The sequence below is a fragment of the Azolla caroliniana genome, unplaced genomic scaffold (assembly GCF_043228905.1).
Source record: "Azolla caroliniana isolate FFs.n. ecotype wild unplaced genomic scaffold, voAzoCaro1.0.p SCAF_22, whole genome shotgun sequence".
NCBI classification, from domain to species: Eukaryota; Viridiplantae; Streptophyta; class Polypodiopsida; order Salviniales; family Salviniaceae; genus Azolla; species Azolla caroliniana.
In genome coordinates this window covers 3,419,392-3,491,480 of record NW_028230457.1, presented here as the reverse complement: position 1 = coordinate 3,491,480, position 72,089 = coordinate 3,419,392, and the positions used below count along the sequence as shown (strand labels likewise).

The window sequence follows — 72,089 nt, the reverse complement described above, 5'->3', positions numbered from 1 at the left end:
GACATAAAGACGGCATTCCTACACGGAGATCTAGAAGAAGATATGTACATGTCTCAACCGGTTGCCTTCACGACGACGAGGGAGGAAATTCACCTCGTATGTCAACTGAAGAAAAGCCTCTATGGCTTGAAACAAGTGCCGAGGATGTGGTACTAGAAGTTCGACTCCTACATCATGCAACTTGGATATTCGGCCGATCCGAGTCCGACCCATGCATGTATATTGGGCAACTGGTTGACGAGTCTAGGATTTATCTGATCCTATATGTCGATGACATGTTGATTGCAGGAAGCAACCAAGCAGAGATCGGAAAGCTTAAGCGGAGCCTTCACGACAAGTTCGCGATGAAGGAACTCGGACAAGCCCGTCACATACTGGGCATGAGGATTGAGCGAAATTGGATGACTAAGACTCTCTGACTCTCCCAGTCTAACTATATCCGGAAGGTCCTAAGATGCTTCAACATGCAGAATGCAAAGCCATCACCAACACCGCTTCCAATATTGATCCGACTATCGGACAGAGACTCTCCTTCAATGGACAAGGAGAGAGAGCTTAATGGAAATATGCCCTTGCATCGGCCGTAGGAAGTATCATGTACGTAATGGTGGTGGTCAATCGGTACATGTCAAATCCAGGACGGAAGCATTGGGAGGTTGTCAAGCACATCTTCAGGTACCTGAGAGGGATCGAAGATACACAGCTAACTTTCGGTTTTACAACCTTTGCTGAAGTCGAAGGCTACACTGACTCCGACTATGCTGGAAATATGGACAATCGGAAGTCAACATCAGGCTATATTTTCACCTATGGTGTCAGTGCGATATCATGGAGCTCGAAGCTTCAAGAGTGCATGGCCCTATCGACCACAAAGGCCGACTACATAGTAGCATCGGAGGCAGCGAAAGAAGCGATCTCGCTGCACTGACTATCTATCAACTTCTCATCTACAAGTTGAATCGACTTATCAGCGTCGACCATCTATTGCGACTCACATAGCGCAATTCACCTCATTAACAATCCCGTCTATCACGCAAAGACGAAGCACATTGAGGTATAGTATCATTTATCATTACATCCGGGAGCGCATAACTGAGAAGAAGCTCGAAGTCTGGAAGATCGACACCGAGGTGAACATCGTTGATTGCATGACGAAGCCACTCCCAGATCAACGCTTCAGAGCACTAAAGAGAAAGATGGAACTATGACAAGTGACCCAGCAGAAGAAAGCCGAACGAGGAGCAGAAGGTAACAGTCGACCGAATCAATCATGATAATGAGCCATTCTAGGCTCACCACAGACCTCACCTTTGCCAACTCAACTATATGCCGACCGACTTGTAACATAAATTTAGACTAGTGTTGTAATCTAGGTTTACGGGGGAGACAACCCCAAACACATGTACATGTAGGACGGAGTAGTCCTCTTACGGGGGAGTTTGTTGGCATAAAAGGCCGACTCTGTCCATATAGTGTGAACTCATCCATATAGTTATGGCTTAGTATATAAGTGATATAGTTATGACTTTGTATCCTAGTGTGAACTCGTCCATATAGTTATGGCTTAGTATATAAGCGATAACCTAACGTTGGTAGAACTCTATCTGCCTTCCAGCTCGTCCAGATCTCTTGGTTGTCGAGATAAGTGGCTCGGATTCTTCAATCGTCTCTGTTGGTCGATCGGTATTTGTTGAACCATTTGTGTCAAGAGACTTGTTAGATGACACGCCCCCAAGTCGGGATTTCAGTGGTGTCACGTTGTCGTCCCCTATGAACTTTGTCAACTCGGTTTTGTTTCCTACTCACATCTTGTTGACTTTGGCTTCTTCAACTCTTGTCAAATCGCCTTTGTCTTCGAGATCGACTAGTGGACCTCCTACTGTTTCAGACTCGATAGGTATGTTGTCGGCTTGGTCGAGTTCAAGTGTTTGTTGAATCTCTAATTCTTCTTGGTGGGATGGTCCTTCTATGACATCTCTGTTCTTTTCGAATGATACCTTTTTACCAACTATTTTCTGTTAGTTCCACTGAGACAAGGTCTTCATTGAAAACTACATCACTGCTCCATATTAGTTTCCGGTTCTCAGGGTCCCATAGCCGGTAGCCAAAATCACCATCGGTTCCATAACCGAGGAATATGCATTTCTTCGCATGGGGTACCAACTTGGTCCTTTTCTCCATGGGGATGAATGTGTAGGCTTCACATCCGAATACGCAAAGCCTATCGTAGGTCAGTTGTTTGCCTTACCATATTGCCTGTGGTACTTCGAACCTGATTGCTTTCGACGGTGATAGATTTACCAAGTATACTGCCGTCTACAATGCCTCAGCCCAGAACTCCTGGTTTAGTCTGGCTTGTTGGAGCATTGCCATCACCATCTCCTGGATCTCTCGGTTGATCCGTTTTGCCACTCCGTTTCTGCCATGCTGGAGCCATCTTGGTACCGGAGTCTTACTAGCTTCCGGAATACCGACACTTGATTAACAGCATTTTTGTTCTGAAACATTATACCGATCTTCTCCCAGAGCTCATGAGCCTTGCTCTCTTCATTGAAGTTGTTGTATAGGCTCATGTCGATGAAGCACCGTATGTACGTTGTTGTCTTCATGTGCATCACCTCCCATATTGTGGCGTCGATCTTGTCCGGTCTCTTGTCCCCGAACTGAACCGGTAGCCAAAGATCTTTAACCACGAGCATGTCCCTCATCTTCGACTTCCACACTGAATAGTTGGAGCCGGTGAGCTTGAACATGCCGCCAAACGATTCGTCCATTTTATGTGTCGATTTTGCTCTGATACCACTTGACGGGAACTCAACGCTCCTAATGCACAACGCTCGGCCACAACCGAGCTTAGAATGATACACAGAAAAACGGGAAATAAAAACACGATAAGAAGAAGAAGAGAATACACAGGAGGTTTACGTGGAAAACCCCAAACTAGGGGAAAAACCACGGCAGCCCACAGGCTGCAAACTGTCACTATGTAGGAATATACAACAGTGAGTTCACTGAGGCACCGACCTCGTGCTCACAAATCTTCGCCACAGGCGGCGGTTACAACAGAGGCAACGACCTCTTTCTCTCTCTCTCTCTCTCTCTCTCTCTCTCTCTCTCTCTCTCTGTACAGTTACGCACACTAATCTCGTGCAAAACAGAAAATGACAACAACTAAAGGTTTGCCCTAAGTCATATTTATACTAATATGACTTTTCGGCTATTTACAAATATAGCCTTGATGGGCTCTCAGAAACATATTTACGAATATGTCTCTTCCTCCGGTTCTCACCGGGTCTGCGTCATCCGGCTCTCTGTAGCCGGGTGCTCCTCATCCGGTTCTCACCGGGCCTGCACCATCCGGCTCTCCGTAGCCGGGTACTCCTCATCCGGTTCACACCGGGTCTGCACCATCCGGCTCTCCGTAGCCGGGTACTCCTCATCCGGTCTTCACCGGGTCTGCGTCATCCGGCTCTCCGTAGCCGGGTGCTCCTCATCCGGTTCTCACCGGGCCTGCACCATCTGGCTCTCCGTAGCCGGGCGCTCCTCATCCGGTTCTCACCGGGCCTGCACCATCCGGTTCACACCGGGTCTGCACCATCCGGCTCTCCGTAGCCGGGTACTCCTCATCCGGTCTTCACCGGGTCTGTATCATCCGGCTCTCCATAGCCGGGTACTCCTCATCCGGTTTCGGCCGAGGCCTGTCGGCCTCGGCCGAGTTTGTTCATCGGCACTGTTCTTCTCCCTTCCCATCCGGAGGGACCTGTCTCCCAACAAAAACTTGTTCAGCTTCTCTTCTCTCTCTCTCTCTCTCTCTCTCTCTCTCTCTCTCTCTCTCTCTCTCTCTTTGTACAACAATGATACAACTAACAACAACATTACGAAGTGATTGCCCTAAGTCATATTTATACTTATTGACTTTAAGAGAAATTACAAATATAACCTTTACAAGCACACCAGAAACATATTTGCAAATATGTCCCTAGATCCGGTTCACACCGGATCCATCTGGATACCTTCCAGTCTGGTCTGGTTGCTACATCCGACCCGCTTCCTTCCTTTGGCTCGTCCGATCCAGCTCCTCCGGATCCCATTTGGAGGGACCGAATTTCCAAGATGAAGACCTCGAGAGCTTCGGCTTTGGCCCTGATTGAGTAGGCCCAGACCTTCCGTGTACAATCATCTACAAAGGTGATGAAGTATCGGGAGCCTCCTAGTGATCGCTTTGGCATGGGCCCACATATATCTGTGTGCACGAGCTGTAGGGGTTATCGTACCGTCTTGTAGTGGAGAGAGTGGGGACTTCGAGTATGTTTCCCATATCGACAATGCTCGCAGAAGTCTGTCTTTGCTTGGAGTTTAGGGATGTGGCCGACCGCCATCAGCCGATCAAGTCTGGTTGAGACATATGTCCTAGTCGACCATGCCATAAGTTTGGGTCGGTCTTTTCGGCTACATTCACAACCCTTTCTAGATTGATCGCCATCAATGGGAACAAGATATTGTACTTGTGTCCACTCCCAATTCTGAGATTTCCCCGGCTGATCATCCATATCGACTCACTTAGAGTCGTTTGGTACCCGTCTTCTGCCAACATGCTGATGGAGACCAAACTCCTTTTCAGGTCGGGTACGTGCCTGACTTGGTGCAGCGTGATCATGTTGTCATTGGGCAATCAGGTGGGAGCCTCTCCGGTCCCTACGATTCTGCACTCATGCCCATTGCCTAGTCGGACTGTGCCATTGTCGTTGGTTGAATAGTTCGAAAACCATTCAATGTTTGGGGTCACATGGAATGTGGCACCGGAATCCAGTAACCATGTGTGTGCATCTTGTGCATAGTACAAGACTTCTCCGATCATTGAATCCTCTAAAGAGAGAATTTCTCCTAATTGGGAGTTGGCAACATTGATTTGGTTGCCGATTGGAGAGCGGTCCGAGTCGGGTCATCCTCGATTTCGCTCGAATTGCCGACCACTCTCTTTCCTCTTGATCGACTAGCAGTCAGAAACATTGTGGCCAACTTTTCTGCAGTGTATGCAGAATTCACCTGATCGGCCCGTTCTTGACTTCGACCGCTGACGGTCTCCCCTCGTTTTTTATCAGTTGGTGTTCCGATTGTTTTTGTCAGCTTGTTCTCTTGTTCGACTTTGTCGGTCGAACGACTCGGTCGATTGATGGGCTTCTGCCGATTCATCAATGGTAAGTCCCATTGATTTTCTCCAAATGTCCTCAGTGAGGACTTGACTGATCATCTCATCCAGATTTAGGATCAATCGGCTATTGGCATATGTCATGCAGAATACCTCCCAGGTCGCCGGCAGGCTCGATAGGAGGGCAAGGACTTTCACTTCTTCTTCGAAGTTGATCCCTTGTGAGGAGAGTTCTGACAACACCCGGCTAAAGGTGTTGATGTGAGAGGTAGCCGGATCGGTTTCTCTCATGTTCATGTTGAACAGTTGTTTGATCAAAATTAGTTTTGAAGATGAGGACTTTTTTCTGTACATGGCTTGTAGATTCTCCCATAATGAGAACATTTTCGAACTTGGTGTCGGACACAAAATGGCCAGCCATTAGGCAAAGATGGGCTTCATTAGTTTACCTCCCCGTATCCGCTTCAGCTGCTCCCGGAGTACCTCGGATGTTAAGATGCCCCAATCAAAAATTTCCCCTTCATAAGTTGTTGTAATAAATCATGCTCGTTTTTTCGGCATACAATAAAACCTAGGACTGACAAAAGCAACTTCCAACAGAAATTTGGCGACTTCATGAGTATTCTCTGAAATATGATCGCAACATGTCGTTATCCATTTTCTTGACTGCATCAAAACCTTCTCTTTTTAAGTTTAACACACAATGTACCTGTTTGTTAGTTAATTTGGTGATGTCGATGCTCTGAATCACTTCTGTGGTGTGTGGGTGAGGTTCGGAATCCGCCATTCTTAGGTAAGCCTGAAGTCCTTTGTTGTTGAGTCATTGTCGAAGATGATCAGATACATGGATCGGCATGTTGTCGTCTTTGTGAAATATATGTGATATTTGTAGAGACAGCGATGAAGGTTGTTGTTTATGAGGAAACACAGAAGAAAATTTCTATGCTCGAAAAAACTTCTGTTTTTGTGGCGACAGAGAACATGAAGTATTAGGTTTTAGGGAAATTAAGTGTTTCATGATGTCTAGGGAAAAGGAATATACTATTAATGATAGTACTAGTCCCCAAATAGCAATAATAGCTCCACCACTCATAATAGTTGCATGATTTGTGACTGCTTACTTATAGTCTTAAAAACACATGTCAAGAAGTGTCTATCATGACAGTTAGTTCTGTTATCTTTTTGCCAAGATTATTATTATTATTTTGTATATTTACATGTGTAACATATGCCACGTCACGTTGCGTCGGTTTCTTTTACAACCTTAAAGGGATTTTCCGGCATCGAACCCTGATAGGGTTTGAGTCAAAAACCATTTACCCATTTTGGTAAAATTTCTCCTGACAGCGTGCCTACTTGATACGTACCATTTTTGCTATCGACAATCCAGAATGGCCCCGTCCACCGAAATCGAAGTTTGTCGGGCATAGACCCCATTTTAGTCTGGAAAACTAAAACTAATTTTCCGATTGCGAATTGGTTTTCTTTTTGCCATCTATGTCGGTCTACGAATGCCTTTGTTTGACGTTGTTTTTGCTCCAGTGCCGACATTGCTTGAATTCAACTCTCCTCTAACAACAGTAATTGTTGTTTCTAAACTTGTTCCGATTTTACTTCTTCTAATCTTTCGGTAACTTGTACCTGAAGTGTTGGAACTTGAAATTCTATCGGCATTACTGCTTCTAACCCAAATTCCATCCTAAATGGAGTGGATTTAATAGCCGTTTTATACGATGTATGATAGGCCCATAGAGCACTATTTAGCTTCTGATCCCAATCTATTCTATCTCATTTACTATTTTCTTGCGAATAATTTGCAGTGTTTTATTTGTAGATTCTGCTAGTCCATTAGCTTGTGGTAGTAAGGAGTACTTTTCTTATGTACTAGGGCATAATATGTTGATAATTAATGTATAATTTTATTAATGAAATGAGTACATTGATCACTTACTAATTCGATAGGACAACCGAATCGACACCAGATATTTTCATATAAGAATTTAGTTGTTGATGTTGTCGTGTTATCTCTCAAAGGTTTAGCCTCCACCCATTTTGTGCAGTAGTCCATAGCGACTATGATGTAACATTCCCCGTTCATACAGCTGCTGGTTTAAATGGACCGACAAAATCCAGTCCCCATTTCTGAAATGGTTCTAAGGGTAATACTGGTTGAAAAGGCATTCTATCCTTTTCTGTTGGTTGTCCAATTCTTTGACATAAATCACATTGTTAGTAGTATTCGACTGCATCATTCGTTGTTGTCGGCCACCATAACCCACTATTCCAAATTTTCTTGGTTGTTGCTTCTCCTGCATAATGTCCACCAGTGACACCACAGTGAGTTTCCTGCAGAATTGCTTCCTTCTCAAACTGTCGAACCGTACACCGCCAAATACCGTCAGCCCCTTTGTGATATAAACTGTCATTTAAGAGACAAAAATTTCGACTCTGAACAGCAAGTCGTTTCCTTTAATCAATTGACATATGTTCGGGTGGTAATCCCGTTGTGAGAAAAAATGCCATCTCTGTAATCCATGCATCAGCCAGTTCTTCATTCATCTAATGGGCAGAAACTATGTCAACTCTAAAGAGGTGGTCGTCCGGAAAATCATCTTTTACACCCATTCCTTCTTCTCCTGATTCCAACCGGCTAAGGTAATCTGCAACGGCATGTTGTACTCCTGGTCGATGGAGAATGTCAAATTTGAACTCTTGGAGCAATAACGTCCATCTTGCTAATTTGCCTGTAAGTTCTTGTTTAGACACTAAATAGAATAAAGCGGAATGGTCGACATGAAAGGTGAATTTCCTCCCTAAAAGGTAATGTCGGATTTTATTAATATTGTACACCATTCCTAAAGCTTCTCTTTCAGTTGTCGAATAATTCCTTTCCGCTGTGGAAAGTTTTCGACTTGCGTAATATACTAGTCGATACCAATTTGGTTCAGACAATTGCATTAGTGAGCTCCCAATTGCTACGTCTGATGCATCGATGAACACATGAAAAGGCTTGTTCCAATTAGGAGGTTGCACTATTGGAACTTTAGAAAGCATTTTCTTCAGACAATCATATGCATCTTGTTCGACAGACGTCCATTGAAAAGGTGTTTTATGTACCATTGTATGCAATGGTATTGCGACATTAGCAAGGTATTTCATCATCCGGTTGTGCCATCTTATATGTCCTAAAAATCGACTAAGGCTTTTTGCATTGGTTGGTGCCGGTGCATCCATTATTGCTCGGACTTTATCCGAGTCGACTGCAATTCCTTCCTAACTGACGATGTGCCCTAATAATGTTCCACTTGTGGCTCCAAACGCACATTTAGCCGGATTTAAGCTAAGCCTACCTTTCCGACAGTGTTCCAAACATCATCGTAAATGTTCGAAGTGCTCCGACTTCCGACTATAGACGGAAAAATCATCTAAGAAAACTTGCATGAACGCAGGAATGTAATCACCAAAAATTTCTTGTATTACTCTTTGAAATGTGGTTGGGGCCGTTTTTAAACCAAACATCATTACGACAACCACAAATACTCCCCATTCAGTGACAAAGGCAGTTTTTTCTTGATCATCCGGGTGCATTCTTACTTGATTATATCCACTAAAGCCGTGTAGGAAACTGTACATTTCGTGACCGGCGACTGTATCTAATACACCGTCAATGAACGATAGTGGAAACGCATCTGTCACCATCGCTACATTAAGTTTCTGATAGTCAACACAAACCCGAAGCTTGCCGTTTTTCTTTGGTACGACCATGATCGAACTTAACCATGTAGCCTTTTTTACTAGCCGAATAAACCCGAATTTTATTCTTTCCTTTCCGGAATGTTAATAAATTCTTATTCCAATTCTACTTAATATTTGCAGTCTTTAACCATGGTCAGCCTAATAACAAGGGATATGCTCCAGGAGCCTCCAAATGAAGCACTACTGGTGATATTTGAAAAGTATGTCCCCCTAAAATGACATCTAGTTGTCTGATTACGCCGAGTTGTCGTACCGTACGGGTATCAGCCATTCGTAACCATAATGGACATGCCTCCCATTTAGTGATACCAAGCTTATCATAGGTAGTTTTATTGATTACATTTACTCCTGATCCGCCATCTACAATAGTCCCATCTATTTCTTGTCCATGAATCATTATTTTTATTGATGGATTTTGCTTATCCATAATTATCGGACTATTGTTCGGTTGATTATAATTAACCAATACTTGTTCTACCCCTTTCTGTGCAATCAAAGTGGTCACTTTCTCTGTGAACCGTGGAACTAATTTCAATAAGCTGGTTAAGGGTAATGAAACTTGACAATCTGCCAAGATTTTCCAAGCTTCTTCCTGTTCTTGTATTGGTACTGATCCGGGTAGCTCGTTTACTTGGTTTATCTCATTATCCTGTAGCATTCTGGACGCATTATTTTTATTCGCTTCTTCAACCCATTCTTTGGCTACTTTTCTAACAGCTTCCTAGATTTCCCATTCTGATTGCTTACCTTTACTTCTGGTATTTACCTGCTGAATTTCTGGAACCATCATATTAACAGCAGGTGCTTTTCCCTTGTCTTTAGTCGGACATTTATTTGCATAATGCCCATCTTTCCTGCAAATATAGCAATTTGGGATTGATGAACCACTCGTTTCCCCCTATTCAATTTGTGGACATCGAACATCGTTGAAATCAAGGTTTTCTCTCTGAGAATCATGCTGAAATTGCATAAATGCTTTTGGCTTATGAAATTTTTTGTTGGATGGTCGATTTTGTTTATTCTGATAACGACCCCCTTTATATTGTTGACGACCATTATCCCGAGGGGGTGAGAAATCCTGATCTCGATTATTGCGATCATCGCTTCGATAATCATGTTTTCGAGCTTCACCACGAGTCGAATCATAACTATCGTTCCGCCAATAATCATTCCAATCATTATTCAGTCACCTATCCGAAGAATTTTGATTATCATACCGATCATCCTCCTGATACCTATTGTTGAAACCTGTTATGGTTGTCTTGGTAACCATTCTCCGGATGAATTTGTCATACACACGTTGTTGCTTTATTAAGCAAATTATATTCACATTGCTCTACGGAGTGAGCTTTGGAGTGACAGATTGTGCAATGAGTGCACAGACTGCATTCTATTGTTGAATGCCTAGTGTTGAGACAAGTGGTACATTGCACTTCTTGTTGAAACTATAACTCCTCTAAAGCCAGCAGATTATGGTGTAACACCGACATGTCCATACTTTTTTTATTTTTGTGATTCCGATCCATAGCAATTGCCTTATCAATCGCTTGATCAATTGACTGATGCTGGAAATCGAATATTGTTAATGTTGTTCGTAGTGGTTCACAGATTGCCTCCAAAAAGATATCCTTTAATTCTTGATCTGGAATTCACCTGGAAATTTGGAGTTGTAGATTCTGAAATCGAATGACGAACTGTGACACCGTTTCATGCGGTTCTTGATACGATGCATAAAATTGGGCTATCAGATCTTTCTGAGGAATTTGTCGATGAAATAATTGAATAAATTTGTTGGTTAATTGTTCGAATGTTTCGAACCCTCAGAAACCATTCTGAGCAAACCAATTTGTCAACTGGCCATCTAATGACAAAACAAACTTGGCAACTTTAGACTTATCCTCGGCTGCTGCCGATAGTCTCTGAGCTCCATGGTTTATTTCCCATGTTGTCAAAAAAGTCCCTAATATGCGCATCTGCATCAGTGCCATCTCGATATTTCGAGTAAGGGTAAGGCATATTGTCTTCACTCTAGATATCGTAAACTAATACCTCTTCAGACTTATTTCCTTCCGACTGTCTATCGGTTAAGTGGGGATCTGAAGACCACCTCTAACTTGTTTGTTGTTGGTCAACTGCAGCAGAATCCTCTTCAACACACTTCTTAACTGATCGTGTACGAGGACGTTTACGATCGACTGGTATATCCGGACCAAACGACATCCATTCGACTATTCTCTGGTAAATGCAAATGTAACCGAGCATGCCAAAATTACTGTGTTGTTCGGTCGACAACCTACTCTGTCACCGACAATCAGTAAAATGGAACGTTCTGTTCCAAACGTTGTCGTGAAGATCCGTCACTACGCGCGGATCATGAGGCAGAACCGCCGGGGTTCTAGACCGGAAGGACTCGAAGTTGGCACTAGCTTTAGCAAGAAAGGCTTTAAGATAGATTAAAAGAGAGAGAGAGAGAGATTTTAACGCTCGACTTTGGGCCGAGAGAGATTGATATGGCCTGAGAGAGATAGAGAGAGATTAAGTTTGGACCCTTGACTTTAGATTTAGGAAACAAGATAAACCATCAATTGGAGAACGAGGTTTTCTTCTTCTTAAATTCTTGAATAATACACAACACCTTTGATCCTTTTCATCCATCCTTTTATAGATGCACCCATGCATATGATGCATGTGAGGGTACAAGTCATGCATACAATGCATGGAATGCATGTGATGCATGTTTTCCATTTGGCGCTAATGCATCACATCTCACTCAATTAAGCTCTAATATGAGAACTTACATGTAAAACTATAATGATAGGGAAAACATTTCTAAAGAAATGACATAGCTTAGTGGTAAGTCTATAGACTCTCAATGTGGAGGTGCAAGGATCAAGTCTTCACTTGCACTCCTTTTGAATATATACACACACACACATATATATATATGTTTTTATTATTAATGTATTTTTACACGACATTTCTCCGTCCGGTCTTCGTGTCATCGGCTCCGTCGGTCGCCGGGTGATGTCGGATGCCGAATCCCGTCGGTCGCCGTCGTCGGATTCATCCAAAACACATAGTTATATGCATTTGGCTACATCCATTCGTTAAGTCATACAACTTAACCTTTCTATGCTCCACACATAGACACAAAGGTAATAGCTTTTGCCCTGCCTTATATATGGTGGGTTCCTTCTTTGTCCTGTCTATGTGGCATATCACATATTTTTCCTCTTCTTCTTTGCAAATTTCATACCCACATAACTTGACACTTAGATGTTTGTTTCCTACGTAGTAAAGTACATTCAGAAGCTCTTCAAGACCTCCATCTTTTTGTACCAGGATATTAAACTTATTTAAAATAGTATCTTTACTATTATTGTTTTATATTTCGTGAGAAGAACCACGTTCGATTTCGTATGTTTCTTACAAGTTTCACGACATCCACCCCCACCAAACCGCATGTCCTCCGGTACGTGCTAAGAAGAGAGAGTGCAAGATTTCGGCGACGGTGATTAATCAGATTCTTCCACATCTTCATTCACATCCGCCCTATTACCTTCATCGTCGAGGTGATCGAGGTCAGGATCCTCGTCTTGTCTTTTCTTGAAAATCTTTACTCTTTTCCCCGCAATGGGTATGGCCATCCTTGATCCATCTAGCTCTACAAGGTGGTATGTTGCATTATCGTTGGCACTTATTACTATATACGGTCTGAACCATCTTCTTGCGAACTTCCTTCTTGTACTGTGTTGATTGTCAAGGCTGTTGTCGTAGACCAATACCCAATCTCCTTCTTCGATCTTCTTGGGATGTAGTCGATGTGTCTTGTCGAACCGAATTTTGTTCTTCACTCGGGCTGCCTCCATCATCTTTCGCGCTTTTTCTAGATCTTCAGGTCTCCTTTCAAGTTTCCTTATCCGTGCCACTAATAACTCTTGTCGGCTCATCTCGTTCTCCCATGGTATCGCTACCCATGAGGCGATCGTCCTTTCGATGGGCATTACCGGCTTTTGTCCATACATAAGCTCCGTTGGCATATACCCTGTCCCCGAGCTGTGTGTCGTTCTGTCAGCCCACAAGGCATAGGGCAATAGTCGTGGCCAATTCCCTACTCGATCGTTGCATGCCCGTACGATGGCTTTAACGATAGGTCCATGCCCTCGCTTGATCTTCCCATTCGCTTCTAGATTGTAGGCAGTCGTGAGGGAGAGCTTCACGCCTAGTCGTTCGAAGAGCTCCGTTGCTTCGTGTCCATCCAACTCCCCTCGGTCAGCAACTATCTTTCCCACACATCTGTATCGACAGACAACCTCTTCAAGTAGAAATTTGCAAACAGCTGATGCCGTTTTATTTGTCAAGGCCCATCCTTCCACTTGATTTGTCAAGTCTTCTCTTGCCAGAGCTAAGTACTTCACTTGTCCCACTCCCATTGGCATTGAGACCAGATCCACCATCCATTTGAAGTGTATGGTGAGTGGGTATGTCGGTCGTAGCTCATCACAATGACGGATATTCGAATGTACTTGGCATGTTTCGCATGTGGACACGAATGGAGTACATCTTTGTACATGCTTGGCCACCATTACTTCTCCTTCAACTTCTCGAACGTCGCCCATGTTCCTCTATGACCTACCCAGGCACTCTTGTGGAATTCGTTCATTAGTGTCACTTGCTCTTCTTTCTTCACCACCACTCGACATGGTATCCCTGTCCTTCTTTTTGGTTGTCGCCAAAGGAATCCTCCCTTCAAGAAGTATTGGTAAGCTTTCTTCCGGATTAGTAGGGCCTCCTCCTTCGTCAACGAAGCATCCGTCGTCATCGTTCTTAGGAATCTGCCGATTAGTAACCACTCCCCTTCGTACTCGTCCTCGTTGAATGCGTGGAGGGTTAGCGTGCCCTTGTCTTCCGCCGATAGTGGAGCCATCTTGAAGAAGTCGAGGGTGACGTCTTCATCTTCCGAAACCATATCACCTTCATTCTCAAAACTTGCCCTCGATAGCATGTCAACCATGGCGTTCTTCTTCCCTGCAATATGGCGGATCTCTGGGTTTAAAGACTTGATATAGGCGATCCACCTTAGCATAGCTAGATTTGGTGTTGCACAACCTGAGATCATTCCGAGGATTGGGAGACAATCTGTCTCAATTATTACTTCCGATCCGATCAGGTAGTCTTTGTCCATCTTCACTGCCAACACAATACCCCAAAGTTCTCGCTTGACTTGGGCGTATCTTTGTTGTTGTTTGCTGAGAACCTTTGCTCCGAACCGGATGGCATACCGCGCATTATCTTCTCCTTCTTGGTTGATGACCCACCCGATTCTGGTTGGGCTTGTATCGACAGTCACATAAATCGGTTTTCCTTCGGTATAGTCGGCTTTTCTTAGTGTTGGAGCTTCAAGAAGTAGTTTCTTCAATCTTCGCATCGCGTTCGTGTGCTCGTCTCGCCATTCGAACTTCATTCTTTTCTTTAGCAACCCATATAAAGGCTCGATGACATGGGCATAGTGCGGAATCCAAATATGGTAAAATGCGCATGCTCCAAGGAACCTTCGAACCTCCATTTGGTTTTCGTATTCTTCTTTCATGTCTTGGATCGCATTCACTTTGGATGGCGAAGGCTTCTGGCCGTATGCTCCACACAAGTGACCTACCACCAAGATCTTCGGTTGCCCGAACGCGGATTTTTCTCCCAAAAATGTCAAATTCGCATCTTCGAGCCTTTGAAGCACCTTCTCGCAATCTTTCATATGATCCACGACGAACTTTCTACACCCTTCCTTATCTTTCGATTCATCTTTCTCCTCATCCGAACATCCTTTTATCGGAATATCATCCAAGAACGGCATCGTGATGTCTAGGATGCAATCCTTTAAGACCTTGTTCATGGCATTCACCATATGAGCCACCGAGTTCGTTGCACCTTGAGGTAAGGTACACATCCGCACAAGCCTGATCGGAGTCCTCATGGTTGTAATGTCACGACTGTCGATCACCAATTGGAATTGGTCATATCCGGAGTAGAGATCACCAATCGAGTAGATGGACCAGCCCGCAAATGCCTCGGCAAATTCGTCCACGCTCGGACCGATTCGAGCATTTCGAATTGTCAACTTGTTGACGGGTTGAAGATCTTGGATGAATCGCAATGATTCATTCTTTTTCGACACTGTGAACCACCTATTAGAGTAAGGAGCATTTGACGGTTCTAGAATACCCATATTCACTTTCTCCTTTAAGAGCTCGATTAGCTTCGGAAGGTGCGCTCTTGGAACTGGTATCGGTTTCAAATTCCAAGGCACATGCGGCACCATGAAGATCACCATCGGCTCTATTGTCCTTGGATCAGCACATCCGATTTCTAGTGGGAAAAATGCGAAAGCTTTCCCATGTCTCTCAAGCATGTCGCGAAACATTCGCTCTTCTTCAGGGAGGAGGAAATCCTCCCTTCCAACTCATAACTTTCCCTTCGTCTCTTTGGTGAAGATATGACCTATCTTCTTCGGATCTCTTAAGCTTGGATCGTTAGCAACTTCCTTCATCTTTTGCCAGCTATCTTCCGGTAACGGAACCACAACTGGCTTGATCTTCTTATCCACCATTTTATATTTTGTGTTGACTTCAGTTTCCTCCATCAAGATGTCACGATAGTATTCATCGATGATAGCGTACATGTTGACGGACTTAACCAAATCACACGTTGGTCATGAAGATAGCTCAAGGCCACAACGTCCTCAATTTCGCCGATGGTGTCGTTAAATGAGGCTTCTTCCATAATATGAGTCACGAACTCTTCTTCTTCTATTATGTTTTCTTCTTTCAGCATCTTCTCGAATTCTTGTATCCGACGGTTGTCCTCCTTGTCGGGTAGTACTAGTTTACATGTGCCACTAGGTGTGACACATGTTGCTTCTCCTCGCAATCCATGCTCTCCTCTTTCTTGTGGGGACTTGTGATCGCTCGGACTATTTGTGCCCCATGCTTCAATAGTCTGCTCTAAAAATCCGAGGATTCACCTCCAAGACTATCTCGATTTCTTTCATGATTAGCTCGCATTGTTAGGAATTGAACAGATCTTTGGTTGTCAAGACTTTTTATTTGAGCAAATGCCGCACCATTGTCTAACACTTTGGTTTCCATCCGAGATGATGTGATATACGGTTGTCCTAGCATGACAAGATGCGACGCCAATTCTTGCACGAAGAAGTGTTGATCCATCTCCACATCCTCGATCGTGACTTTAACATTGGGACAAGCTCCGTACAAGTCCTCCGTAGTCTTTGTTGCTGCACGAATCTCCATCTGTGATTTGTATTGATTGGCCATCTTCCTTTTTTGTAGAAGTCAGTTGACATGAGGTTGATCTCCGAGCCGTGGTCGATCAAGGCTACCACGGTCTCTTTCTTCTCCCTGATCTTCACCGGCATCTCCGTTGTCGCTCGTGCCCAATGAGGTCAAGTATAGTGGTTGTCCACCATTTCTTCATCGACTTCTTCTCTTGCCATCGTTATGTTATTTGCTTTCGCTTTTAGTGGCTTCTCTTCGTCTTCGTCCGATTGTTGCCTTTTTCACTTAACAAGGTCCACGATCGTGTCGTGGAACTCCTTCTTCGTAATGCCAAGTAATTCCCTCAAGGACAAAGTCACATGGCTGTCAAGAACGTGTTCCTCGAGAATCTTCTTTAGGTTTGTCATCTGCCCTATGTCCGACCTTAGCTTATAGGTAGGCATAGTCCTTGTCTTTCAAGCGAGGTCTTCGACACCAATCTTCACGGGCCGAACCATTTCTTCAACTCATTTGCTCGACTCCGCTTTTCGGCTAGTGTCTCCTTCCTCCATTTGTAAAGATCAACTCGTTTCTGCATCTTCTTTCTTTTTCACGTTCCTTGTTTCATGTCTTTTTGATGGGCCTTGCTCTTCTATTCTTTTTCTTTTTTCTTCGACGAACACCTCGTGGTTGTCACACATCACTTCCACGAGTATGGTGTTGTCATCCACCGTATCCGACCACCTGGTTATGCTTTGCACGCTTCGGTCCGCAAGCTCTACCTCGTTCAATGTGACCTTCCCCATCTTCTCATACTCGAGAACGGAAGACCAAAACTTTGCTCCCACTTTCGCAACTTCATTTTTGTCTTTCCCGACTCTTATTCCGGCCGTTGCAGCATAGTGCATCACATCCACAGAGTCGCCTCAGCATCTTCCATAGACTTCTTCATTCCCCCTCTTCCGAAATTCACCCGTAGGGGTCTTTGAGTTTCAGTCGAGCAGATCATGTTGTCCTCTATGTATACGATATTTTGTCGGATCGCCTCTCGAAGGCTCGCGCAATCCCTTCTCATGTGGTCCATGCTATCGCACCACACACATCTAAAGGGTTCTTTTCCTTTGGGCCCCCGACGATTCATGTTGGCTAGCGTGACCTTCTTGAACTTCTTCGCTAGCTCTTCGATGATGTCATCATCAATCTTTCTTTCTTCCGGGCTGCTTTGTTTGGGTGGCTCGGCTACTTTCGGTTGTCTTGCTTTCTCCGCAACAGTCAATCCCGCCAAGTCGGTGTCATCAACCCACTGACGACGCTTGTTGAGCCTATTCCATGCTCACTTCACCACAACCCAGTCAGCCACAAGCCCATTTGCTTGGGTATCGTCTTCGAGAAGAGTCCCCAATTCTCGTCTATCCTTCATGTCCACAGCTTTCAAGAAGTACAAAGTCTTGTCCTCTTCAAGCAGCACTTGGTCCGTGTTGGGGAGACAACGAGACATTTGGTCAAATTCGTCGTACACCCTCGAAGCGCTCATCTTCTTATTCTTCTTTTCTATCCACTTCATCAAGGAATGTCGAGTCATCCTCGACAAATCTTCTGTCGCGAACTCCGCTAATATCGCTTTCTCGAACTCCGACCACGTTGTCTTCCCTTCTTAAAGTTCGATGACACACCTTTGGATGTTGTTGGCGACCACTCTCTTGAAACTTGTGATTTCCCACACTTCAGACACGTCCCTTTGATTCATCTCCCTTTTGTATGCATCAAGGAACTTTGTAGTGTTCCTTCCATCGAATTGACCCTCGAGCTCTATGACACGGTCGACGGCCTTCTCCACGCTCGCATCGTTGTTTCGAGATCTCATCATTTGCTCGACGATCAACATCATCCTTTCGAAGTCTCCCGCTTGATTCCTTGAGGACGCCATCTCCAAGTATTGGTCTCGACTGGATCCTTCCTACCGCCTCTTTCACGTCGGGTTCACCACTTTATTATGTCGTGAAGATCCGTCACTACGCGCGGATCGTGAGGCGGAACCGCCGGGGTTCTGGACCGGAAGGACTCGAAGTTGGCACTAGCTTTAGCAAGAAAGGCTTTAAGATAGATTAAAAGAGAGAGAGAGAGAGATTTTAACGCTCGACTTTGGGTCGAGAGAGATTGATATGGCGTGAGAGAGATAGAGAGAGATTAAGTTTGGACCCTTAACTTTAGATTTAGGAAATAAGATACACCATCAATTGGAGAACAAAGTTTTCTTCTTCTTAAATTCTTGAATAATACACAACACCTTTGATCCTTTTCATCCATCCTTTTATAGACGCACCCATGCATATGATGCATGTGAGGGTACAAGTCATGCATACAATGCATGGAATGCATGTGATGCATGTTTTCCATTTGGCGCTAATGCATCACATCTCACTCAATTAAGCTCTAATATGAGAATTTACATGTAAAACTATAATGATAGGGAAAACATTTCTAAAGAAATGACATAGCCTAGTGGTAAGTCTATAGACTCTCAATGTGGAGGTGCAAGGATTAGGTCTTCACTTGCACTCCTTTTGAATACACACACACATATATTATTAATGTATATTTACAAGGCATTTCTCCATCCGGTCGTCGTCTCGTCAGCTCCGTCGGTCACCGGTGATGTCGGATGCCAGATCCCGTCGATCGCCGTCGTCGGATCCCGTCGGTCGTTGTCGCCGGATTCGTCCAAAACACATAGTTATATGCATTTGGCTACATCCATTTGTTAAGTCCTACAACTTAACCTTTCTATGCTCCACACATAGACACAAAGGTAATAGTTTTTGCTCTGCCTTATATATGGTGGGTTCCTTGTTTTTCCTGTCTATGTGGCATATCACATATTTTTCTCTTCTTCTTTGCAAATTTCATACCCACATAACTTGACACTTAGATGTTTGTTTCCTACGTAGTAAAGTACATTTAGAAGCTCTTCAAGACCTCCATCTTTTTGTACCAAGATATTAAACTTATTTAAAATAGTATCTTTACTATTATTGTTTTATATTTTTTGAGAAGAACCACGCTCGATTTCGTATGTTTCTTACAAGTTTCACATTATCACTGAAAATCTTCACGACATCTATTAGTTAGTACAGTTATAGTAGAACAGCATATAGATCTATATAAATATTAACACAAGTGCTTAGAATTCCTACAACTAAAAACTATGTTAACTAAAACAGACGATAGTGTTACGTTGCCTTGGGTTCCTTTTTATAGGTAACCCGATAGGTCGTTCTATCAAGAATTACAATTTTCCTTATCGGCAAGAACTAGTAAAACTCTAACTAACCCTAATTAATATTCACATTTTTTATTTAGTCGGCAAAACTGCTAGCTAACTCATCGATCCACATAGTCGATCTGACTCTGACTCCGTACTTTCCGAACCTTGTCGACTCCGACGCTTCCACACTTATCCGACGCCCATCCTGTCCAGCTAACAAATCTATTCTCATGACATCATTACGCAAACCTTGACGGAATTGATCCATTAGAGCTGCCTCATCCCAAGGGATATCACATGCCAAGAGACGGAAATCGTCTGCATAAGCCGACGCGGGACGATCTCCTTGTCGGAGCCTTCGAATCTTGTTTATTTTCGTCCTAGTGTTGTCGGTGTCTCCGAAGCTAGCTTGAAACTCCTTAACAAACGCCTCAAAATCCTCCAACAACGGTGATTTCTTCTCGAGGAGTGGTGCAAACCATGCTAATGTTGTACCGCTTAGCAAGGTTCCTACTAATCCCACATGAGCAGCTTCCGTTGGGTACCGATTGGGATGTAACTGAATAACCAAACGTACTTGATTCAAAAAGCCTCGAAATAGGGACCTTGTACCATCAAACTTAGCAGGGAGGCTAATCTTCGGTTCTTTGGGGTAGTTTTGAACCCCCATCACTTGTTCTCGTAATTATAATATAGTGGCCTCGAGTTGGTGAACCCGTTGTGACAACTCTTAATATTGTTGCACTTTCTCGGTACTCACGTGTTGTAGGTCCCCGAGTAGCCTTTAATTTTCTTGCTCTAGTGCCACAAATTTATTCGTGAGCATGTTGAGCTCAGAAAGGACGCGCATATATTCCTGTTTGCTCACGGACTCCATAACTTACGAGGGAAGAGGAAAAGAAAGAAGGAAACTTATTAAGGTTCTTGGAAGAGAGAGTAATGAGGAAGGAAAGAAAATTTTAGTTCAAACTGTCAAGATTGAGAGAGAGAGAGAGAGAGAGAGAGAGAGAGAAAGATATATTAACATCTTCTAAGGCCAAAATTGGCCCATGAGACAAATAGTTTACAAAAAAATGGGATATTTACCCATTCAATGAAAGTAAAAATAAAAATAAGATAAATAAGCTAAATAGTTCTAAGAAAATAACAAGACTACTCTATATAAAAAACATGTTCTACAATGAAAATGATGTTAAACTAGGCCTAATTTCATTTCCATCCAAGTCTCTCGAAGAGAAGCAGGAGGTCAAAGGGTTGTGATGTGGATGTGACCCATGGTCCCAATGTAAAAAATACCCCGACCATAGCTTCTAGTCGACGTAGCTCACGTTCCCTTATCTTCTTAATCTTTCCTATTTCCTACTCCACGTCGACTTGTTTTGAAGCCCAACACCCGAGGGCGTTTGGTTGTTCTTTGCATTTCTGCTTCCTCAAGGGAGAGGCTGAGCGGCATAAGTGTATCCACATTCATCATCTCCCCTTGTTCCTGAAAAATTGCACTAGTTACATGTTGATGAATAGTAAAAGGGTTATGGTTAACACTTTGTAATTTATTCTCCCTATATTGTTTTAGTTCTAAGATATACCTACCTAGTCTCTTTACAATCGGGGTATCTAATAGTTTGGAGAGGGTGGGAGAGGGTCCTAATATGTCTTGGTATTCCACCCGTATCTCGGCATAAGTTGGGCACTTGCATGTGAAGTGATACTCATCTTCTATCTCTATGTGGCATAACCTACATAGTCTTTCCTCTCTAGGGGCTCTATTAGCCTGACCATTCTCAATCTCAAGTTGGTGAGATGATATCCTAAGTTGTCCAATGGCCACCCTTAGTGCATTTGATAAGAATGTATCTAGACATCTTGGTCGTGTAATAAAACCTAACTTAGAGAGGTGCAAGAAGTGTTCCTTATAGTATAACATTTTCGATGGGAGTGGCTCTCGTGGGGTGATCCATTTATATCGAGTGTAAATTTGCCATATTTCTTGGCGTATCACTTTATTACAGTCTTCATGAGAGATTAGAGTTTGATCAGTTCCATGGTTGTACTTAAGGGGAGGTAGGTTATTAATGTCTATGTTGTTTGCAAGTAACCAACTCACCACAATGCTATACCAAGAGCTAGTGTCTCCAGACGCATGTAGGGATCGGGATGCCTCAAAGGCTCAACGGGATATCCTATCTTGTGATTGACAATGTATCCGATGAATAAAAACTACCACTTGAAAGAGTGCTTCTACTAACATCGGGGGTAGACTAAACTCTGCTCTAATAATGTCACGTGGTACTGTCGATTTGCTTCGGAGTTGACGTGATAACATCATCATCAAAGGTCTCTCTAATTGTGTCCACATGAAAGATGGTAGACCTAGAGCCCATACTACTGATGCATACATGAGGGAAGGGGTCAATAATGAGTCAAAGAGCCATCCCTTAGTCCGTGGCTCTTGAAAGTATGCCTGGTGGCATTGTCTCTCTAAGAGTGAGAGGGATGCATACCCTCTCGTTAGCCTATCTTTGGTTGCTTGGGTCATCGAGAATTTACTTGAGCGAGCACTAAAAGTGACTATACATATGATCCCACGACCTCAACTAGTTTATGAGAGAGGATTAGGTGACATTTACTCCTAACTTGGGACGATGTATGAAAGATAAGGACTTTAGTTTTCGCAAGATTCACTACCAGTCCTTGTTGTGTACAAAACTCATCTAGGGCATTAAGATGCGTTTGTAGGTCGTGTTCCGACTCCGAGAGCAAGACAATGTCATCTACGTAGAGTAAGAGACTAACTTGCATATCCCCAATAGCTACTCCCTTGCCTCCCTTACGAGCAATAAAATCAGTGATCTCATCAATGTAGATCCCAAAAAGAGTCAGTGATAGGGGGCGACCCTGTTTTACACCAATGGTGCTAGTGAAACAATCGGAAGGCCACTTGGGCATCTTACGCACCCAGAGACTTGCTCATATAGGGCATAAATGGCCCAGATCATGTCATTTGGTATCTCCAAGGTCTTAAGTCTATCAAACAACCTCTCCCTAGGAACTGTGTCAAAGGCTTTGCGGAAGTCCACAAAGCAACAATATAGTTTCTTCTTACGAGCCTTCACCTGGTCAATTAAGCACCTAAGTGTAAAGATATGGTCGTCTAAAGCCAACCTACTCAGGTGCTCGAAGACTTAATGTTTCCATATAATCACTGAGCTCCGCTTCCATTACTACACCATATAGTTTAGCAAGCATATGACCTATCATAATGGTCCTATATGTATTTGGGTCCATTGGGTCCCCTCCTTTATGTATAGGGGCCATTGTGGTCATGGCCCATTGTGGTGGAAAACCCTCGGCGAGGGCACAGTTGAAGATTAGAGTGAGAATGGGAGGCTAGGCATTGTCGAGCATATATGATGTGCTCGGCTCGTAATCCTGTGTGGTCCATGGATTTCCTATGTTGAGAGAGTATTGTAAAGATAATATATTGCACTATAAGATGGATTACAATGAGTAGACAACAAGGGAGCTCTAGAATGGTGTTGAATCAAATTGGTTCACCCCTGATTATTAGATGCATATTTATAAGTCCTAATAGGGTATTCTAGAAAGTCCTAGAATAAAGAGTATGCTAGAATATTGTAGAACATTCTAGACCATACAACAACACTCTAGAATATTTTACAATATTCTATATAGTTTATAAATTATTTATACATATAAATATATCATTACAATGGCTAAGATTACAGCACATATATAACAAGGTTGTGGATACGATCCTTGTAAACCCAAATCATATGTGCGTGTCATCATGACAGTTGTTATATCGGACCGATGTAGCCAAACAGCTTGTCGGCTACACGAATGCCAATTGGTTTGGAAATGCCGGCGATCGAAGGTCTACATCAAGCTTTGCATTTTCTCCTAGAAGCACTGGAATCTCCTAGAGCAATAAGAACCAGTCGATAGTTGCATTGTCGACCACCGAGGCCGAGTATTGAGAAGTGGTTGCCGCAACATGCGAAGCCATATGGCTCAAGCAGCTTCTAAGGCATTTGCATGTGGGGGTGTCGCCGACAGTCATATATTGTCACAACCTTAACAACATCTAATTAGCGAGGAACCCCGTCTTCCATGTTCGCACGAAGCACATCAAGGTGCACTACCACTATGTGCACGAGTGTGTCCTCTTCGGTGAACTAGAACTCGTATATGTTCTGACAGATCGGCAGGTTGTCGATATCTTCACCAAACCTCTCGGCCTAGACAAGTTGCGGCATTTTTCAAGTGAGCTTGGCTTGTAGCACCTCGACATGCCGAACATGAGTGGGAGAAGTAGTGAAAGACAACGTGAGAGGAAGAGAGATGAAGTCGGAAAAGCTGAATCAAATGTTGAATTCGATTTCAGGATGGTTGAAGAAGCCGAGGACGAAGGCACAAGGGGAGTGACCAAAAGAATGTGTCGGAGTTGGAACCAACCGAACAAAGGGGAGACAGAGCTGAGAAAGCCAAGACTGGCGGCAGAGCCAAGAAGGGCAGAGTCAACCTGAAGATGAAGGCCAAGACCAAGACGTGGTTAGATGTGGTCAAGGGTCTGGAAGAAGAAGAATTAGAGACGACCAATTCAGTCGAGAAGAGTGATTCAGATAAGCCGAATCACATGAAGGCCAGAGAGATGAGAAGGCAGCTGAAGGCGATGCTAAGGCGGGAGAGACAATGGATCGAGGGTCGCCACGGTTGTAGAGGCAAGAAGAAGGTCAATGAAGGCATTAGCAGTAGACATGGCGACCGAGTAGGTCGAGGAGCGTCGAACCAAATGGGTTGTGGAGCACGAGCTAGGAGGCGTGAAGCGATGAGATGCTGGTGCGGTGGACCAGTTGGAGCTAACAAAGAACCTCAAGTTGAGCTTGAGGGGGAGTGTTGAAAAGCAAGCTCACCATGGGCCGGATTAGATGAATACTGATTGGCTAGGCCTGGATCGCTTGAAGAAACTGAGAGCTGAATAGGATGAACATTGAACATCAATCGGCTAGGCCGAGTTGGATGGAATCTGACAGACTGTTAGGGGGCTATATTCCTATTTTAGTAAATAGGAATATTATAGATTGTTAGTGTCAGGCTCAGTTAATGAGCATTTAAGTACTTGTCAATACTTGTGTCAGCCCACTCATCAAGGCTTGTATAAAGATTGCTCTTTGAGCATAGGTCTATGTATGGGCTATGTACAGAGATTTTTTTTAATCAAGTATTATTGTCTGCTCTCTCTGTCTCTCTCTCACCCTCACATCTACATTCTTTGTGTTTACCTAACTATTGTATTTTCGGATAACTGATTGTGTATTCTGCGCTTCACATAAGCTTTCACCTGTATTCTTTTACAATATACAAGCCCTTATAGTGGGCTAACACAAGTACTTGAATGCTCACACATGAGCTTTGACACTAGATGTCCATAGTATTCCTATTTACTAAAATAGAAATGTAGGCCTTTAACAGCCTATCGGCTCCCAACAAATCTAGTTGTCGGCTTCTTCAACTAATTTGGTATTCGGCTTCTCCAATCAATCCTTCTTAGCCGACTCAACTATCGACTTCTTCAACTGATTTAGCTCATGTTGAGCTTGTCTTTAAACAAGTACCCCTTGAAACACCAAAATGGAAACTTCCTAGAATATGAAGGCGAGGGTGAGAACAAAACCCTAATTGTACACCCTTGGGCAGAAATTGGGCAACCCCAAAATAAGCCCCCTTCCCTTTCTTATAAAGAAAAGAGGAGCCTATTTTCAGCATTTAATGTAATTTATTCCATTGCTTCGAAAATGCAAAAGAGAATAAAATAGCCCTTAATCCACACAAACAAAGATCCAAACTCTACACCCCTTCAATAAACACACTAAATGGTTGTAATCACTAGGCCATTCGCTCTTATTTACTTACTTCTTCTTCTTTTTATATATGTTATGATGTGAATGGATCGTTCCTTTTCCCACTTTTCTCCCGTATATCTTTGAGAAGGATTTGTGTACTTCTCAACTCGTCATGGTGCATATTAACATAAATCGAGGCTTATAGCTAAAAGCCATATATATCAACATAAAATGACTATATCCTGTCAATGTATGCTTAGAGCTATTATAAGCAAATTCCAAATTTGGGAGATAACGTTCCCATTTGTTGGCTTTGCGAAAACATATGCTTGAAGCATCTCCGCAATAATTTGATTTACCCATTCCATTTGTCCATCAAATTGAGGATGGTCAATGGAGGTCGTACTCGAGCCAGTTTCTAACTTCTTAAAGACTTGTATCTAAAATTCAATAATAAACTTTGAGTAGGTATGCTAGAGTATTTTTACCCTTGCTAAAAATAAGGCAATACAATTCAATGATAATCCGTTATATTGGTGCAAAAAAATAAAATGGACAATCTTTAGGGGGGACTTTTATGGGATGTTGTGAGATGAGTTTGAACTATCAAACAATAGCCCCTAAGCGCTCTCGTTTGTCTTACCTCACTTCCATGATGACTCCCTTAAATCATAACTCACATGCTAGAGAGGGTTGTGATACAAGAGAAAATTATGCTTTTAAAGATAAATTAAAATAGAACATGTCATGATTCTAAAGTATATATATATATCATTATTCCATAAAGAGAATAATGAGTGTCCTAGTTCTAGAGAGAGTCAACATTGAGTGTCATGATTTTAGGTGGACAGAGATGAAGAAAAACTAGATAGAATGTGCGAAACACATAATTTGATGATAAGGTAAAGAGAGGGAACGATAGAATTTCATAATGTCACAAGGGTAAGATTCATATTCTTGATGATTACATCCAACAGTGTAAGGTCAAGACCTTGATAGGTGTTGAGAATCGAACTCAACTTCCCATAGATAGGTTTCAGACTTGCTCATGGACACTCCAAGCTAGTTTTGTAAATAGTAGAAAGGGTGTTTGCCCTAGCTTAGTTGGTATATAAACCAACTCAGTGTAACTTAGTCATTGTTGGATGTATTTCATTTTGTTAGTTATATACACTTTTGTCTCTCTCTCTCTCTCTCTCTCTCTCTCTCTCTCTCTCTCTACTATTACACACACACATACGTTCACCTTCCGCTGCATTGCAACCACTCTTGCCTTCCCATTCTTTAACATGGTATCAGAGTGTGTGGTTGCCTGATCAAGCATTTTTCGATTGTGTTGTGCTCCACACCGACGATCAACAGAACCGACCCATCGACAAAGAAGAAATCACTATGAATACTCAAATGGGAAGCGTTCTTCCTACCGAGAAGCTTGACAGAACGAACTTTGCATCTTGGGAATACAAGATGCATCAATACCTTGTTGGACAAGGCTATTGGAGCTACATCGAAGGAGCTCACGAATCGCACCCCAACCCAACACACGTTGTCTATCCCGCTTGGGAGCAGGCCACAAGCCGTGTGTTGTATTGCCTTGCATCATGCGTTCATGATCATATGCTTGGCTACATTCGAGAGGCAAAAACGCCGAAGCAGGCGTGGGAAAACCTCAAAAAGATTTTCGCAGCCAACACAGCCACACATAAGCTCTAGCTTCGTCAGGAGCTGAATAGCATCCAACAAAGGGACATGTCAATCTCAAGCTATACCTTGAAGATCAAGGAGCTATGTGACGCCCTCAGATCGATTAACGTCGTCATTGACGATGACGAACTGGTGCAGATATGCCTTGGAGGCTTAGCACCGCGTTTCGGCGCGATTAGATCGCCTATTCTCACAAGGGAGAACCCTCACTCCTTCTTCGACCTTCAGTCAATATTGATGGTCGAAGAGAATCACGCCCGGAAGAGGAGCAACGTACCAGATGGTCATATGCTCTACTCCCAATCGGATGATAGAAGGAATTTCAGCTGAGGTTACAAAGGTCACTTCGGACAAGGTCGTAATGATCGGCAAAATCAAGAGCGCAACTCTCACCAATGGCAAATGAATAGAAATGGTCCCAGAGAGTTTGGCGGAAGGGGAAGTCATAACGCCGGACCAAGCAATCACCGAAACCCAGTCGAGTGCGGGTATTACTGAAAACCCGGCCATTACGAAGAGGAGTGCGGAAAGAAGAAATGTGAGGCAGGCCGACAACTGACAAATTACGCCACGAACTCCGACTACGGCGACCGTGGAGGAATGTTCATAATGAAGCACGAAGCACACTCGATGTCTGCATTTGCGACAACCAACGCCTCCACTCCTAATAGTGTATGGTTTGTCGATTCGGGAGCTTCCAATCACATGACTTCCCATGAAGATTGGTTTCGGGAACTACGGAAGCCGGAACGCCCCAGATATGTCAAAATAGGCGATGATACAACTCATCCAATACAGCATATCGGGAATGATCCATTCGGAAACGATGGCAAACAGACCTACCTCAAGAACGTACTGCATGTTCCCACCATCACAAAAAGTATGGTCTCGGTAGGCCAAATTGTAGAACAAGGAATGCAGGTACGCTTCAGCAACGATGGGTGCTTCATTGAAAAAGGCGATCAAATCGTAGCTCACGGCAGACAAGAAGGCCGTATGTTCATCCTCAAGTCGAGCGAAGTAAAGTCGGCCATGTACGCAAAAGGCCAGAAAGTCGAAACCGACTTAAAGTTGTGGCATAAGAGAATCTTCCACATCAATCTCCAGAAGCTTCAGAACATGCAAACAAAAGGAGTTGTAATCGGACTCCCGAACTTTACGGTAAAGGAGATCACGAGCGTGTGTGAAGCATGCCAATTTGGAAAGCAACGCCGTCATCCATTTCCAAAAGAGCGGAATGTAAGCAAAGGGATCCTGGATGTCATACATTCAGATGTGTGGGGACCAGCCCAAACAGCTACTTTCGGCGGATGCCGTTACTATGTCACGTTCATCGACAACTTCTCCAGAAATACCTGGATTTATCCAATGAAGCAAAAGAGTGAAGTGTTCAGTCACTTCCAGAAGTTCAAAGCCGAAGTGGAAAAAGCCACGGGCCGGCATGTACGCTGCCTTCAATCAGATGGAGGCAAAGAATATTTTTCGGATGAGTTCTCGGCGTATCTCCGCAAGGAAGGAGTCCAACGAGAGTTCTCGTGTCAACATACACCTCAACAAAACAATGTAGCTGAGCGTAAAAACCGCCACATAGTAGAAGTCGCATGAGTCATGATGAATGAGAAGAACCTGCCGAAATCGTACTGGGCAGAAGCGGCGAACACGGCCGTATACCTCATGAATAGGTGCACAACCTCAAGAGTACACGACATAAATCCTCATGAGAAGCTCTTTGAAAAAAACCGGACTTATCGCATGTCCACATTTTCGGCTCTATCGCCTACGTACATATTCCCGACGATACGCAGCAAAAGCTTGACCCAAAGTCGGAGAAATGTATCCTCGTAGGATACTCACTCGAACAGAAGGGGTACAAATGCTACAACCCATCTACCCGTAAGGTTCGAACAAGTCGAGACGTAGTCTTTGACGAATATGCATCCTTTAAAAGCACCGGAGAATACTTCGACTCCAACCTCGCTCGATGCGGATGACACAGAAACAAGAATAGAAGCCGAAGATCGTCTCACGCACATACACGAAGAAAGTCCAATTTCGACATGGCTAAGCGGACCACAAGAGCCCCCAAGTGATCAAAGCACATCTCGTCCAAGTCCACTGCTAGACAAAGGCAAGGCGAAAATGCAGGAATATGAAGATCATTTCGATCTCGACAGTAAGGTCGAAGGCCTTGACATCTACACGAATAACGTGAAGAAACCCCAAGAACCTGCAAATGACAAGCCACGCCGATCCACGCGCGAGAAGAACCCCGTAAACCACTACGGCTACGACGAGTACATGGTGTATCATTACACATTCATGATGAAGGTAGCGTCAGTACGGGAACCAGAAACGCTTTCCGAAGCCACAAAGGATCCGCGATGGGTCAACGCGATGAAGAGGAGATGGAAGTGCTATGCAAAAACGAGACATGGGATCTCGTTCCTCACCCCCTGAACAAGAAACCAATTGGTTGCAGGTGGATTTACAAGGTGAAGCACAATGCCGATGGTTCCGTAAATCGCTTCAAAGCACGACTCGTTGCAAAAGGCTACGCACAGACACTCGGTGTAGACTACGAAGAAATATTTGCCCCGGTGGCAAAGATGACGACAATACGAACCGTAATCGCGCTAGCAGCAACAAAAGGGTGGCACCTCCATCAGATGGACGTGAAAAACGCTTTCCTCCAAGGAGAGCTAGAAGAAGAGGTATATATGACACAACCACCCGGATTCGAATCGCGTAATCATCTGCATGCCATATGCCAACTCAAGAAGCCACTCTACGACCTCAAACAAGCACCGCGTGCTTGACACTCGAAGATCGCGCAATATCTTCACCAAGTCGGCTTTCGGATGTCAAAATCTGATACATCTCTGTGTCGAATACGAGTGTATAATGGCCGTATTCACATTGTCCCTTTGGACAACCCAAGTTTGGGCTATTTCTATAAATAGCATAAAGGGCAGTTGCCCTAGGACAATCACTATATAAAGTGACTTTGTAACCTTTAGAAAAGGTTGGTTGTCATTCTTTGTAACTGTTGCTATTAAGAAATAAATCGTTTTTCTTTGTGCCTATCTCTCTCTCTCTCTCTCTCTCTCTCTCTCTCTGTCTATCTTGTTTCATTCTCATACACAAGTTCTTCTTCATCACGAATGTTGCTTGCACTTCCGCATTGACGGCCTTGTCCCCAACATTTGGTATCAGAGCGTTGGAGGTTCTTCAACCCGCTATCGGCCGTCATAGTACACCACACAACATTTCGTTTTCTTTGAAGAATAGAGAAGGGAGAAGAAAAACAAAAAGCTCGCATCTCACTGGGTTAAATCACAAATTGGAGTAAGCCAGTCGGCTGTACTCTGTTCCTGTGATTGTAACCACTTGAGGGGAGCTCCTTGACCAACAACCGACCCAATCGTGCTTCATTCAGTTAAACAACATCCGAATAGGTTACCGGACGCTATTCACCCGCTTGCTGTAATCGCTCGCTGCAGATTGGTCTCCAAGCAACAACCAAATTCGTGCTTCACTCGGGTGATCGACATTCGGGAGGATCAGTTGGATCCGTCCCTCTCATCGTTGTAGTCATCCGAAGCAAAATCGGCCCAAACAATCGGTTTCTTGTAATCGGTATTCGGCATACAATCGGAAGCTAGCCGGGCTCACTCCGACTCGGCAACATTCGGGAAGACCAGCCGGTTCTGTCCCTCAAGTTACCGTAGTCACTCCGAGCAAGTTCAGCAACAAGTATCCGAAACCAAACCGACGCGGGTTCAAAACCGACTAGAACGATATCAGGTGACCCGACCGGCTGCACCCCACTAAGGTTCATAGTCAACTCCGAACCGAGTCTTACAAACCGAAACCGAAGCGAATGGCATCAACATCCAACTCATCGGAGATGATTCTAAGGAGGTTCGACAGTTCGAACTTCAACTTCTGGAAGGAACAAATGCAGGACTATCTCATAGTCAAAGGTCAGATAGACCCGATTGAGAATGAAAATCCTCCAGAAGCATACAAGACAAACGAATGGCTAAAGCTGGATAGAATCGTTCACACCACGATTTGAATGCACTTATCGGAGTCTATGTACTTCACAGTGCAATCGTGCTCGATAGCTTTTGAACTTTGGAAAACACTGTCGGAAACTTATGAAAAGAAGGTCGCTGCAACGAAGATGTATCTGATCCGGCACCTCTACAACTTGCGGATGAAAGAATCCGTTTCGGTTCAGGCACATCTCAACGAGTACGAAAGAATAAGCTCCCAAATCTCGTCTCAGGGGACGACAATCGAGGACGAACTCAGAGCAATGATACTCATGAGTACTCTCCCCTCTTCATGGGAAACTTTCGTTACAGTCGTGTGCAATGCTTCAACAGCTGCCGTTAAGTACTCCAAAGTCACGAGCACAATCCTAACTGAAGCAACTTGGAGAAAGTCTTTCGCCAAAGACTTGGCGGATGAAGCTTACGTAGTAGAAGGTTCAACCGACCGATCGAACAACCGGGGAAGAAGTTCTTCGCGACCGCTGAACAATCAACGAAGCCGGAGCAAGTCTCGGGACAACCGAATCTGCAACTACTGCAAGAAACCGGGACACATCAAAGCCGACTGTCGGGCACTCAAAGCAAAAACCGACAAAGCTCAGACAGCGGATCAGAAGAGTAGCCGGTATGAGGAGGTCAACTACGTCGGCTCTTCAACCGAAATTTTGACGACCAACCCGAACATATTCGCCATAGAGAACCTAGTCGAATCAGAAGTTCTGCTTACGACTGAGGAATCGAGCACATGGCTCCTGGACTCGGGCGCATCGTATCATGTGACACCTCACTGACCTCAATTTCGGCAATACTCGGGCCGGCACTCTGACTCAGTTCGAGTCGAAAACTCGCAGCACTGTGCTATAATCGGAATCAGCATCGTACCTTCTGGGTGGCTCTACACTCGTACTACACAACGGCTGACACGTTCCTGAGCTTTCAAGACCCTTGATCTCAGTCGGACAACTTGACGAAGATGGCATCCATGCCAGGTTCTCATCAGGAGGGTGGACACTCCACAAAGGGAACCTCCTGCTTGCTCGAGGACCAAAGGTACACTCTTTGTACCCCTTATATGTCACACTCAGAGAGGGTGACTTATTTTTGGTTGATATCCCTGTGTAATCGTTATGGCACAGACGACTTGGACACCTTAGCAAGGCCGGCATAACGGACCTATCCAAAGCCGGTTACATCCCCAAGCTCTCCTTCTCGGATCACCAATTCTTCGAGCACTACCAGTACGGCAAACAGGTAGCCGCATCACACCCGACATCAGCACCAAGAGAATCGAGCCCACTCGACTTGGTCCACTCGGACGTCTGTGGCCCAATGCCACATCAGTCTCTTGGTCGTGCTTCGTACTTCTTCAGTTTCATTGACGACTCAACTCGGAAGGTGTGGGCTTACCCCATCAGAACCAAAGATCGGGTGTTCTCAATCTTCTCCAAATGGCTTGCAATGGTCAAAAATCAGACTAGTCAGAAACTGAAATGTCTCCGAACCGACAATGGAGGAGAATTCAAGTCTGAAGAATTCATCAAATTCGGTCGGGAACGCGGCATTCGACGTGAATATACGGCACCCTATAGTCCAGAGTAGAACGGAATTGTTGAACGCATGAATCAGACGATTCAAGAACGCGTAGTATCCATGCTCCAACACTCCGGACTGTCGGATGGCTTTTGGGCGGAGGCTCTACTTACGGCAGTACACATAATAAATATGTTGCCAAGTAGACCTCTAGGACTTCAAATACCTCAAGAAATATGGACCGGTAGCAAGCCGAATTATGACAAGCTGAGGATCTTCGGTTGCGAGGCATACGCCCTCATACCAAAAGACGATCACCGGAAACTCGAACCAAGATCAAGGAAATGCGTTTTCCTTGGGTATGGACCCGACGACGAGATCGGATACCGACTCTGGGACCTCGAGCACAGACAAATCGTCCAAAGTTCGGACATCGTGTTCAATGAGTCGACTATGCATAAAACGACCGAAAGGCCTATTGAAGTCCGAAGGGTAATATTTTCCGAAGTGCCAACCCTTCATGACGGCCCAGCCCACAACACGAGATCGGTTTCACGGGTAACCGACAACTCTCGCACCGAATCCACCAATTCGGCACAGCCAAATGGCTCGGCTCCCGACCATTCGACATTGTCACCCGGTGCGACTAGTCTAGTCATACCTCGCAGATCCAAGAGATTGTCGCAACCTCCGGAGAGGTACTCTCCTGGAATTTTCTTTACCGATGCTGACGAACCGATGTCTTACGAAGAAGCATTGGCATCTGCCGATTCATCCACATGGCATCTAGCGATGGAGTCGGAAATGCACTCCATTCGGGCAAACAAGGCTTGGGACTTGGTCGAATTACCGAAGAATCGACGTGCTCTTCCATGTAAATGGGTCTATCAACTAAAAGAGACGTCCGACTCGACCAACCCAAAGTACAAGGCCAATTAGTTGCGAAGGGTTTTAGACAAGAATATGGCGTCGACTTCGACGAAATCTTTTCACCAGAGGTGAAAATGACGACCCTTCGTTTCATACTCAGCGTCGTGGCCGCGGACAACTTGGAGCTGATTCAGCTAGATGTAAAAACAACATTCCTTCACGGTGACCTACAAGAGGAAATCTATATGGAGCAACGGAACATCTAGTCTGCCAACTCAGGAAGAGTCTCTACGGCTTGAAACAGGCACCCCGACAGTGGTACAAGAAGTTCGACGACTTCATCCAGTCGGTCGGCTTCTCCAAGAGCGATGAGGACCATTGTCTCTTCACCAAAACAGCTCAAGACGGGTCCCCCGTCTTCCTCATCATTTACATGGACGACATGCTACTCTCCGGCCGACATGCCGGAGAGCTCACCGAACTCGTTCGGAAACTGCGGTTGAAGTTTGCCATGAAGGATCTCGGTCCGGCAAGACACATACTTGGTATGAAGATTAGTCGGCATCGCGATAAACGACAACTTTTCTTGTCTCAAACCGACTACATCAGACGTGTCTTGGAACGCTTCAACATGCACTCGGCCAAGTCTGCTTCGACCCCACTCCCCATTAACCTTCGGTTGTCTCAGCGAGACTGCCTGACATCCGGTCCGGAGGGGGAAGATATGAAGTCGGTACCGTATGCACCGGCAGCCAGTTCCCTTATGTACGTGATGGTCGCGACACGGCCTGATATTTCTCACACCGTAGGAGTCGTCAGCAGATTCATGCACAACCCAGGCTGATCGCACTGGAACGCAGTCAAGCATGTGTTCAGATATCTAGCTGGCACAAAAGACTACGACATTCTTTTTAGCCCGAACTCAACCTCAGGCGTAGTCGGTTACACCGACTCGGACTTCGCCGGCTGCGTGGACAGTTGGAAATCAACAACCGGATATTGTTTCAAATTCGGCAATGGAGCAATCTCGTGGAAGTCGAAACTTCAGGAGTGCACAGCCACCTCAACGACCGAAGCGGAATATGTAGTTGCATCCGACGCGGCAAAAGAAGCTTTATGGCTCGGTTGGCTGGCGCACACGTTTCGACAAGTCGACCTTGACTCGGCTCCAGTTTTCTACAGCGACAGTCATGGTGTTGTTGCTTTGTCAAAGAATCCGGTTCACCACAATGCCTCCAAGCATATCGACGTTCGATATCACTTCGTTCGGGACTGCGTCATTTCAGGGAAAATCGGACTTGAGAAGATATCCACAACCGATAATGTCGCAGATGGAATGACCAAGTGTCTTTCGGCGGATTGCTTCCGATCCCTTCGGCACCAGATGGGTGTAACGAAAAATCGATCTGGTTAAGTCGGACACACAATACAAGATGGTTTTGGACAACCGACATTGGTTCTTTGAGGATCAACTTCAGCTATTCCGACCCGACTGGTTCGGTCTTCTGTATTCGAATCTTGCCGACTCTAACAAAACCGATTTGTTCGATAAACCTTCTATATACCTGTAATTTTTTAGATAACCCATGTATACACCCCATTACCGAGGAGTGTCAAATACGAGTGTATAATGGCCGTATTCACATTGTCCCTTTGGACAGCCCAAGTTTGGGCTATTTCTATAAATAGCATAAAGGGCAGTTGCCCTAGGACAGTCACTATATAAAGTGACTTTGTAACCTTTAGAAAAGGTTGGTTGTCATTCTTTGTAACTATTGCTATTAAGAAATAAATCGTTTTTCTTTGTGCCTATCTCTCTCTCTCTCTGTGTCTATCTTGTTTCATTCTCATACACAGGTTCTTCATTGACGGCCTTGTCCCCAACACTCTATACATCCGAAATGAGTCCGATAGCTCGATAGTCATCATTCTATACGTGGATGACTTAGTTATCGGAGGAAAGGATCTCGCCGAGATTAACAAAGTTAAATCACTTCTTTCCGGCTGATTCGAAATGAAGGACCTACACGAACTTCATTACTTTCTAGGTATTGAAGTAATCCGGACACCAGTCGGGATCATGATCTCACAATGGCACTACATTCTCAACTTACTCTACAAGTTCGGAATGATAGAGTGCAAACCTATGATTACCCCTCTTGAACGTAATCTCAAGATCGATGCCAGTTCTGGCACGACTGCGAGCGAGTCGACTCAGTATCGTCAACTAATCGACAGTCTAATCTACCTAACCATTACGCGACCCGACCTCAGTTTTTCGGTCGGCCTACTTAGCCAATTCATGCAGAACTCAAGCAACCTTCACCTCGATTGCGCTAAGAGGATACTACGGTATGCCAACACAATAGTGGATTATGGCATCTTGTATAAGTCGAATACGACCATTCAACTTGAAGGGTACATAGACGCGGACTGGCCAGGATACAAAGCGGATAGACGATCCACATCCGGATTTGTCTTCTCCCTCGGCAGTGGAGCGATCTCCTGGAGCAGTAAGAAACAACCGACAATCGCACTGTCGAGCACGGAAGCCGAATACAGGGGCGCAACAGTCGCCACATGCGAAGTTGTATGGCTTAAGTGTATACTAAAAGATCTGGGCGTACCCATCAAAGATCCAATATGCATGTACCGCGACAACATGAGCAATATCTACCTCGCGCATAACCCCGTATTTCACGCGCGGACTAAACACATCGAAGTGCACTACCACTTCATCTGCGAGCGCGTCCAGGCCGGAGAAATTGACCTCCAACACATCAGCACACACCTGCAAGTCGCTGATATCTTTACGAAGGCCTTAGGCGTTGACAAGCTCGGGCAATTTGCATCGGATCTTGGTCTCACGTCGTCCACATTGCCGAGCTTGAGGGGGAGTACGCAGACGCAACATGGATAGGCTATGCAATACGCAACACAACCGACTAGACAAGTTGAAGCACGAACTAAACGACTTTCCGACAGATGGAAGTTGTGTTTGAAGGGGCGTGTTGAGAATCGAACTCAACTTCCCATAGATAGGTTTCAAACTAGCACATGGATACTCCAAGCTAGTTTTGTAAATAGTAGAAAGGGCGCTTGCCCTAGCTTAGTTGGTATATAAACCAACTCAGTGTAACTTAGTCATTGTTGGATGTATTTCATTTTGTTAGTTATATACACTTTTGTCTATCTCTGTCTCTCTCTCTCTACTGTTACACACACACACACACACGTTCACCTTCCGCTGCATTGCAACCACTCTTGCCTTCCCATTCTTTAACAATAGGCAACTATTGAGTCTCTCCCTTTGATGTTGTAATTTTTCTTATGGTCTCCCCCTCTCTTGAGAGTCCAGAGGGCTTGGCATATGTGGTGCTTTGTTTCTCATGGTTAGTTGCCTCCATACAATATACCAATTAGCAAAACATGGTACAAATCATAGAAATATATGGTGTGTATTATAACTCATTGAAGTTTGTTATTCTTACTCTACTTAAATAGGGGGTTCACTTTTGTCTGTATCCCCCCCTAAAATATTCCAGACCTTATCCACTCCACAAACGCAATCTCTATTATAATCATTTGAGGTTCGAAAGCCCAACTTCCTACCATTAGTTTTGTTTTAGGTATTCCTCATATGTTGCTTTGTCACCCTTCCCATGTCCTTTCTTTCCCTTCTAAGTAATTAGGTGGCCCAATTTATGGGGGCTTATAAATTCCCCATCCATGTTTCTTATGATCCCACCAGCTGCACAAGGAACAGCTTAGGACCGGACCAGACCAGACCAGACCAGACCAGACCAGACCAGAACAGAACAGAACAGAACAGAACAGAACAGAACAGAACAGAACAGAACAGAACAGAACAGAACAGAACATCTTCACACCAGAGACCTCCGAGTGCCATATCTCCTCACCACTCTGTTTCCCCTCTTCCTCATCGCTGCGCAGATCAGACCTCCTCCTTTCCACAGAGCTTCATACAGTACACTACAGAACAGAATAGAACAGAACAGAACAGAACAGAACAGAACAGGACAGGTACAGAACCGGACATAACATAAGAGGACAGGTGCAGAACAGCACAACACAGAACAGAGCAGAGCAGAACAGAATAGATAACACCTTAGCCCTTATTTTGTATGCGCTTTTGCCACTCTGAGCAACTATCCCTTCCTTCTCGTGCTTGCTTGGCTATGCCCATGGAGATATCGGAATCTTTTGATCGGCTGCGAGCCTTGTGCGACAGAGCTCCATGGATTTGAAGCGCTGAAGAGTGCAGGGGAATAACTGAGTAAAAAGAAACAATTGACGAAACCGGTAGAGGCAGAAGATGCTGAGAGGAGGGAGAGACCAAGGGGATGAGATCGAGAGTAAATCCATTAGTAGCGATGGAGCTGGTTCTGCAGATGAACAAGAAGTGCAAAGAAAAGGAAGGAAACGATATCACAGACACACGCAGAGACAAATCCAAGAAATGGAACGGTAGGTCTTCCTAGCAGCCATGGAACGTTGTTAGAGTTTCTAAGCTTGGAATTATTGAACTTTGTTAGGTTTTTGAGGTCTGGAACTTTGTTGCAATTTGGAACACGGAACACTGTTGTTTTCTCAGCTTTTAAACATGTTGAGCTCTTTAACTCAATTTAGGTTTAAGCTCTTATCTTCCCTAGAATTTAGATTCAGGACATGTTAGAATTTGGGCTTCGGAACTTTATGCGGCTGTCGGCATTTGAGCCATATAGACTCTAGGTTTAGTATCTGATTTGTACAAGTAAGTATTACCAGTGAGTGAGAGAAATCAAGTGGAATGCAATACTACCATCATCAAAAGCCCGTACAAGGCTGAAAGCTACATTGATGTGAATCTTTAGGAATGTCTGGTGGATTGAAACAGACTTCAATTGTACAGATTATGTAACTATGTTATGATTGAAGTACGATTTTTAAAAGACCATGGGTACAAGTAATACAGGTAAAATTATGTAATCCTTGTCTCCCTATAGAATTTTACCTTTTTGCAAATCAATGAAAATTTAAATGCCAAAGTATATGTGATTGTTACGTAATCAGTCTCCGAAAAAATGAGAACTCGGGAGACTTATACAGTGAGTGCACGTTAGCACATATATTCCCAGCCGAAGAAAGGGTTAGTGGAGGTTCGCATTCACTGGTACTAAATCTTGGTACTGTGTTTTGATATCATTGGGGATACAGATTATTCAAGGAGTGTCCTCATCCCGATGAGAAAGCTAGGCTTGAGCTCAGCAGAGAGCTCAATCTGGACCCAAGGCAAGTTAAATTCTGGTTCCAAAACAAGCGCACACAGATGAAGGTTTGCTGAAACTTCTTCTCCTTGTGTATTCTCTATTATCCTATTACTTATGCATAGGTTATTTCTAATGGATCTACATTATGCTTCATGAGTTAAGGATATGACAGGATCACATTCTCCTAAATGCACAATTGCCCCAATAAACATGACCGTTATAGATTAAAATTAGATGCTCAAGTATGACTCAAGCTCCATGTTCACTTGCTGAAGAACCAGAGTTTCTTCTTTCAAATTTCAATGTCTGGCTAAATTATTTAACTCGTTTCATCACTTGATTATGTCCTAAGTTCTCTGAATGCTTCATGAGTTAAGGATATGACAGGATCACATTCTCCTAAATGCACAATTGCCCCAATAACGATTAAATTAGATGCTCAAGTATGACTCAAGCTCCATGTTCACTTGCTGAAGAACCAGAGTTTCTTCTTTCAAATTTCAATGTCTGGCTAAATTATTTAACTCGTTTCATCACTTGATTATGTCCTAAGTTCTCTGAATAAAGCATCCCTGATTTCTATGTTTTTCTAGAGCTGTTTCTTGCTACCCAGTCTAGGATTCTCTCCTAAACTTTTTAATCTGTACTTATTGCAAGTCTTGGAAGGCTAATCTTTGTTTATAACTGGAGTCTATAAGGACGTCAACTTGCTAACTCTTCTTTGTTTATAACTGGATGAGGGCATGTTCTTTGCTAACTTATTCTTTGTTTACAACTAGATGATGTATCACACATATTGACAGTGTATTTCCTTATGTGTACCAGGCTCACCAAGAAAGGCACGACAATTCTTACCTAAGAAGCCAGAATGACAAACTCAAGGCTGAGAATGCTGCACTACAAAGCACTATCAGAAGTGTGCTTTGCTCCAATTGTGGAGGCCCTACAAGCATGCATGAAGAATCATCAGAAGACCACCAACTGAGGTTGGAGAATGCCAAGCTCAAAGAAGAGGTCAGTGTGTATGTGAAATCATGTTCAACTACGCATCTAATTTCAACGTTCATTAAAAGAGTTTAGTGAAAATATTTCTCATTTCAAGTATCAGAAGTGTATCAGATTTGTTTTGTTGAAATCCATTAATGTGAGTTGATGTGCAGAAGTGTATCAGATTATGGGGGTTACTTAGTTGTCTAACTAAGAAGCTCATGATCTATTTCTCTAGTTGGAATCCATTATTTTGACATGAATAAAGTCAGTGTGGATGTGAAATTATATACAGATGTGGTTCATAGATGTTATTTCAATGTACCTTAAAGTTCACAGTGTATTATTTAAATGATGGTCTATTTACTTTAATGCTCATCAAAGAAGCATTGACAATCTATACACTATTGCCATAAGTATAACCTTAGGTGAAGTAATATTCAAGGTCAGTGTGGATACAGAATCATATTCAGCTATGAATGTTAGCTTAATGCTCTTGAAAGAAGCTCATTGGAAGACAATTCGAGTCTTGAGCCATTTGCTAAAACTCCATTAATATGGAACAGTGAAATCTTATTCAGGAGTGCATCTCAAGTATAGAGTTGAGCTCACTGAAAACCTTAGTTAGAAAACTATTTCTGTAGTAATCCTTTATCGTGAAATCATATTCAATCTCAGCAATGGATGTGAAATTGTATTCAGCATTGTTCCATGGATGCTATTTTAATGCTCATTGAATAAAGATACTCATTTTAATTAGATGTGGTCTCATAGGTCACTCGGGCTTCTGAAAATGTTAATGCAACATTTCATTTCATTTTATTACTGAGGCATGAACTATATTTCTATACTTGCAACAAATTAATGTGAAATCAAATTCAGGAATGCACTTGAATTATGGATTTTTAGTTTAATCATTATTGCAACTTTGCTCGGCAGGTTGCTAGGTTAGCAATTCTGGCAAAGAGGCCATCTGCTTCTCCACTTCCAACAACTTCAACATTAACAGTGCCAGCACCCCTAACAGCATCATCACCACCCACATCATCTACAGAGTTAGGATTAAATAATATACAAGAACCCACTTCACTAAGTGAGCTTGCTGCGGCAGGACCATCAGTGTCGGAGATTGCATCACGGCCACTTTGTTTGACAGATGCAGAGAAAGTCAGTGTCGTTGAGCTTGCCGTTTCAGCCATGGAGGAGCTGGCTCAGGTTGCTCAAGCTGGCGAGCCCCTGTGGGTTCCAGATCCTACCTCAAATGTTGAAGTGCTTGATAATCATGAGTACTTACAACGTTTTCCTTCTGTTATTGGACCTACTCCTTTTGGCCTCAAGGTTGAAGCAACAAGAGAAACTGACCTTGTCATGATGGATGCTCCCACCCTTATTGAAACACTCATGAATGTGGTACTTACTGGTTTCCTTAATAGAAATGCCTTTGTTTTTCATAATCTTGTATTGGGTAACCGAGTTTAACCTCTGTGCTATTGTTTTTCATAATTTTATTATTGACTATTTCTTGTAGAAAGATCCTAAATGGATTACAAATAAAAACATTCTACTGAATACAGAATATAGTAGACTCCTCCATATTGATAGTCTCGTAAGTCCCATTCATGAATCTTAAGTTGTTTATGTTACTATAATATCCATGGCAGTCAATGTTATGCATGCTGGCCACAGAACTTTCAAAAATAACTTTGATTAGGTTTCAAGAACATGTTAGGGAAGCTAGAGTGGCATTATAGGAATTTCACTCAAAGGAGGGAAACCTTTGTATGTTACGTTAGGTAAATAGTATGATTTCGAATCTCATATTCTTTTCCGTCAGATGTGTAGAATCAAACCATTTAATGTAAGAGATTCAAAATCCTTCTAATGCAAGAGTATTTTATGAAGTGGCTTCACCTAGAGAGCATATTCCATTCATGTATTATAAAAGGTCTCTCCACCTAATTCTAGACACCTTGATAGCTGAGTTGCCATCATTGTAGAGATGATATATGTCTTTGAAAGGCCTTTTAACATTGCTGAGATTTCCGATCATTCTTGTGAAGAGTGAAAGAAACTCAATATGATGCTTCATGTGCATTAATATCTGAACTGTCACCTGTTAGATATAATCAATGATTAACCCCAAGTTGTCAATTTATCCCCACATGCATTCTTAGAGTGCACACTTTGTGATAGCACCCCAAATGAGGAGTAGCTATTGTGCAACCTGAGCATATGGGTTGATAAGATGTCAATGTAGGAAACCGTAGATGAGTAGGACAGAATGCATTTAGGAAAGAGGGAAGTAGGGTATTAGGATTGACTAGTCAAGTCGAATAGAAGAATATTCTGTGGGCAAGTTAAGATTTACTTAGTCTTGAAGTATGTGCCATTGACTTTTAAGATAAGTACTAGCTAGCACAAGCTTGTATCTAGGGAGCTAGGTCATATTAAATGACAACTCAGTTGACAAAAAAGCAATATCCCCACTACTATCAACTGACTTGCTCATTTATTGTGACACTGAGACCAAATAGAGAATATAATCCACTCTCTCTATCTCTTACACAGTGGCTGTGACTATTATCTGTCCCAACTAGTTTTGTAGGCAACTGGTCCAGATCCCATCTAAGCTCTAAGGTGTCAGCACATGTGTGGGCTACCATTGCGAGCTACCCTCATATGTAATAGAAAATTTGTTTTCATATATACATCGTAGTGATTGTAACTCTATATGCCTACCTAATCGATTCCCATTATTTCTAACATCACATACACTTGTACTTTGGTAATGTGAATCAAGATGGTAGAACATCTAGACTATATACTATGGATGATATGGAGGACAAAATCTATGATTCTTGAGGATTGAAAAAAAGTTATAGTGAAGTCTAGATTTGCACTCACCTACAATACATGTCTTAGTTTTAAATGTAGCTATTTATTTCTGTATCATCTTTTTTTAATGTATTAGGACTATGGTAAGCCATGTTTATTCTAACCCATACATGTAGGATCAAATCTCACTGTGTTCTAGTTTACTAGATGTCCCTGAAATGTAGGGGTTGGATGCATGATGTTCGGGTCTTCTTTGTACAACCTTACGAACTGAGCTACAAGGCTCTTTCATCTCATCCCTCTCCCTCCCCCCCAACCCCAGACACAAAAAAAAAACAAAACATGCACACATTTTCTCATTCACATGCTGACATGCGTATGTAGAGTTCATTTGTAAGCCAAAACTATTCTGGTCTTAGAAATGTATGTTTTTCATTTTTTTACACACTTTTCTCAGGTGCGATGGACAGAAATGTTCCCATGTATCATAGCAAAGGCACAAACTGTTGAAGTACTATCAAATGGAACTGGTGATACGTTTGATGGTGCAATGCACTTGGTATGTATGAGAAACATATGCGGGTTTTAATGATCTCATTACAGTTTTATTTCAATTGACTCCTTATGTTAGAACTTTCCTAAGAATTGGTTTGATTCAATCTCGTTTGCTTTATTGTGGACTTCTTTGTTTTTTGGTACAGATCTACGCAGAGTTACAACTACCCTCACCTCTTGTACCTGCGAGGGAAATCTACTTCCTAAGATATTCTAAGCAGGTGGACCATCTATGGGTGGTGGTAGATGTATCTTTAGACAGTTTACGAGGGAACCCTCCTCCATCCTTATTAAGATGTCGAAAACGTCCATCAGGGTGTGTAATCGAGGAGACTTCCAATGGTTACTCCAAGGTAATTATCTTTCGTATACAACGGTAAAATTGAGATCAGTTCGATGCCAAATAAGTTTTTACTAATTTCTAGATAACTCTTCATGTAACAAGAGTCCATTCTGGTTGTCAAACACCAATGCTGACAAGATAAACTCCATTCCAGCATTGAACACTCATAAATTGTATATGAAAATAGGAAAATTCTAAATCCACACAAAGTGGAACTAAATTAGCTAAACGTTGCTTTTTTTCCATCCATCTATGTTTTTCTTCTTTTCTCTTACTGAGTAATATTTATTTTATTTTGATTTGTTGTTCTCAAAGACGAGACAACACTTAAGTTGTAATCTCTTGTTTCGTCTTATAGGCCATTTTGGCCTCTTAAAAGACATTAATATATCTTTCTTTCTGCATCATCGTTCTTCTTCAAATTCTAATTCTAACCTAATGTTTAGCATTGATATTTCTTTTTCTTCCTCTTCTTCCTCTTTGGTTATGGACCTCTCAAAAACTTTCCTACCAATCAGGGCTTCAGTATATCAAAGAGTTTTGTGAAGCCAACTTTTATATGAGTTTGATCAAGAATAGTTGTCATCAAGGCAAAGTATGGTTGAAGTGTAATTTGGGCAGAAATTACTAAAAGAGGATTACCTGATTGGAAAATATAAATCATATAGGAACAAGACTCATTGATTGCCCCTTTGGAGTTACCACTTAATATTTCAAAAGGCTTGATGTTTGGAAAATCATTGAAATGATCTCATGAACCAGTAGCTAATCCTACATGTCACTCCATTGCAAGCCATTTGAAGTCACAAGAAAAATCAGGAGCTATAGAACTATTAAACAATAGTGATCAAGCCACGAAATTTCTAAAATTGGTGCCAGGTGATGATGACCTTTATTTGTTGGTGACAAGCGTGACGAGATCGTGGTTAAGATGGTTGTGGCCTATGTGCACAAGAGACATATTGCTATTGCATGATCTATCGTATTCCCTTTTGAGTGCCATCGTTAAGAATCCACTTATGTAGTTCGCGATTGACTCCGTAGCATGAGATAGAGTGACATGGCTAAAGAAAGCTGTGATTGTTCTCTATTGATTAGCTGTTGTGGTTGTTATCTTTCAACTCCTCTCTATGTCTCATGAGTTCTAACAAAAACAGTTCCAAGCACTGTTGGGATTCGTATTCTATGATCTTGGGTAGTGGGCCAAAACCTTATTTGAAGAGGCAATGGCATCTCCTTATGTCATAAAAACCACCAGTGACAGACATGGCATTTTTTGAATCCACCCGTTGATGGCACAATTGTCATATCCATTCTTCCATAGGTTCATATGCATATCAGCCTATCTCAATTTCTAATTGATCTCAAAAGGTTTTGATCTGCGCTATCCCACGACAGAGCGCATGAGATAGATGTGTATCCATGTAAGGTCTGATAATAAAACCATCCTGCGAGCTGTGTGAATAGAGTGCCTTGTAGTAAGCTATCCTCATACCTAGAGATGTTGTTGGGCTGATCCATGCTCTTATATTTTCCAAATTAATGATGTCAGCTCGAATCATTCTTTTCTTTTCCAGTTTAGTCATGTTCAGGTGTGGATAATCCAAGCTATATAGGAATGGGGAAAGTGTCTTTATACTTACGCCATGCAATTGGAACATTCTTGCATTTCAAGGTACCAATAATGATTGTTTCAATATTCAGCCAGCTGTTTTGATGACGTAAAGACAATCTTGACTATCTTTGATTAGGGGACTCCCAAATTTGTTGGATCAGTCCCTATTAGGAATGCCTCCATTCCTTACCAGATTATATCATGCGGTAAAGGTGCTTCACTCCTTATCATGTAGCTATCATTGTGGCCAAGTTATCTGTAAACCTGTTCCATTATAAGCTCGAAGAGGCTTGGTCATAGAGAAGGGTTGGTTCACGAGTGTACCAAACTACCACAATTTAGTTCGTGGTTCTTGTAATTGGATATGTGCACATTATTTTTCAATGGTATCCGTGAGAAAATTGAGCACAGGCAGGGGAATCAAGGCTCTGTAAATGTCACTCCTATATATGTGTATGATTGTGTGTATGCCACCTTTTCTTTTCGTGAGATGAAATCTCATTCTGATCTTTTTACCCATGTTTGGGTGGTGTTAAACACTATCAAGTTAGTTTTATCAAGGTTGACCGGCATCTTGCTCTGTATAAAATGACTTTAAAGCAAGCATTAGATATTTTTATAGGCCCTCTTGACAATAATATCAGTAGCGAAACATTTGCTGTATTATTACGAGGAATTCATTAAAATGTGCATAAGATGGTATAGTGTGTTTGTCATGGATTGCGCATACAAGAAAAATAAGTCTGGCGTGCCCTTTCCCAATGTGGTTGGTTGGCATCCCATCAACATATTCAATGGGGGGTTTGTATTCCTCAGAGGGGAAATTGATGTTAGTTACGTATGGGCGTTGGAGAAGTTCAAGCAATCCATCAATGTGGTTGTAACTGACAGAAAGCTAGTGTTGATGAATGCCTTGGCCGTTGTATTTCCAAAAAGCAAGAATCTTTGTTGCATAGGACATATTAACAAGAATACTGTGGCAAAATATAAGTCAACAGTGACAAGTGAGATTTGGGGCAATTTCTTGATTGATTTTGAACAAATGCATTTACAGTTATATGGAACAAGTATCTCAATCAACTTGGAGTGAATTTTGTGCTGAGTATGCCTCTGGAAAACAAACCGCTGTGTATATTGAATGACAATGCTTTCCATGGAAAGATAGATTTCTAACTTGCTATACTGGACAATATTTTCATCTTTGGCAGTATGACTTCTTCAAGAGGAGAGGGTACTAACTTTGTTATTCAGAAACACTTGAAGATCTTGTACCTTGACTTGCTGTCAGTGTTAACAAAGATCTGAAATTGATGCTAGCAAATCATTTCCTCAAGTTATCAAAAGGAAATAGAGGAAGAAAAGTTGAAGGTATACCACAGTTAACTCATTCCATTGGTAATGCATATTGTGAAGCATGCATCAAAATTTGCGTTGAATAAGATCACAGAGTAATTTCACCGTATGAACAAACCACAGAAAATGCCATATGGTCGGGGAACTATATGATTCAAATGTGCCAATTACTTTGGAATTAATCCATTATCAATGATTGTAGAACTGAACGTGCGAGCATCCATGAACATTTATCCTTGCAACATGTTTCACTCTAAACAGCAGAAGTTACGTACAAACTTTTTTATCAAAGTTAGAAATGACTGCTCACAATCCAATGACACCTAGGATGGAGATAACACAAGAACATGCTGTCATCAAATGATTTCATTTGTACAAAAAAGAAGAAAGAATAAATGAAGAAAAATAAAACTATAACTTTATATTGCCTTTTTCCAGTTTTTAATATAATAGCTTATTGTATTTAGAAGTTGAACTTTATATTGCCTTTTCCAGTTTTTAATATAATAGCTTATTGTATTTAGAAGTTGAGGTTTTGTAAATGTGTGAAAAGCTCTTAATATCAGTGCATGGTCTTGTCATGTACTGATGCACGAACTTGAGTTTGAAAATGTGGCTATTATACATGATCATCTTAATAATATCCAGGCTTGTGCGGATTATGAAGGCAATTTAGTGTAGATATCCTTTTGTCCATTGGCAAGATGGTGGAACTGGGTGATTAAACAACGTACATGTTTCAAATGGATGGTGTTTAATAGACGTGATCTTACGTATGCCATACAGGTCACCTGGGTAGAACATGTAGAGGTGGACGATGCAGGGGTACATCCATCCTACCAAGAGCTAGTAGATAGTGGCTTGGCCTTCGGTGCTCAACGATGGGTCACCACTCTCCAGCGCCAGTGTGAACGTATTGCTAGCCTCTTGTCCAACACGAGCTCCATCCCCGGCAGCCATTCAGGTACTAATTACGAACTGCAACAATATGTTTAACATTTAATTTCTATTGTTCGGAGATGAGTAGGTGCTGTCATAACCGTTGATAATGGAAGAAAATATTTAAAATTTGACAATATTTAGGGTTTAAGGGAAGATGGGTAGAATTTTTGATAAAAGGAAGAAAAGATTAGGAAAATTGTCTGTGTTTTGTTTTATAGTGCTCCAGAGCCCTGAGGGGCGTCGAAGTCTGCTGAAGCTAGCTGAGCGTATGACCAACAACTTCTGCGGGGGAGTGAGTGCCTCGGTCAATCACATGTGGATAACTCTTTCTGGTATGGATGGCCCTTCTGATGATTGCCATGTCGTCATCCGCAAGAGCGTTGACAATCCTGGCCGCCCTCCGGTTATATTTCTCAGTGCAGCTACTTCCCTCTGGCTCCCTGTCTCACCGGATCGAATTTTCCAATTTCTTCGTGATGAAAGATACAGGGCCGAGGTGATAAATTAGTTAAAGTTGGAAGTGAAAATTTGACCGATTATGATTTTTCATTGGAAATGAATGATTATGGTAATTTCCATTGGAATTAGATAACTGATGGTTATCACATTAAATAAAATGATTTTTTGGTTTAATCCATTGGAAATAAAATGTTACAGTTAATTGCATTGGACTGTGATGGTTATACTTTTCATCTGAAGAAGAAGTTATTTGTTTGGTTTTTTTCTAGTGGGATATTCTTTCCAACATGGGCATAGTAGAAGAGATTCTCCATGTACCTAAAGGGCAAGACCCAGGCAACTCCGTTTCCTTGTTGAAAGTGAATGTGAGTATGTTTTGGATGAAATTCAAGTAAGTTTGGATGTATATTTTACATTGTACCAAAAGCTTAGTTGTGTAAAGTTGAGAAGATGAATAAGGAGTTAAATTTACATTTTGCTTTCTTGCAAGAACAAAACATCAAAATACTTGGGCTTGATTGATTCCAGATTACTCCTATATTTCAAATACTACCACTTGGGGGTATTTTGGTATCCCCCGCCAACCCCCCAAAAAAGTAAACTACTTAGTGAACGTGATGCAAAGAATATTCTTTTTTAATATGAGCCTACTGGGGCATGTATGACTATATACATACTATACAAGCAAATTTACCAGCTCAAAATTTGAATGCATGCCCTTTCTTGTGGTTTTGTATTTTTCAACAGGCTGTGAATTCGAATCAAAGTAACATGCTTATACTCCAGGATTGCTGCACAGATAAATCTTGCTCGTTAGTAATATATGCACCCGTTGATGTTGCAGCCATGGGAGCAGTGCTTAAAGGAGGAGATCCAGATATAGTGCTGCTACTCCCATCAGGATTTGCTATACTCCCAGATGGGAATACTAACTCATCCTCTGAACGTACCTCTCTCTTCAACAATAAGGTAGCCGACAAGGCTTGTCCAACTACCACAGCCACATCCGGTTGTCTTCTTACCGTTGCTTTCCAAATATTGGTAGATCATGTTCCAAGTGCCAAACTCTCACTAGAGTCAGTTGCCACTGTCAACAACCTCATCTCATCCACAGTTTGTCGAATAAAGAGTGTGGTAGTCAAGGAGTAGTAGCCAAACCAGGTTCACCCTTTATAGCTTCTAATCACCTTCAGCTTTATGTAACAGTGATCCAAATATCAAGGCTTCGTTATAACCACTAGGCTATATATTTTTTACATCACAGTACATTGTTCGTTGGAAACATTTCCAAGATAATATCGAGCTGGGGTATAATATTTTCATTTCCTCTACACTTGCTGGGCTCATAGTGGAGTGCCATCATCAAGCACATCATGGCAATAGGCTTCGATTTGTTGTAAATTTGAGAGATGATTTTTAAATGTGAACCTATCCTATCAGTCAACTGTTTGAGTCAAGATTGAACCCTTCATGGAGTTTCACCTAACATAGGTATAGCGGTTTGGTTATGTACTCTATTCCATTTTGACAGATGTAAATGTGTAATAGTTTTGCTCAGGGCCTGATGTACAGCACACTCGTATAATTCTGATCTGCTTATGCTAGTCTCCTTGCAGAATTTTGTTCATTTCAATCCAAGTAAATAGTTTTATTTGAGACCAAATTACACATTGAAGATTCTTTCGGAAGTTTGAATAAAGTGTATGGATTGAGAAATTCCAAATAATACGACTTCATTTGATTTAAAAAATAGTGATTAAACCATACTTTTCATTGGTATTTGAAGTAAATGAAATTTAGGTTAGATGACACAAAAATCTAATAATAGGTGAAAAGAAGACTTTGGCACATGAACATTAATTTCAATCATGTGTATGGATCGAGAGTTTCCAGATCATGAGACTTCATTTCATTTAAAAAATGGTGATCAAATCATATTACTTGTCAGCATTTGATCAAAAATGAAATCAAGTTTCAGGACACAATAAATAAATCTAATCAGAACCAGCTGATGAAAAGAAGTCTTTGGCATAGTAACAATAATGTTTTCATTATTGTGTAATCACACAAGCTTGATCTAACGTGCTACAAAAGAGGCATACTTCACTATTCTTTTGTCAACAAAAACATAAAATAGTCGAAAACATCTTTAATGGTGTTTTCTGCGGTAAAATAACATCAAAGTTTTCATGATTGTGAAACCATGCAAAAGCTTGATCTAAAGAGCTACAAAGGCATACTTCACCATCCTTCTCCTTACCAATAAGAACACAAAATTTGAGTAAAAAACTCAGCATTGGCAATACAAGTTTGAGGGGTTGGAAATAGTAAATGACATTTAGAAAGTCTTCATAATTGCTAGGGGTATGAATAACAAAGGTTACTGTGATGGAGTTTTACCCCCAATGAGGGCTGAACAGTAAGATTAGTGGATTAACACACAAGAATTGTGATGCCATCTGAGAGCTAGCGCAAATGCAGTTACTGTTGACTCTTATTCATAATCCATCTATTGTTTCAGAATCCCCATGATTGAAAAGGTTTTGGAGAGGATGAATAAATCTAAAACTAATGCATCTAATTAGAATAAATTATTGTAGTTCCGACCTCTTCCAGCACTATTTAGGATTATCAATTCATAACACACATGTCTGAATATTTAGGGTCAACGGCTAGACATGAACGTCCTGACACCATATAAGAATGCTTTTCTATATGTATTAATTTGCCACAATACCGTGCATGAAAAATTTCGAGTGGCAAAAAAACACATTAAACTTACACATGGGTCTATTGTTAGGTCACCTTTTCTCCATGTTGTGACCAATGTTGATCAAATGGTTAATATTGCAACGAAGTATAGCCAACCAAGCTTGTAATGCTCAGTTTCTACAATTATGAAAGGGAGAGAACATCTTCAGTGCAACACGAACTACCTCCATCAATGACTGTTGATGTTTCGAAGAAAGCCGCATGAAGTGATTTCACACATCTTTCCACTTCATCATCGTTGACAATCAATGAAATGTTTACCTGAATATGGACAATACATTCACTAAGAAACCCTAAAAAGCATAAGGGGAAAACACTTGTTGAGTGTTTACTGAATATACCCAAGTTTTCAAATGTTATCAGAATGCCTGTGTAGTAAATTTTGTATTATAAACGAGAATTCTGGTAATTTTTTAGCTCAACCCTAAAATTATGGGAATTTTGGTAACTAATCAACCAGGGATGGGTATTTGGGTGCTTAGCCCCACAGCATGATTAGGTTGAACAGATACATTCATTGGTTACAACACCAAACTAGACTCACTTTAGATGCTCCTTGTGAAATCATTTGCACATTCACTCCCTGTTCCTGGAAGACGGAAAATACCTGGCAAAGAGAAACATACATAATAAGTATAATAAGTACACACAAGTCACAGGTTCTTTCCTACACACTATATGGCTCAAATACAAAGGACAAATGTATCAGGGGTACCAAGTTGAACTCTTTTCTAGCTTCTAGCATTATTCAAAAAGAGAGGAAAAACGGGTAGGGAATACGAGCTTTGGCCTATGATTTGGGCCTTTGCATGGTTCGCCATAGGTCGGAACTTCAAGACTTACATCTCCCTCTCAATAAGTGGGCAAACAAAACGGGAATCAATGTATTGTTTAGAAAATCAATAAGGAATGAATATAATTCTGAAATTTATATTTCTAGAGCCTTTACCCTACAAGTCTGTAGACCTCAAGTTCAATTCTTAAATAGATCATAATGTGAAACCACAATTGATTAGCTTATCAATCTCTCGACTTTAAGTGTGTATAGAACTTGCTGGGAAAACGAGATTGATGAACTATAACCACTTTTTTGTAAGCATAGATTATGCTAAAATTAATTAAGTTTGTGGATACATAAACCTTTTCTAAGATAAGGGATGAACGTTCGACATTCCCAATCAAAGAAAGAATGGATCGATTTCGTAAAAGTTTGACAATGGCAATATTTTCAAGCTCTTCCACCATATGATCAAGTTCCTGCCAATAACATAACATTATAAGCCTCATTAAAGCATAAGTTGGCGTTAGTGATTTGATTATGTGCGTAATCCTCATTAGCAATATACTTAGCTCTAGTTAGTCTTCATTGGGAATGTTGGCATTGGTGATCATTAGTTAAATCATTGCCATAAATTAGTTTTCCTGATCCTTATTTGTAAAATGTCATAATAAAAATAATGATATAATCTTTCAACATCTTACTGATGATAGGACAAACAAATTAATTGAATGATGTCATTAATGATAAAAAATTAATAGTATCAACTAATGACAACTAATTAGGTACTTTTTTAACCTACAATAACAGCACATAGCTAAATCACTAGTCCCAAATGCACGTGTGACCATAAACAAGTTCAAAGCTAGAGTTGCCTGTTGAATGAGCTCTCTGCTCCATAATTTGGAAGGGTCAAGAGTCAGCGAGATGCTGACTTCACTTGTTGCAACGACATCTACTGAGATGCCAAGTTTCTCAAAGATTGTAAAGACCTACCACATGCCCAAATGAAAACAATTAGTATTATTTAATACAAAAAGTTAATCATCAATGAAATTTGCATGATATCCATGAATTAAAACTTGAGCATCTGAATAAGAATTTACAGTTGCAAGAAAACCGTACTGTCCAAGCATCCTAGTACTGACAATATCCAACATGGTAACATTCTGTTTCACCACAATACTCGTCAAAAATGTCTGTTCAAAAAGTAAGGAGCATTTCGAATTTGTTAAATATGAATCCAGTTGGGCAACATTACAGGTATCAAACATTACAAGTATAGGAAATTGAGCTGATCTTTTCAATTACACAATATTTCGCTTATTATTTTGGTGAGTTTTACTTGTATTCCCTATTCTATAGTCGAATTGGCAACATTCTTGAAAAATAATTATTTAGAACACACCCTAGGACCACCACCCCCTTCCCTTTTCAACATGAAAACAACACAAACCTCACTTAAATCACGTGTTTTTTTTATGAGGGTCCCAGCAGCTTGTGGGTTGTAAGAATTCTTGACTCTCACAGGTATGTTCCCTTCCCTCGCCGGTCTCATTGATTGAGGATGGAGTACCTGCCCAGTAAAGGCATCATCAAGAAAATTTCAAAAACCTTAGTCAAGAAAACCTCCAATATTGGACAAAAGAAACCAATTTGAAGTTTCTAATAAAAGAGAATAATCACCTGGGCACCAAAGTAAGCCAACTCTGCTGCTTCATCAAAAGTAAGATATGGAACAGGAATTGCAGCTGGGTGAATATTAGGATCACATGTCAAGACCCCATCCACATCCTTCCATACCTGTTGTATATAGCAGATTCAGAATCTACTGCCATTAGTGTGGATGATTTTAGGATTACCATCATAGAATCTTTTGGATAGTGCCATGAAATCATTTCAGTTCAGTTAATAGTTATTTTACATGCATGCTTTTACTTTCCCTGTGTATAACGACAGATTATGCTATATTCACATCACATGCACATCTATGTGTATATACATACATGTCAGAGTTCTTTATCATCGTTTGCATCAATTAATAACTTCAAAAGATTATAAGCAGTGAGTTTGGCAAGCCACCACCCTCTAACTATTGTAAGTAATGGATACAGATATAAGGACCAATCCAAGATCATGATACAGATGAAATGATTCTATTCATCTGTTATGGAATAGAAGACACTCTCATTCAATTACATCTATACCTGGATTTCTCTCAATCCTAATGCCTTCCCAATAGCAGTCGCTGTCAAGTCACTTCCACCCCTACCCAATGTTGTAATAGCACCAGATTTCTGGCCCTGGAAGAGTGATATGATGACAACACAAAGAGATCAACACACCATTTAAACCAAGAGGGGAATACATCGACAAATCATGTTTACAAAGACGATACCTTTCCCAGAAAACCTGTCACTATTGGAATAATACCTTGTTCCTTTGACCAGTCAGAAACAAGTTTTAAAGCTATAGCAGGATATGTCGCCTCTAAGATGTCAGCATTTGTGAACTCATCACTTGTAATGAAACCCAAGTCGAAAGCATCGTACTGCAAACATGAAAATTCAGCTCAGAAAATGGAGATACCACAAAATCCCGTAAATTTACCATGGGTATTATATAGGCATATGTCTGTGCACAAATTCTATGAAGAAGTTCGCAAACTATATTATTGATGCACCATGTAACCTACGTGACAACAAAATCACACCATAAACATAGTACAAATATACTGTGAATTGTTAATGGAAGAGAAAATCATGCAAATAGTTATAATTATGATTCTTTTCTAATATATCTGGGCATACATACGGACGCATATTCGAAAAATAATATAAATTTCTTGGTAAAAGTTGAAGCTTTTCAGAGACAATGTTTTTTATGCTGAATACTTCGCTACAACTGATGCTTAAACTATGGTTAACACCATTTTCTCGTTCATATACTATGCTTCTTTCTAGCTATATCAGGCAAATATTCTCTATACTAGTTTACCTTCAGCTTTTAAGCCACAATATATATAAGTTGATGAGGCTGCATTCTCTAATTGACATGTTAGTTTTAGGTGTTTTGGGTGTTGATATAGTAATGTGTCTATGATCTCTACCCATATTATTACAGAATCTAAATCAATATGCATTATGATAGATATAATAATCACCTAAATGTTTTATAATAGATATAAGTTTGTATCATGTGTCTCATTCTTTTTATCTGAAAATGTAAATAATATGAATTTTCTTTTACAATCTGAATGATTTTACAATGGAAAAACTATGTTGACAATTATTTAAATCTCAGTCCAGGAAACCTGCACTCTTTCCCTATCAATTTTAAAAGAATCTAGTAGCTCAACCTGTTTTGCCTTCACACCATTGTTCTTCAAGTATGCAGCAAAAATTCTCGTTGAAAGCCGCTCGCCAAATGACACAAGATAATCCTTTGTCCGATCAGTCATCTCTTTCATCAGCGCAATCCCTGTCATTAATTGAGTAAGCTCTTCCAGAATGTCTGTAATTAGAACAAAAGAGGACAAAGATTTTAAAATTAGTTCATCTTATCAGCAAGCAAACATGAAGAACTTGTGAAGGACTTTAAGTTCCACTTGCCTGAAATCACCCCTTGATCGACATTCAATTCATTTGCTGTTCTATATTATTAGATATTATTTGTTAAATACAGTCAAATAAACTCAATAGAATTTTAAGAAATAACTGAAAACTAAGAAGAAAATAAAAATTCTTCGATTACAACAAAATGCAAAAATGTATTGTCAACAAGCAAAGCATACTCGATGTGCAATTGCTTCACAATATTGAGTTCCTTGATATGGCAGCATTTTGCAACTCCACATTTTACCGCAGTTTCACCAGCCTGGGCCGATCAACTAGAATGTAAGTTATCATATATATACACACACACACACATTCCTAATGAATTGACGAATGCAATGGATCAAAGCCCACGTGACTACGATTGGCCACAAATCATATATATGTGTATACAATCCTAATGGATTGATAATAGCAATGAATCAACATCATGTGAGAGAAAATTGAAAAATGATTTACTACAAATATTTGACCTGCAATAGGTGATTAGTGGTCTTTCCCATAGCAGAGAGCACGATGATTGGTTTTTCATTGGGAAATGTTCTTATGAGGTCTGCCACTTCTCGCATTCTCTCCGCCGACGCTACAGAGGATCCTCCAAACTTCATAACAACACTAAATGGTTGAGATTCGGATTCGGGTTCGGATTCTGACCCTGATTCCAATTCCGATTCTGTTGTACATGGAATATTTTTGTCATTGACTACAGGCAGCCGCCAAGGAAGAACAGGGGACGACAATCTCGAAATCGAGGAAGCCCTACCCTTGCATTGGATTGAGGCGGGAAGAACAGGGCAATCAAAAGCTCTGGTTGGGCTGAAATGGAGGGAGGAGGAGGAAGCAGAAGCAGAAGGGGAGTTGCAAAGGGATAGGGAAGGATAGAGAGAAGCAAAGGGCAATGAGAGTGCCTCAGAGACCATCTTCCTGCTCAAAGAGAAGGCAGTGAGGGAATCGCCCAACAAGAAAGAAGAAGTATGGATTCAGTATGTATATGCATATATATACATGTAACACATACATACATACATACATACATACATACATACATATGTATGTATGTATGTATGTATGTATGTATGTATGTATGTATGTTTGTATGTATATATATATATATATATGTATGTATATGTGTGGCTCGTGACTAACTGCTACCAAATATTAAAGAGGGCAAGTGAGGAATCGCGGAGAGGGACGGTGCAGGTCGCACCGTTGATGGCGCGTTCGATCTCCACCGTCCAAGATGGATAAAAAGCTGACAACGTCTGTCACAAGGAGCCCAACTCTGCGAAAGGGAGCCCGACTCTGTCAAAAGGAGCCCCGCTGTCAGATAGCCTCTGCAAGAGGGAGCCTGACTCTGTCAGAAGGAGCCCCGATGTCATACCACATTAGTAAGAAGGAGCCCGACTCTGTAGCAACAAACATCAAAAACTCCACAAAATTGTAATTGTACAACAAATATTTGCCAGGAAACTTATCATAAAATTTCTCAAAAAAACCTAAAGATTCAAATAACAAGTCTTACATAAAATATTAAAATGTCAAATGTTGACAACCCTAAAATGAAATATGAATATACACGTTACATATTAAGATTATGGCTAATGTCGGGATGATTGCAATATGCAACCACAATTTTTACAACATGTAACATTTGAGTCCCTTGAAGTCAAGGTCAAGCCATCGCAACGCAAACACCGAACCTTCTCATGGTCAACCAATGGCAATCTCCTCCTAGCCCGACTAACATCTCTTTGTAGTTTTCCGGAGTGGGATTTGGAAGTGTTTGGGGAGCTGCCAATAAGTTCTTGCGAGATGTCTATTGTTTCACTTCTTTTGGCACTGATTTGTTGGTTGCGACTTATTGATCTACCATCTTCTTCATTGTTTGATTTTGGTGCACCAACGCGATACACCTTCTCAGCCACATCTTCCAATGTTTGTATACCTTCGACAATAGTTGCACGGTCGAAGGTTCCTAACCCTTGCTCGAGACATTGAAGTGCTTTCACGACCGTTTGTACTTTGGACTTAAATGATTCAATCTCGGATGTTGTGGGGTTTGTCTCCTCTACTTGCTCTACCTCTACCTCTACTTCTATTTCTATATTATAGTCCATTCGCATTTGGGTCGCGTGATCTATAAAAGGCAATGAGCCACATAAATGTGGCATATGCCTCTCAATAATCATTCGGATACCGAGTAAATGCTTACATTTACTCACAATGTCTTGGCAATCACAATATGAGCATTGGAGTGAGACATTATACCATAGAGTGGGAGTCTTCATGCTCAAGGTTCTAAACCAATATTGGGCCTTGTGGACAATTTCAATTGTGTGGAAGTATTGTCGACATACCTTTCCAATATTCTCTCCGCTTCTTTAAGTCAGGACCTTTGATCCCTACAATTCGCACGGGGTGCAAACTGACCACTCTCACATATTTCTTGTCGTTGCTTGTACCACTCTATTACTGTTCCTCCTATGCAAGTGCCAGTTTCACTGTCCCCGATTAAGACATGTAGAAGGTCGGTAATTGATCGGTTTATTCTTCCCCTCAAGGTAGTATACTTGATAAACTGCCAATGTCTTTCCACAATATTGGTAGTGTCAACGTGTCCATAGTTGAACATTCTACCAAACTTGGGCCAGAGTTTCCTCCACACACATGTCAAACCACACCATCCTCCTTCTATATATTGCCAAACACTGGGTTTGTCCGCATATTCTACCTTTAACTCCTCACACATTGCATTGAATGATGATTCAGTAATGCATTGCATTAGTTGGCACATTCGTTGATAAAGATGGCTTCTCTCATTTGCACTTACTTTTGGAAACAAGTTGTCCACCCATGACTTTTTGGCGTGAAACTGACACAACAAAAGTCGACAATGTGTTTGGGACCGTTGTCCATTTACAACAATCCAAGATTGACGGTCTGTTGCAACCACATTAATTATGGCATTATATGATGTCCAACATTTATTGATCACTATCGCATTTGGCCTCACCGTGGGCATCCTTGCGAATATGACTCTCAAACAAGTTTCTAATGCCACTTGCTCATGGTTTGACCCCTTATCAGAACTACAAAGCATGTACCATAATGGGATCCCAATTCCCATGACATTGGGGGCAACTGCTGCATATAATGGTAGCCCGAATTGGTTTGTTTTAAATGTCGAGTCGATTGCCCAAGAGTTGTTTAGGGTCAACCACTCACACATTTCCAACATCCATTGATCTTGAAGTATCAAGATAAATGGTTGTATGGCGGGAGATCCTGGTTCACCAGACAGGTAGGGTTGAACATGAGCCACTTTCCCAAGATCTCGGAGTGCATAGGCATCTTGCATCATCAAAGCCCAATCAACCTTAGTCATGGCACTCCCGATTTTTAACCTATTTGCCATGTTATGGACCTCCTTTGGTATCATAAAGAACCGATAGGTAACAAGCTCTAATGGAAGTCTGGCCTTGGACTTATGATATGCTTCCTTACACATGCTCATTCGTGCCACATGCCTTGCACACCCAACATCAAATAGGTCATCTTTGCAACAACTTATGACATTGGGGTGTACTGGCAAACGGTACACATCCGACATACTACATGGTACATAACCACTATGAGGTCCATATATTGAAATGCTAAGTGTCTCAATGTCAACATCGTCATTGATTCTAACGTCCACATGGAATGTGCACCCACATTGGGGTGTGCACCTGCGTCGTCGAGTGGAATTAGACGCAAGTCGAGATGTCCTAGCACGATGGCAACTATACCTAGTCACACGCATACCCTTCTTGACTCCTTTCCTTAAACATTGTGGTACTTGTTTTGCAAATCTGTGAGCGCATCATCTAATTGGTGGGTTTCTACCTTGATCACTTCTATGGGTAGGGTCTTGTTATATTTGGCCATGCTTGATCCCAAACCTTCTATCGAGTCGACCTTCGATACTGTTTGGCAACCACAACTTGTAATGAGTGCTTTCACGTACTCCGGTGGGATGCCATAATCACGTACATCAGTCGCATAAACTAGTTTTAACTCTTTAAGAGTCTTTGAAAACATGTGATGGGATGTGTCACCATGTGATGCTAATACTACTTCCCTCCATTTCTCGACGTATAAGACTTGAAGATTAGGTGATGCTTTAAGGTAAATTGCACTCTCATTCCTGAGTATGAGACGACTCTTCATGCGCCTCCATGCATGAAGTGAAAGAGGTGCTCCCCTCGTGATATCACGTAATGCTTCCAATGTTACCTTAACTTGTCCCAATAAATCTTTAATCATCAAATTATACGTACCTCTTGAAAATGCAAAATACCTGGGGGAACAATACATGAAGGGATCGACCGCCTCATCCTCACGATCGGAATCTAATGACTCAAAAGGATCCTCCAATTCATCCTCGGATGCATTGGATGACCATGACATATCCTCCAATTCATCTTCCGACATGGCGAAGACACCATGATGCATTGTGCTCTCCATAGCAAATACAAGATGATCAAGAATGCCAGTGATTGAGGTGAATGAAATCAAAAGAATTCAAGTGAATGAAATCAAAAGAATTCAAGTGAATGAATTCAAATAATTCACATGAATGGAGTAGATTAACGATCGAGAATGAGAGTGAATGATATGAGTGCGAGTGATTAATAGACTGTTAAGGAAGGGAATGGGTTAATTGGGAATGATGGGAAGACTCTTAATGTATGCTACTGAATTTGGTGAATTAATTTACTGTAGTCGTTAATATGACTATTGAGACGCCATCATTACACGTAGTTGGGCACTTCCCTATTACTGTGTCGGGCTCCCTTTTTAATGACTATTAATGAGTCGGGCTCCACATTAATCAGTCGGGCTCCCTTTTTTAATGAACATGAATGAGTCGGGCTCCACATTGATCAGTCGGGCTCCCTTTTTACCAGAGTCGGGCTCCCTTTTGAATAAGATTCACATTGAGTCTTGTTATGTCTTTGAAGAGGATTGACATTGAGTCTTGTTATGTCTTTTGTATTGTTTACAACAAGGACCGAAGCACTCTTTCTATATACTTACTCTTTCTACAACAACATTCTTTGTTTACAACACTCTTTCTATATACTTACTCTTTCTTGGCCTTTCTCAAAAACCGTTGCCTTGACTACTTGTCAATAAGCTATTAGTTTTATGCTTTTGACACCCAAAACAATTCCTAGGAGAGAAATACAATTCAAATATACAACCAAAATGAGATTCAAATATTGATTTGATATTACAAAAAAGTTTCCAATGTGCATGTTTGATGTTACAAAGTACAACATGATTTTCCACATGTTCGAAGTGTGTTTGGAGTGGCTTTGAAGATCTTTATCGCTCTTGTCCTCAATTTCCTCATGTGTGATTGGTGTGATCTGTTGTACTTGAGCTCCGGATCCAAAAAACGATTTATTGATCGTTTATGCAAGTTCAACTCTTGTTTTGAGGTAAAACTCATTGCACATCCTTCAATATCACAACAGTAGGCTCCAAATTCCTCCTCTGTATTTCAATAGTTAGTTTCTTGTCCCTCCTTCGATGTGGTTTACAAGCTCTCCTGGTATTGTCCAATATTGTATTATTATAATTTCCACCTATGTTTAGGATATTATCTTCATCCACCTTCATAATCTTTGCAGCATTTCTTGTTCGTAGCCTAGTGTTGGGTTCTTCAGGAAAGAAACTTGCAGGAAGTCATGAAGTTCACAATGACCGTTTTTCGTTCTATAAATAATATATAATTTGCCATATATGTTCAAAGAACTAAACATCACAAGAGTGTACCTGCATAATCAAAGAGCTGGTCATCTGAATCACACTTAACTTGTGCACGCTTGGATGTAGTCTTCTTTCAAATAATAAGACTCACAACTAGAATGTACATCAAATTGAATCAAGTTGGCAATCCGCATGAGATAGTAAATCGAGATCATATGTTTGATGTTACAAAGTACAACATGCTAGTGATTAAAATAACCCTATGCTCGGAGTCCTTCGTGCCCATTTTGCCATGATTTTCCGAAGGAGCTGCACGTCTTCGAATCCAAACCATTGCTCCTTACCCTACACCACAAGATGCCATCAACCTAAGCCCAAATTCAATTCTCATAAATACTTACAAATTGATCGGACTCAAATCCTTGAATGAACTCCTCGACCAACATTCGAATGGTTTGCATCACGTAATACCCACAATCCGTCCCATTAGGTTGGGTTGGGATATGCAATATCTAGAACCGCTCGTTGTTGATGATGCAATGGTCCTGTGTGGCGCTAGAGATATGTCGTACAACCAAATCACCCAATGTCTTCATGCCAGCAGTCGGATGATTATTTAGTGGATCGCAAAAAACAATATGGCTCCTCACCTTGGCATCGAGACCTATAGGAGTCTGTCGCATCTTCAACCAAAGCACCCAATGCCTTGAGTGCAATATCCGAATGAAGACATATTCCCGTTCAGGGACCCGAGTGAGTATGTCTTCACCCTTATCACTTTGGCCTTCTAGTTTTACCTATAGTGGATCCACAATATGAAACCGCTTGTTGATCTCGGGGGGCAACGAGTACTCCATCCATAAGTGGAAGAGGGTCATCATCCATGTGGATGCCATCTCCCCTACAATGCACAACGAACATAGTTCTACCTCCGTCAAAAAGACCGGTAGATCTAATCGTCGACAAGCCACCTGAAACCTGTTTATTAGACCAAATTAGTAACTACAAAAAAAACATGAAGTTAACTATTGATCTCATGCCCCCACCATAACGGCATACCTAGTGAACTTATTTCTTGTTGTGTTATCCCATGTTTTTGTGATTGTCCCAAGACCAACAAAGACAATCCCAATGTCCACACCCTCATCTATGTCAGACGATGTAATGAACGACAATTTACCACTTTTTTCTTGCAGATTTGGATTTTAGGCCTCCTTGGTTGTTGGGTTGTCGATTCTGACAGTTGGTCTTGACCACCATCGATCTCGACATGTGTCTCATCTTTTGGCATGGGAATTCCATGATTCTTACACTAAAATTCATACATAAGATTCACACATAATCATTCACACACTAGATTTAGACTCACATAAGATGCACACATAATCATAAACCTTACTCACATAAGCTTCAGACACAACCGCAATCTTCAACTTCAATTTTGCCATCCTATGCTCCTTTCCCTCGTCATACCTGGCCATTTGTTGGCTAGCGAATTGGGCAATGAAATCGGCCTCCTTGGATGTTCGAAGTGCGTCCGGAGTGGCTTTGAAGATCTTAATCGCTCTTGTCCTCAACTTCCTCATGTGTGATTGGCGTGATCTGTTGTACTTTAGCTCCGGATCCAAAAAACACTTTATTGATTATTGTCTTTCGTAGTGGCTGAAGAATGACGTGGATGTACTCCTCATGGAGGTCGATTGCTCTTCTTCGTCTATCTTTAGCCCCCGAGGCAGTACTACACGGATGCCATGTGCCTTCTGTAGGTGAGCCTCCATGTCAACTTTTTTGCGAAACCATCGTACCTCTTTTCTACATGAATCTCCAATGATACATGTGCGACATTTGATACCTGTCGAGTCTCTTCCCGTCTTGAAGAGGGACATGGGGTCCACTACAACAATGGTGTAACATTTGCATTAGAAAAACCCAATATATACTTACTTCAATAATGATTATAAGAATGTACATCAACTGACCATTTACACTGATATCTTCAACACCTGGCCCCACGTCATGTATGGGGTTCGTATCCATGTTCGAGTCTTCAGTAATGATGTTTTCAGCATCCATGTTGTTGGATTTGAGGCACCTAGCACCCTTTCTTACAAAAACTCTAAACCATCATTCAAGTTAGCACACAAACATCACTATTTATACACAATATAAAGTTGAGAAATGATTCATGCCATACATCCCTTCATAGGTGTTAACTCTTAGGGCCGGACAATGGCCTAACACAGGGTGTCTACGGAAGACACTTCACCAAAGGGTGTTACGGCAACCGGATTAGACTCAACGCTTAATCCGACTTAATTAAGTTACTTAGCATGATCGTCTTTCATAATCACATGCATAAGATATAACAATTAAGGCAGAACGGCAATTAACATAGAGAGATAACAACGCTAAGCTTTTATTAATTAACCGCTATTCATTACATTGTATCCGGGCCTTTAAATAGGTTTCCGGTCTGTATTACAAAACGGTGCCATCCGCACCTGTTCGGGATTGGTCCGGATCCGGAACGGCATACCGATTCCGGTCCGTCCGTCCACACTCATAGCTTAATTACAACCACATTCCTACTACTTAAATAACTCTCCGTTTCCCACTCTGGACTCCTTTGCCGGCCGGTAACACATGGCACGCCCGTGGGACAGTACCTTGTACGTCGAATCCACAACCAACCCTTGCTATTCTTCGTCCAAAATATCCAGAATGCTTTGTTCGAGAGTCTCCAATGGTTCATCTGGAATTGGTTGTTGTTGTTGTTGTTGTTACTGTTGCTGCTCTGTTGATGTCTGCTGCGACGGGTCCGTTGATGGCTGCTGCACCGGCGTCTCCGTCGTTGCTCCCTTCGTTGTAGTGGTCTCCGGTTGACTGGTTCCGGGCTGGCCCTCAGCCGGCGACGGTTCCTCATCACTAAGGTTAACCGTTGCCGCTTCCCGTGCTTTTTCTTCCCGAACCCGGGACTGCTCGTAGCTTTCAAATTGGATTTGAGCGTCCAGCCTATCATCGTCTAGCTGAGCTACGAGCTGCCTGACCTGCGCCAGCTGTTCATCCACCAGGACTTGGAAGTCGTCGGCCAGCTCGTCCCGTATGGCGGTGAAGTCCTTGGAAGTCAACGTATAACAATCATCTCCTTCCTTCCGCCGGTTTGCCACGTCTGCCCGTAGCAATTGGAGTTCCGCCGCGTTTTGTGGCCACTTTGTCCACCATCTTACGGAGCTTTCATCAATCAAGTGTTTTGTCTGATTCAGCCATGCCTGGAGGATGGACTGAATCCAGCTCGTTCCAAATTGCGATTTGGTTTCCGTCGCTTGCCTTTCCTCCTTCAGTTGCTTGATGATTTTGACGTTGTCTTCCGCCTGCGCCTTGTAATGCGTCAATTGCCTTTGATATGTGCTTTGTAATTTCTGCAATACTGTTGACGCTCTCTCTTTTTCTTCCTGTTGCTGCCTCTGGAGCTCCATCCGGACCTTCTCCGCCTCGTCCAAGCGTCTTATATTTTCCGCACGTTCATCGGCGATCGCCGTCGCGGCCCGATCAACTTCCTGCTGGAGCTCGGCCATCCGTTCCTTATGCTTCGTTTCCAGCCGTTTGTAGTCCCGGTGCAGGTGCTCAAAATCATCTATCTTTTGCTTGAGTCGTGCGTTGATCTGTCGACGGGCCTAGTCCTAGCGGTCCTTCTGCTGGCGGAGCTCTTCCTTTAGCCGTTCAATTTCCGTTTCCGCCGTCTTCCGCAACTTATCCTTTTCCTGCAACACTTTGTCTTTTTCCTCCCTTAGCCGGTCGTACGCTTGATGGCCTTTCCGGAGGCTCTCCTCTGCCCGGCGGAGGTTCTCAACAGTCTTCTTTAATTCGGCTTCGGCCACTGTCTTCAATTCCCGTTCACGGCTCCTTAGCGCTTCCTGTGCGGCAAGTTCATCTCTCAATTCCGCCAGCTCCTGGGCTTGCGCCGCATCTCTCGCCGGAACGGTTTCTGTTGCCGGGGTCTTATTGGTATGTACAGGTCGATCCGTTTCTTTATTCTGTACAATTACGAGAGTACCGGTGATTGGATCTGTGTTGCCGTTAAGGCCATTTTGGCCATCTCTGTCGTGACCTGATCCAAGTCTTTTTCTAGGCACCGGATTCTGGACCGAGCCGTCTCTAGTTGTTCGGTTGTGACGAGCAACCGTTCGCTTTGTGCTCTTTCTTCCGCCTCAATATACCCCACTGCTCTGATTATCTGTTCGCCTATCCACCGGAGCCACAAGCTACTGGTGCATTGTTGTGCTTGCACGGAGGTTTGACAGATGGGCTCACTTGTAGATGGGTGGTCCCGCCTGGTTGCGCCGAGTTGCAGTTCCGTTTCTGCCCGTGGACCACCCTGCTGTCCTGGTTCCCCTTGCGCTTCTTCTTGGTTGGCCGAGGGAGGCTGCATTGACCTTTTCGGCTCTGGCGGGATGGGACTTGCTGGTGTTGCCGGTGGTGCCGGGGCGTCTGATTCTGGTGCCATGCACACCGGTTCCGATTCCTTCCTTGGTGTGGGAGTCTCAGTTTGGGGAGCCGGTGTTCCCTCCGTCTCAGGGTCTGAACGTTTCCCGGCTGCCTCAACGGTCCTTGCCGACGACTGTCGCTGGAGGTGCTTCGTAGGCTCCTCCTCTATTTCCTCTTCCTGAGTCCCGGCATTGAGTTTTGCCGCCAAGGGGTCCGCTTCTCTATTCACCGGTCGGCGGAGTGTAACCTTTACGGGCTGTGCCGATGGTTCCTCCTGCGCATCCGTTGGCCGCTTCCGGCTGCCGCTCTCCTTTCCCGCCTATTCTGCATCCGCCGCCTTCCCCTTAGTGTCCTTAGAGGCCAACAATTGTTGTCATTTGGAAGCCGTCCGCCACTCTTCCTCGCTTCTTGGGCTGGACGGGTTGGACGGGTGGCACAAGCAAGGTGAGCCACTGCGTTACGGCGTGCCATATCCTCCGTCCGTCTCGCCTTCTTTGCCGTCTTTGCCTCTGACGATCTCGATCGCCGCACACAACCCGTCTACGATCAATACCGGCCAATCCACCTTGATCCCTTCATAGGTGGCGATGATCATCCCTGCCCGGTTCTGCGGCATGACAGGGGGTCTAGGGTACACATGGCCGTATTCGTGGAGCACACGAGCAATCTCGCGGAACAGCATATCTCCGCCGCCCTGTGTCCGGTAGCCCTTGCTGGCTAGAGAGTACTCACCAAAATACCTGATGAGTTGCTCCGGGGTTGGATTGTCAATCGTGAGTATGCCTCCCTCTGGAAGGCCTGTTAACGCTCGAATCGCCTCTGCTGTTATGACCTCTGTGTCGATTTCTTTGATCACCTTGTCGGCTTCTTTGTGACTTCCATCATCATCAAGAAGCCCTCGAGCCTGTGTTGCTTTAGCCATGTCTTGGCGGCTTCCGACAGCGTTTGCGGGTCCATGTCTGTGTCGAGGTCGGATTGCGGTGGCGAGGTTGGATGGTGATGAGAGTGAGATTGAGAGAGAGAGAGTTCAGAAGCCGGGGGTTCTCTGTGCGTAGGTTCTCGTCTGATGATCTTGCAGCGTCTTGGTGCTTCTGTGCTCCTGGGTTCGCGAAAGTAAAGGGTCTCTACGCGTAGTGGTTTTTCTCTGTGCATTCTGGTGCCTTTTTCGAGTGTGTGCATGTCGTGTACTAAAATAGCATTATGTCCTGTGGTGGCGCTTTAAATGCCCACTACGTACCTTTTCGCTCCTCGCTCTTTCATTCATTCATTCCTCGCTTTTGCATGATTACTTCGTTTATTATTATTATTATTATTATTATTATTAGTGTGACGTTACTTGTCCGTTGGTCCTCTTGGACCCTTACCGGCCTCATTCTCCCCAGTTACCGGCTTGCCGTCTTGGTGGTTGCCGTTTCCCTCACTGGTGTCGGTTCTTTGCTCAAATGGGTTCTTAGGCATCGGTCCTCTATATGGCTTCAATCGGAATCCGTTGACCCATTTGCCTAGCACTTCGCCGGCAAGTGTCCCTAACTGGTAGGACCCATTATACTCCCGTGTTAGCCAATACGGTCCGGTCCATCTAAACTGTAGTTTACCCGGCATCTTGCCCATCCGGGTCTGAAATACTAACACCGGTTTGCCAATTGCGAACATTTTTTCGTTTCCTTTCCTGTGCCGGTCGACAAATGCTTTCCGTCGCCGTTGTTCCAATTCTAAGTGCAGGATGCTTGCCAGTCGTTGTTCCTCGAGTTCACACAACGTTGTTAACCATATTGCCTCCGACTCCTTCTCGTTCAGCCGTTCCCGTAGCTAGATCTGTAAGCTGGGTACTTGGAATTCCACTGGCATTACCGCCTCTAGTCCGAACGCTAACCAGAATGGTGTTGTTCGGATGCTCGTCTTGTATGCCGTCCGGTATGCCCAAAGCACGTTATGTAGCTTGGTATCCCAATCCGTTCGGTTTTCGTTGACGATCTTCCGGAGGATATTCTGGAGCGTCTTGTTCGTTGATTCTACTGAACCGTTCGCTTGCGGATAGTAAGGTGTGCTCCGTTTGTGGACAACGGCATAGAATGTCGTCAGGCTTTCCACTACTTGGCCGAGAAAGTGCCCCCCTTGGTCGCTTATTAATTCGATTGGGCATCCGTAACGGCACCAGATGTACTCGTATAGAAATTTCGCCGTTGACGCAACGGTGTTGTCCCTTAATGCTTTGGCCTCCACCCATTTCGTGCAGTAATCCGTCGCGACGATGACGTATCGATTACCCGTTCTCATTGCCGGTGGTTTGAACGGTCCAACAAAGTCCAGCCCCCACTTCTGGAATGGCTCGAGTGGTAGTACCGGCTGGTGTGGCATACGAGCCTGCTCCGTTGGCTGGCCCATTGGCTGGCATAGGTCACATTCTTTTGCGTACCGTACCGCATCTCTTAATGTCGTTGGCCACCATAGGCCACTTTGCCATATTTTCCTGGCCGTCGCATCTCCGGCATAGTGACCTCCGGCAACTCCGCAGTGGGCTTCCCTCAGTATCAGTTCCTTTTCATCGCTGCGCACCGCCCGTCTCCATATGTCGTCCGCGCCCTTGTGGTAAAGTGTGTCTTGCAGTAAGCAGAAATGTCGGCTTTGCACCGCCAGGCGTTTCCGTTCATCCCGGTTCATCTCTTCCGGAGGCAGTCCTGTGCTCAAAAACTGGTGCATATTTGTGAGCCACTTGTCTTCCTGTGCCACCATCTCATCTGCTACCGTCTCCGTAGTGACTCGAAACAGCTTCGCATCCGGAAACTCATCCACTACTCCGTCACCCGTCTCTCCGAACTCTAATCTTCTTAAATAATCCACCACGGCATACTGTATACCGGGTCGATGGAATATTTCAAACTCGAATTCCTGTAACAATAAGGTCCACCGAGCCAATTTACCGGTGAGTGACACTTTGGACACCAGGTAAAGGAGTGCCGAATGATCTACATGGAAGGAAAACTTCCTTCCCAATAAATAATGCCGAAACTTTGTCACACTGTAGATCATCCCTAGAGCTTCCCGTTCCGTGGTAGAGTAGTTCCGTTCTGCTTGGGATAGCTTTCGGCTGGCATAGTACACTGGCCAGTACCACTTTGGTTCCGTAAGCTGCATCAGTACGCTTCCGATTGTGATGTCGGAGGCGTCCACGAACACGTGAAATTCTTTACTCCAATCCGGAGGCTGCACTACCGGTTGCTTCGACAATAGTACCTTGAGGGCCCTATACGCCCTATCCTCGGTGTCGGTCCACTGGAATGGTGTCCAATGTACGGCGGCATGCAACGGTGTAGCCAAGTCGGCCAAGTATCAGAGCATCTGGCTGTGCCACCAGATCTGGCCTAAGAACCGGCTTAATGCCTTTGCCGTTGCCGGCGCCGGTGCTTCTAATATGGCTTTCACTTTGTCTGGGTCGACTGCAATACCTTCCTGGCTCACAATATGTCCTAATAGCGTTCCACTGGACACTCCAAATACACACTTTGCCGGATTCAAGCTTAGCCGGTACGCTCTAAACTTTTCAAGACAAAGGCGGAGGTGCTGAAAATGGTCCTCCTCCCGGCTATAGACGGCGAAATCGTCAAGGAAAACCTGCATAAAAGTCGGAATATACACCAAAGATTTCCATGATGATTCGTTGAAATGTTGCCGGTGCCGTTTTGAGTCCGAACATCATCGCCACGGCCACAAACACCCCCCATTCGGTGACGAAAGCCGTTTTCTCTTGGTCTTCGGGGTGCATCCGGATCTGATTATACCCGCTGAATCCGTCTAAGAAGCTATAGACCTCATGGCCGGCGACGGCATCCAACACTCCATCTGTGAACGGAAGTGGAAACGCATCCGTTACCGTAGCTGCATTGAGTTTCCGGTAGTCCACACAAACTCGAATTTTTCCGTTCTTCTTCGGTACGACTACGATCGGGCTCAGCCATGTCGCTTTCTTTACCGGACGGATAAAGCAAACTCTTAGCAGTTTGTCGATTTCCTAGACGGATTCAGGGTAACAATAGGGTATTGTTTCACCCCAATTCGCATCAAAGTCTATGAAGGTCTTGGACCGACTAGCCATCTGTACAAAACACATGCCATCTTCAAAAACCACCAATGGATCTACAATCATATTTGAAGCAATCATGAGACATATACAAAAGTTGTCTATCTTCTCACAAATGTACTGCCACACATTTTTTTGTGAATGTACACTCAATTGGGTATTTGAGCCTTATATGCATCGTAAACATGATTAAACCTCATTTATAAGACTGAATATGTTGATCTTATATATTGACACTTGTTTACCTAGAACCAATATACATTTTTCGTTACCCATAATATGGGTTTCATGTGTTCATGGCTTGTAATAAATGTGCATATTCTTATGTTATGCTTGATTTTCACTTTTACATAAATGCCTTTAATGTTTCCTTAGTAATTGGTAGAGTCCAAAACATTACCATATGTTTGTCTTTAAATTCAAGAATACTTGAGTCTATCCTATTGTTTCTACACAATACATTAGTGTTAAGGATTTTGGAATGGACAAAAATTGTCAATGATTTCAAAAATAAATCAATCTTAACAAATTCTAACATATCAATGTCAATAATTTAAAATTCATGAATGCTACTTGCAGTTTTTATTTTAGTTTTTGTAATATATATACATAGAGGGCACATTCTAAATTAAGGGAGATAGCCATAATAATGATATGTTTTTTTTTTTTTCCAAAATGAAGCTACTTTCCCATTAGTTAGGAAGGAAATAATGATATGTTTTAAATAATAGCCATAGTTCATGAGTCCATGACAAATAGTTGGTCTTCATGGAGAATCCTAATTTCATTTAGCAAGAATTTATCATTTATCATTTAGAATACTATAATGGACACAACGTTTTACTTCCAACTTAAAACATACGTACGTAGACTTACATAGCACACAACTTTTTTTAGTAAGGCATTCATTACATTACTATTATTTTGGGAGACAAAACGCAAAGAATGTATACAAGATTTGAGATTTGACATTCAAATGTGGGCATAAAAAAGCCCAATAATGCATGAATCACATGGGCAAATTCAAGCATTCAAATGTTGGCATTTAAATGACATTCAAATGTTGGCATTTATGTAGATGGGCAAATTCAAGCATTGTTAATTTAAACATTAACTAATTCAAATTTTGGGTTATAAAATGTTTATATGTTTTTGTAACATACATTCCCTTGAAACCTAATAGATGTAATATGATACCTAATAAAAACCTAAACCTAATAGAAGGAATATGATAACTACCGACTAACTATTGCAGGTGCTCGCGGACAACAGGTGTTGTGCCTCACTGAAGATGTCTGCAACAGGTGCTCGCAGACAACAAGTGGTGCGCCTTGCTCAAAAACCCTAAACCCTCAACCTCACGCTTCTTGTTTGCAAACAGGAAAAAAATGACAGAAAAAAGGGTTTTTATAGAAGGAATATGATAACTAATAAAAATCTAAATCTAATAGAAGGAATATGATACCTACCGACCAACTACTGTAGGTGCTCACGGACAACAGGTGTTGTGCCTCACTGAAGATGTCTGCAACAGGTGCTCGCAGACAGCAAGTGGTGCACCTCTCTCAAAAACCCTAAACCCTAAACCCTCAACCTCACGCTTCTTGTTTGCAAACAGGAAAAAAAATGACAGAAAAAGGGTTTTTATACTTCCCTAAAATTAATGAGAAGGGTTCCCTTTCACAAAGTGGAGCCCTTCTTTAATGAGACGGGCTCCCTCTTTAATTGGCGTGCTTTTTCGCGCCTTTTCCACAGCCACATTGGATGGTGCAGATCGCACGCGCCCTCATCTAGCGACCTGCACCGTCCCTCTCAACGATTCCCTCACTTGCCCTCTTTAATATTTTGTAGTAGTTAGACACCACGATATGTGTGTGTGTGTGTATGTACTGTGAAATGCACATAAAAGGAATCGAAACCAACTTGCTTAGCTTGTTACTTATCGTTCAATTTATAGAAGATACAAAGGTGCCCATTTTGGGTTGGCCTAGCTACATGTTGTCTGCCGGAATAGTAACCGACGGACAAGAGCGCAAGAATAGGAAATAGTATAAGATTGTAACGCATGTAACGGTTCACGCGAGAAGCGTGAACAGCTAAAAGACCTTGCGTATATAAAGGGCAAAAAACCTCTGATAGAGGGAGCGTGTAATTTTGGGATGTAAAGAAGCGTATCGTAGTAGAATTCTATCTTCTCTGATATCTGTGTATAGGTACGGCTAATCTACTGTGTGTCTGTAAAACCTGAGAGTGTAGAAGTAAGCAACGGTGAGTGTGTAGCCACTGTTAAGGAGCTCGGTTGTAGCCGTCTCCCTTATACGCTGCTAGGTTACGGGGAACATTCCCCTACGTATTACGCAAAGACACTACCGTTCGTTGTCACACAGTCACTACCGTTCGTTGTCACACAGTCACTTGGAGGTCTAGGTCGAAGGACTGACCGTAGACCGTGTTCCTAATCAGTAACACTACATGTGTGCGAAAAGGGTGTGCGAAAAGGGTGCGCTAAAAGGGGTGGTGTGCTAAAAAGGGTGGTGTGTTAAAAGGCATGCACTTGCACGAAAGGGACAAATCCCCCCCCCCCTAGAGAAAAACAAGGAGTTTTACGACATGGGGAAAGGAGGTGCTAGAAGATAGGCTTGGGGTAGCATAGGGCTTGATACGAGTAACTTGGGATTCGCTGAGACCGTTGTCGCAGAAATCCACGAGTACGTGTTGAAAAGGGGTGGGACCACGGGGGTCTTGGACTAGGGAATAAGAGAAGGGTGAGAAGCTTGGGAGT

General features: G+C 42.6%; 2 protein-coding genes across 3 annotated transcripts; one reads left to right on the top strand and one right to left on the bottom strand.

Moving 5' to 3' along the window:
- The first annotated feature begins 37,568 nt into the window (after window positions 1-37,568).
- On the top strand, window positions 37,569-49,450 carry LOC147849837 (homeobox-leucine zipper protein PROTODERMAL FACTOR 2-like). 2 transcript variants are annotated; one of them, XM_087336918.1, is made up of 10 exons: window positions 37,569-37,952; window positions 38,682-38,799; window positions 39,560-39,748; window positions 40,661-41,131; window positions 43,014-43,115; window positions 43,258-43,464; window positions 47,209-47,386; window positions 47,583-47,860; window positions 48,093-48,188; window positions 48,571-49,450. In XM_087336918.1, exons 1-10 carry the CDS (start codon window positions 37,801-37,803, stop codon window positions 48,970-48,972), a joined length of 2,193 nt encoding a protein of 730 aa, XP_087193044.1. In that variant the 5' UTR covers window positions 37,569-37,800; the 3' UTR covers window positions 48,973-49,450. The 2 variants fall into 2 exon arrangements, with proteins under 2 accessions (XP_087193044.1, XP_087193045.1); XM_087336919.1 differs by lacking the exon at window positions 38,682-38,799 and having other exon boundaries at window positions 37,814-37,952.
- A 1,075-nt stretch (window positions 49,451-50,525) lies between these two features.
- Window positions 50,526-55,950, bottom strand: LOC147849836 (aspartokinase 2, chloroplastic-like). Its single transcript, XM_087337075.1, has 13 exons — window positions 55,461-55,950; window positions 55,167-55,249; window positions 54,985-55,025; window positions 54,732-54,886; window positions 53,772-53,924; window positions 53,581-53,676; window positions 53,060-53,176; window positions 52,830-52,949; window positions 52,480-52,572; window positions 52,245-52,365; window positions 51,736-51,848; window positions 51,140-51,202; window positions 50,526-50,856 (listed from the first exon to the last, which is right to left on the bottom strand). The coding sequence occupies exons 1-13, from the start codon at window positions 55,905-55,907 to the stop codon at window positions 50,719-50,721; spliced, it is 1,740 nt and encodes a 579-aa protein (XP_087193201.1). The 5' UTR covers window positions 55,908-55,950; the 3' UTR covers window positions 50,526-50,718.
- Window positions 55,951-72,089: the final 16,139 nt, after the last annotated feature.

Coding starts and splice junctions, on each gene's coding strand:
- LOC147849836 (XM_087337075.1), bottom strand. CDS start 55,907: ATGGTCTCTGAGGCACTCTCATTGCCCTTTGCTTCTCTCTATCCTTCC. Junction 54,887..54,984: donor CGATCAAGGGGTGATTTCAG/GCAAGTGGAACT, acceptor TTCTAATTACAG/ACATTCTGGAAGAGCTTACT. Junction 50,857..51,139: donor TTTCACAAGGAGCATCTAAA/GTGAGTCTAGTT, acceptor GTCCATATTCAG/GTAAACATTTCATTGATTGT.
- LOC147849837 (XM_087336918.1), top strand. CDS start 37,801: ATGCTGAGAGGAGGGAGAGACCAAGGGGATGAGATCGAGAGTAAATCC. Junction 37,953..38,681: donor CAAATCCAAGAAATGGAACG/GTAGGTCTTCCT, acceptor TTGGGGATACAG/ATTATTCAAGGAGTGTCCTC. Junction 48,189..48,570: donor TTTCCTTGTTGAAAGTGAAT/GTGAGTATGTTT, acceptor ATTTTTCAACAG/GCTGTGAATTCGAATCAAAG.